The sequence below is a fragment of the Falco biarmicus genome, chromosome 2, assembly GCF_023638135.1.
Source record: "Falco biarmicus isolate bFalBia1 chromosome 2, bFalBia1.pri, whole genome shotgun sequence".
Taxonomy (NCBI): Eukaryota; Metazoa; Chordata; class Aves; order Falconiformes; family Falconidae; genus Falco; species Falco biarmicus.
The window spans coordinates 69830177-69901195 of NC_079289.1; the positions used below are offsets into that span (position 1 = coordinate 69830177).

General features: G+C 45.3%; 1 protein-coding gene across 2 annotated transcripts; it reads left to right on the forward strand.

The window, feature by feature from the left end:
• The first annotated feature begins 14311 nt into the window (after positions 1-14311).
• Positions 14312-51377, forward strand: LONRF2 (LON peptidase N-terminal domain and ring finger 2). Of its 2 annotated transcripts, XM_056328128.1 has the most exons (13): positions 14312-15483; positions 31618-31736; positions 34999-35121; positions 36101-36262; positions 36742-36967; positions 38933-39029; positions 39384-39498; positions 40818-40939; positions 41653-41811; positions 44801-44963; positions 46964-47113; positions 47481-47653; positions 48014-51377. In XM_056328128.1, the coding sequence occupies exons 1-12, from the start codon at positions 14727-14729 to the stop codon at positions 47637-47639; spliced, it is 2352 nt and encodes a 783-aa protein (XP_056184103.1). In that variant the 5' UTR covers positions 14312-14726; the 3' UTR covers positions 47640-47653; positions 48014-51377. The 2 variants fall into 2 exon arrangements, with proteins under 2 accessions (XP_056184103.1, XP_056184102.1); XM_056328127.1 differs by having other exon boundaries at positions 14315-15483; positions 47481-51377.
• Positions 51378-71019: the final 19642 nt, after the last annotated feature.

Sequence of the window (71019 nt, forward strand, 5' to 3'; positions counted from 1 at the left end):
AGCTGGGACTAGCAGATATATTTCCATAGAGGCCAAGGCGGTTGGTATTAATGAGAGCTGTGTGGCTACAAAATCACGGACTGTTCAGTGCGTGTCTTGATACAAGCTATACTATAGGACAGGAGCATGCCTGTGAAACGAAGGTCAGGAGTGGCCACTTCTTTGATTTTCTGGTTCAAATATCTTGCTCCTGGGGCTGAGAACTGGGCTCCTCAGCTGAACATAAGCACCTGGCACATCCTCCTGAAGGGAAAGCCCTGGAGCGTGGATGTAGCTTCCTCAGTGCCCTTGACTCTGCAGATCAGGTCCTGTTGGGCCCCATCGCTTGCCAGGATGAATAAAGCCCTAGGATCTCTTCTTGTAAATTCCCATCTGTTTAGAGCACTCTGACTTTAGTGCTACTGAACTTTTGACCGTGACTTTGCAGCCTTGACACTCAAGGTTGGTTTTAGGAAGAAGGGGGTTGGCCTGGATAAGGATGTACGAGAGTGGGCTCTGTGTGTGTTTCTTAGGGGACAGTCGCACTAGTTCACTCTGGTGGTCAGTATGTGAAGAGCACGTGCCAAAGCCACAGTACAGAAATCCATTCATCTCAATCTTAATTCCAGGAAGAATTTGTGTGATTCTGTTCTGTTATGGTGCATGTATTAATTAATGCACTGCACAAGTTTTCCTCACAAATGCTTGAGGTTGGAGAGTGATGTGAGTACAAGACTGCTGCTGACCATCAGTAGAAAATCAGAGACCTCCCTGATGATGGGGAAAAAGGCTAACTAATGAATAAGGATCTAGGGAGCAGCAGGGCAGGCAGTTTCCCCTCCATCCCTTGGGCAGCAAGAATTGCACAGCACATGCCCTGGAAATCCATTTTCAGGCTCATGAAGTACCGGGTGGCCATCAGGACCAGACAGCATGGCTTCACCACAGGCATGTCACGCCTGGTCAGCCTGGCTGCCTTCTGTGCAGGAACAGCTGGCTCTGGAAGCAAGGGGACAGCAGCAGACATTGTTTTATCTTGTCTCTAAAATGTCCTTTGATGTGGTCCCCCACAGGGATGTCATTGGAAAGTGGAGGAAATGCAGGCTGGGTGAAGGGACGGGAAGATGGATTAGAAGTTGGCCGAACTGCTGGGCTGAAAGGTAATAATCAATGACTTAATGTCCAGGTGGCACAGCATAGTGAACAGAGCATCCCAAGGTCAATACGAGGGGTCCGTATTGTCCAATATGTTCATCACTGATCTCGGATGATGAGCCAGAGTGCACCTTCAGCTGTTTTGTGGATGGTATTAAATTGTGTGTTGGGCAGGAGAAGCCTATGCTGGGTGGTAGAGCAGCAGTGGAAACCTGAGGGTTGGGCCAGTGGAAACCTCATGATGCTTAACAAGAAGTGCTGAACCCTGCCATCAGCACAGGCTAGGGACCAGCTTGCTGGGAAGCACACAGTACATAAACTTACCTCCTCCTGTCCCTTTGACATATGGGATGGTCCTCAGCTGTGTAGACTTATGTTCTTCAACTATCAAATGGGTGGCTGGCTGTAGAAAAGACATAATGGAGCTTCTTGGAGCTGCAAGGATGACAGACAGTGGTCACAAGTGTTGGCAAACTCTGGATATAAGAAAAAAGACTTTTATAGCAAGGATGGGTCAGTGCTGGAGCAGGTGCCCAGGGCAGCTGAGAAATCACCATCCTGGAGGTGTGTGAAACTCAGTTGTACACAGCAACCTTCTCGAGTGAGTGCCTTCATCTAACTTTGAGTTTGGCCCTGTGCTGAGCAGCGTTTTGGATAGGTGATCTCCAGAGGTTCTGTCCAACCCAAATTTTTCAGTTCTTATGGTCTGGGTAGGCAGAAAGCATAGTTCTCCTCAGCTTCTTACCTTCATCTTTCTCTTCTTTTTCTCTTGAAAACAGAAATTATATGGAGTAGGAGGAGCCCATGGAACATGCTTGTTGTAGTTCCATGAAGTGACCTAAGCAGAAGGTGAAATGCTGGCCAAATGCTGTTCACTGCCAGTGGGCTAGAAAGGGACATTTACTCGATCCTGTCTGCTGCTAGCCTTTTTTTCTCCACCTGATTAACATGAGACTCTGACCCCCTTGGCATGCAAGTGAGGCGCCATGCAGAATTCCTCACCCTCAAAATCCCCTCTTTGAGACACAAATGAAGCAACACTTGCTTGGCTGTGCTCTTGACCTCCTTACCTTGTTTTCCACCAGCACCTTCAGATGCAGGCAATGTGACCTCCTGCTCACACGCTGTTTTCCAAGTAACATGTACTGGGTGTGACATGCTGAGCAAAACACAAACAGCAATTTCACTTGTCAGGAAGTTCCTCTGGCTTGACAGTTCGTGCTGTTGACTCACTGGCAGGTTTTTAACCTGGAGCACCACTGCTATGGACCCAGTTTTACTGGAGGACGGTACCTCTGACACACCTGAACAGCGCTGTGCATGTCCTGTGCCTTTCAGAGATATACAGTAAGCGTTCGATGGCTGCTATGCATTGCCTTGATTGAAGCTTGACACCCACATAGCAACTGGGGTGTTCAGTGTGTGGTAGGAACACAAACCACTCTGTTAATAATCCTTTTACAGCTGCAGAAGCCATAAGGTATTTGTGTGAAGGAAATGAAATGTGCATGGAGAAAATCCTTGTAAATGGGTAATGGTTAGCTTCCATCATTATTGCTTACTCAGCCTGTCGTGGGGGTTTTTGTGGTCGTCTTATGGGTTGGGAGGGGGGCCAGGGTCACAGTCTGGAAACAAAGAGAGTATTTTTTGTTAATTAAGAAAAATTACGTTTGAGTTCGAAATTAAATTGGAATACCCTTAAGCTGCCCTGCTGTGAATGCTTTTACGCAGATCTTCTGGCAGCGAGTCAGGTGTTGTCACCACTCCTGTGCCTAGTATTTGTTATTTAGGCATGTACTCAGGGATTTCTGGTGAAGACAGGGCAATATTAATGCTGCTGTGCAAGCCCTGAGTGAAACTTCACCCAAACATGGGCAAACAACTCCCAGAGAGGCTTTCCAACCAGAACGAGTGCAGAGAGGCTAGAAAAAAGTTGTGTTAGGGATCTGTGTCCTAGACTGGTTCATAGATTTTACAGAGACTCCATAAGCATCTCTTCTGACTTCCTACATCACACAGCCATTGAACAATACTCCTGAATTAACTCTGTTGAGACCAGGGGTGCACGTTTAGGAAAGGGAAGGAGGAAGGAATCTGACCTGAATTTACAAATGTCCATTAATGGAGAAGTCATCACAGCCCTTAGTAAAATGTCTTAGTTTTAATTACTTTCACATGTAATTACCTTCCATTATCATCACAGTTAAATATTTATTTCTACTCTAAAGTTTCTTCAGGCTTCATCTGTTCAGACTTGGGATGCTTAAGTCCACTACAGCCAGGAGATTAGATGTGATGTCTGTTTTGGCACAGATGCCAGTGGAGGATCCTGCACCTTACCATAACAATAATGGGAGGTGGGAAAGAACTAGGACTGACCTATAGCAGTGGGGTTTCTGCCTTTCCTAATATTCTCATGTACATTAACATTCCTGTAACCCTCCATGGAATAAAGCTCTCTCCCTGACATGCACTGCAAAAGCACTGTCAGCTTTTCAGCTGCTTTGACCTTTGTAGGTCAGTCCCGTGATATGTGGGCTCAAGAGAAATTTAAAGGGATAAATGTAAAAAATAAATTGTGTTGTTTTGTCTCTCAATCCCTGTTTCCAGAAATTCGCTTTAAGAATCAAATCAGGCTGACTGAGCCTGGAATAAAAGAAAGTGGCATTAGGAGCTTTTTTATTCCCTTGTGGTATAAATCTAAACCCCTGGCACAGTATCCAGAAGACATTTAATTTTGCAGCTGTGTAGCAGCTGTCTGTATCTTTCTGTAAATCACCTGCATCTATTCACACTTGATGGCACTGTTGTATGTTCTCTTTGACCTGACAAAGCAGAGATGGAAGTATTAGGTTTCCAGGCACTGCGAGTCTTTTTCTTAGCGACCGGTTTGAATTTCAGTCTGCAGTGAGCCAGCTGACCGCCTAGTGAGATATGGCACGCCTTGGAACTAATGAGTCTTGAATGTAGTTGTAAGTCATCAGTGACACCTGCCTGCATTACTCTACCTGGTTAGCTGGCACTGACTCCATAGTATGTGAAATCTGCTGGCTTTATTGCAAGACTGGGCTTGCTGCCCCACCTAGAAAAATAAGGAAGTTGAAAGACACCATCTAAATAATGTTTATAGAGGATCTGAGCCAAGGAGTCTGGAGAGGAGAGACTGCTAGAAGAGATGAAAATGGTGTGGAGTCTGCTGATTACTAGTGTATTAAAACCAGAAAACAGATGTGTGTGTGTATGCAGGGAGAATAAAGGTAGACTACATATTGTGCATAAGTTGCTTGAGTGTAGGTTGGAAAAAGGCTTATTCATGTGATAATATATAAATTAATGGTTATCTTTAGCCATTAGCTGTGGCTATTCCATATCAGGGACAACCATTTAAAATATATCTGCCTGTAGCTCTTAAAAGTAAGTACCATGTGTTTCTGTGACTGAGAAACTACAAAAGTTTTACTTCTGTGATTGCACAGGTAGAAGTATGAGCTTTATGTGTGAGCTTCACACGCATTTGAAAGCCATATCTGGTGCTGTGCGACCCTGCTAGCTGTTCAGAGTAAGTTTAGCTGGAACCTTAATGGCTTTAAGGGATCCCATTCTAAATATCTTGACAGAAGATACGCTTAATCTGTTTTTCTCATTCTAATCATTGCTGCATTCATTTTAAAATATTTTGAATCAAAATGGCTACAAACTCCTTACACCTATTTTCTACTCTTTTGATTTCCAAAAGGTTTGCTTGTACAATAGCTAACACACTGCAATTGCAATTAATCACACAAGTGCTTTTCCCTTCTCATCTTACTTCTCTCCGAATAATTACTTTTAATTGGGAAGATGGTGATTATTACACAGGCATTCACTTTCCAGTGCTGCTGTTTCGCTCCCAGACAGAGTGATTCACAAAATATCCATCCATTTGTTTATGACAGAGCCCATACCTACATTTTGATTGTGCAGTTCTTTTGATACAGTTGCCTTCAGGTATTTCATTAAAGCAGCTGATCTAGTCCTTTGAAATTTTACTATTGGCTTTCTTAAAATCTGGATCAGTCTTAAAACTGATCAGGTCTTGGCTGGATAATACCCAATGAATCTGGATTAAGATGTTGAATAAAGCAGCATAAAGGATTATCTTTGTTGCATCAATGTAACCTTATCTTCAGCTGCCAACTCCCTAAAGTGATTTTGTTTTTCTTCAGTAATTAATGCATAAAACCGGTAGACTAGGTTATAATCCAGCAAAGCACACACTTTATCTTTTCCTTTTCTTCTTCTATCCTTCTGTCCTTCTGGTCCTGCAGCTGAATTCAGTGTTTTTTGCTCAAAATCCTCTCCATTCAGAATCTTGCTCATTTCTTCAAAGCTAAAAGACATTCAATCAGCTTGCCATCTTCAGCCTCTCCTTCCCCAGAAACAGCAGCCTCTCACCTCCTGCCTCTCTTACCCTTTACCTCGTTCTTTCCTTCAGCTTCTTACCAACCTATGTGGAAAATGTCACTTCTTGCAGCTGTCACACAGCAGAACGCTGCCCTTCCTGCCTGCCTGCCTGCCCTCTCACCTCCAAATGCTGTCAACACGCTACCCAGAGCCACTGACTTATTTTCCTCTAATTCTACTTTAGGTCCTGTCCCCCCACCCCCCACCCCCCCCCCCAAGTCTGCTTTTGTCCCTTATCCAGTGTGTTTTGCAGTTACCTCCTGTCATCTATGAAGCTTTGTGACTGCTGCTTCCCAATTCCCTTTCTTTCAGGTCGTAATCCCTTCCATCCTGGGCAGAAGGATGCTGTCCCTCAGAGCTTTCCTTTCCGGCACCCCTCCGAGCGATGTCAGCCCTGCCAAACACAGCTTCAGCTATTATCTTCTTTCTCCCCGCAGCTACAATAAGTCATGGTGGATCCTCCTTAACAGCCCTTGGTGGGTACCTAGCCATGGCCAGAAGGCTAGACCTTTTCACACTTAAGCGCAACCATCCGTATCACTGTCCTTGTTACTCAGGCCTGTAGTCTTGGTTTCCTATGGTTTGGCCCTAGTGTTCCGGCTTTGTCTAAATACTTCTATTCCTGCCTGCACTATGTTTTCCAGAGGAGATCTCCCACTCCTGTATTATTTTCCCCATCTCAGCCATGCTGTTCCCATATGACTGAAAAGGCTGCTCTCCACCTCTGGTCTTTCTGATCGTGCCCATTCACTAACCGGTTGTTCAAGCCTCCTTCTCTTCCTGTTTGTTACCCTCTTATCCCTCCTTCAGGTCCTCTTACTGCCTCCTATGTAGGCAGAAACCTCCCTCAGACTCCTCTGTAGCTTTGTTCAGCCTGGCTTGCCTGGCTTTTTGGCTTCTGAAGTAATGGACATTCCCTTGGTGTGAAGGCCATCTCTCCGGTGAGGAAGGTGGCGGCAGTGCTGTCGCCCTCCCCAGTCCCCAGCGATGGAGGTAGGTGGTCCTACCTGTGTCCTGGCAACTGAGCATGGGAAGATGCATGTAACCAGAGCTCCTGGCTGGGTAACACCATCCCAACACTGTCATCCCTGCTGACCCCTGCCATGTAACCTCACTCTTGATCTTGACTTGGCATCCTCCTCATGCTGCAGGAGAGTCCCAGCACGTGAGTGTTTATCCCTGGGGCAGCCATCATCCAGTTTATCTTCTTGGCTGAGCTCCCTCTCAGCTCAGGCTCCCTCTCCAAGTACCCCAGTGACCGTCTAGTGATCTTCCCTGAGCACAAGTTTCCATGGTCCGTCCCACGGAGTGGAAAAGCTGAAGGCGTTGACTTCAGAAATTGTGATGCCCTGATTTGGACAGGCTGATGAAATTCACCCCCTTGGCTGCACCCCACAGAACGTGATGGCTGACCTTTCTGCTGGAGCAGCCTGCTCTGCTATGGCGACTCAAAATCAGCATTTAATCAAAATATGCAAAACCACTACACACTTCTTCCAATACTTGCCTCTGCCAAAAAGGAAAAAAAAAAAAAGGACAAACACTCATTGTTTAGGAGGTGGAAACATGCCTTGTCCTGTCTGCTGTTGACTGACAAAGAAAAACAGACATATATTTTTTGCTGTGTTCTCTCCAAATTTTATATTCCAACCTGCTGATGCGTTTTGTAGGCTGTTAGACTTTTAGGGCCAGGGCTGTCATTGGTGATTTCTAATGTTTGAGCTGATGACAGCAATGAGGTTCAAGGTGATGGGTGCTTTGTGAAGGGCCCATGCTGAGCACCTTACCAGAAATCACTTTATAATTGAAATTGGATTGCTGCAGCATGGCCTCCCAGAGTATTCCCTGAGTGGGGTCATGAAGACAGTGACCAGTAGTTTCCAGGGAGAGCAAGACATTGCACTGCTCTCCACCTGCAGGGACGTGATCTCTTTTCTAGCTTAACACTGTCAGCTCTTCGCAATGTTTTTCCTGTCTGACCCACATTTATTTTTGTAAGCATAATGTCTGGGAGTTTTGTGAAAATGTGTCATAGGCTGACTCACAGCAAAGAAGCAATCAGAACAGGACAAGAAAGTTTCTTGCAGGCAAAACTGTATCTCACGCGTGCATCTAATTGATGCTATTCACCTTTCTCATGCTGGATTGCCACTGACCAAGAATTTTAAAGTGGGGAAAGTCATGCTTGAGGTCCAGCTTTGCCTTTCATGAATCCCAGGCAGTACCACTGAAATGACAGCCTTCCCACCGCTATTAATGAGGATAGTACCTGGGCCTTGGCACATGCACTGAGGGAAACAATGATCACAGATAGGATGCTGGAGGATCATCAGGATGTCCTTCTGTAGGCTCCTAGAAGATCTGTTCCACAGCAGTCTCAGAGAAGACTTGCTGGTGTGCAGCGTCACACTGACGTTGTAAAACTATAGGGGAATCCTTCATGAAACAGGGCAGAGTGCTACATGTCAGTGAGTCCTTTTTCTGCTAATAGTAGTAGTTGGAAAATAAGATGTCTGTCAGTGAAAAAATGCCATGTGAAAAGAGAGATGTAAGATTATAGGTACGCAAAAGTCAAGCATTTCAGGAGTAAAATAAAACAGACGATAATGATGGCCTAGCAGGACCAGGAGAGAGGGTACCTTGAGAAATGCTGATCCCGCATCTGTATTTCCAAGGCAGCCCATGTCCCTGAAAAATGTTTGTGCAGCCCTGCAGAAATGGGAGAGGCCCCCAGATGCCAATAGATGTCCTGTACCCGCAGAGGTGCCACCTGTTGTGTCCACCAGCCAGGTGGATGACCACCCACATGGGTGGCTGGCACCAGAAAGAACTTGGGATGCCACCAACTGCAGTATGCTCTCTTGCTTTTTAAAATGAGCTCAATGCTAAATGCCAGAAGGGTCTTGCCATGGCATGTGTCATCTCACTGAGCTTCAGGATACCCTGGTGCAACATGAGCCTGGGTGACAGCACTTTCCACCCCTGCGGGGTAAATGCTTGCTTGGGTCATTAGCTTTCAGCCTGCTTCAGATGCTGCTGCACTTCAGCACGTGCAGATCCAGAGGAGTGTGAGTGGGGCTTTGCTAAGCTGCAGTTCATACAGGGGTTGCAACACAGGTGTAACTTGACCCATTTTCACCACGGATTTGTTTGCAGAACCCCCTCCTGCTCGGTGGGCAAACTGACCCTGGGTATCCAGAGGTGGATGGAGATCAGTGGCCAGCGAGAGGATGCCCCACTCCAGCCCTCTGCCTGCCTAATGCCCTGATGCTGCCAGCAACAGAGAGAAACGCAGGTCTTGCTATTTCTTCAGGCATGTGAACCAGCACAATGGAAAGTATTTGTGATATTCTGAAAATCCAAGCTGATGCTTACTGAACAAGACTGAAAAATTCCTCAACTCTATGCTAGGGAATAGCAAAGCAACTGATATGGAAAAAGACCTCCTTCAGGTGAGCTAATTGCATCCACAGCAGTGTGTGCCGGGATGGCAGCCACTCCCCAGCCTACCGGGCACTACTGCTGGTGTCACCCTCCCTGTAATCCTCCAATTACAAAATAGGTGCTGTCAGGAAAATTTGCAGCTGGCCCATGCCGACCGAGGGGTGAGGCTTGGATGCAACGTAGAGAATTACAGGAGTAAATATTCATGTGCATGAGGTATCCCAGCCGAACTGGGGCACTTTGAATGTGGTTTCACACAGGGTTCTTAGATCCTTCAAATGTTCAGGTACAACATGATTTGACTAATCACTAACACCCACACTACTGATTACTAATCGCAGTAAAACTTTGCAAAGCAACAGTATTTTTGCAACAGTCTTGCTGCTTGTCTTGATCCAGAGGTCCCTGGAGTCAGTTGTGCTCGAGTTACTTATCTAGGAGGCTAGAAAATGCTGGGAGGGTTTCAAAGACCTGTTTGAGGGCATAGGATGCCAGTGCTATCTCAGTTGTCCCGCGGTATGCTCTACCTTCATGGATAGCTCTCAGCTTCCAGGGCTGGGATATCCTTTAGTTTGTTTTACTTGAGCGTGAACAATACCAGGCTCCAGTAAAATTTCACTACCTTATTACATTACAGTGTATAATGTGAACTAATACATATATTAACAAAGTTAACACACTTTCACACTATAAAGGCTTCCTGAGATAAGAGTTAGGGAAGGGGATTTTCTTAACAGTGCTTATCTTGAAGTGAGGAGCTGCTTGCTCTGCGTGGCAGCTGTTGGAAGGGAATCCAGCAGTACACTTTAATTGGCTCCTTTTGCATCATAGGATGTGTTGATGATTTGTCGGACAATTATTAAGCTGTTTAATCTTCCAGTCAGCCCGTGCAGGATGTAGTTAAGAATAACATCCTTTGTACATGATACACGTATGTCACGCTGAAAAGACAAGATCCATCTCCCTGTCTGGGATGTTGCAAGGAAGCACGAGAACCTCCAGAAACAGTCCTAGCTCCTCCAATTCACAGCAGCTGGATTAACGTATTACACATCTTCCAGGGGAAAAAATAATCTTTGTTATGTTTAACATCAATAGATTTTAGCTAGCACCTTTTTCATTATTGGCACTACCCTGCAACTTTGTTATAAAAATGATACTTCTGAACAAGGTTTTCTTAAAAAAAATTTCAGCTGGGGCAAATTCATTAAGCTGACAAAGACTTTAGTAGTAATAATCTTACAGTGACCTTTTCTTTTGAAAGCTGGCAAGCTTGAAATAAATGAGGCAGTGATTAAGGAAGGAGAAAAGCCGTTGAGTGCTGGCTGGAAGGACTGCATTCTGTGCTCCACCATGGGTTTTCTTTGTGCCAAAGTGTAAGGCATTTACATCATGCCATCATGGAGGGGGATCGCTAATTGTATAGCTCTCATTTGCAGAGTGCTCCAGCAGAGGCCCAAACTAATCCCAGAGTCTCAGCACCTCAGTCCCATTGCAGCTCAATTGAAGCAAGCTGTAATTCTGAAATTACCTGCGTAGCTGAAAAATCATATTCTGAAATTTCTAAATCGAGTGCCACCCACCCAGAGGTCAGTGGCCACTCTGGGCTTAATTCACCTGTACCTCAACTTCCCAGCTGGTAATACATGTACTATTTACTCCTTTTGACTCATGCTCTTGTTTAAAATGTAAATGTGTGATATTTATGAAATATTTCAATGGTGCATAGAAAAACACATGAGGAAATTTATAATTCTGCTACTGTAGCAAGGTACGACTAATACAAATTAAAAGGTGCAGGGGACTGCACAGTGACCAGGGAGAACATTACTATTTGGATGCCCGTTAACCGACTCTCTTCTTTCTTGTGGCATGTATCCTGCAGAGAGAATAGTATGTGATTAATTAAAATCATGTCAGGTTGATGCATGAAGGAGACATTAAATAAGCATACACAGCCTTCATTATGCTGTGCCCTGATTTTTGTGTCTTTGACTTTACAACTTCTGTAGCATTCTAGCATGGTATATGTGTATGTGCCTGTGCACAGATTATATCCTAATTAACTTATTCCAAAACAATAACACACAGATTTCCTCCATGTGAGATCATCAAAACAAACTGGAGTTTAACACTTCAAACTACCTTGGAACAGAAAAGTGTTAGAGGAATTAAAAATACCCTCCACACATGTAAATGCTGTCATTTCGAAATTGTTTCATATCCTACTTTCCCCTTCAAACTTCAAGAAAAATTCAACCCTGGCGAAAACCCTGGGAAAGCTGAGCCTCGGGAAGAAGTTGAAAATTCAGCTACAAACTTAAAGGAAACCTCATATCAACTTCAAAGTGTGTAACAGTGACTCAGTGGATTACACCTGTAATTCTCCCCTTGGAAAGCAAATAGACTTCTGCATGTTGCTTGAGAGAGCGTGATGAGGCCACTCCTAAGTGGCAGCATACTATTAACAGGAAAATAATACTGCTAACGGGGAGCACCTCTAACAACCTGCCACATAGTGGCTAATTTTGAGTGTTGGTGGGGTTCTTTTAAGATAATGAAGCCAGCAGAAGTTTTGCCATCGTTTTGGGGAGTACTAGAGGAGGGTCCTTCATGTCCTGCAGTAGGCGATGTTTCAATCCTACGCCGTAGCTACAGCTTTTCTTCTAATAAAAATTATAAAATCAACCTCAGTGTTTCAAGTTGGGCTTCAGATCCTTCACAAAAAATCCATTCTGCTTTGTGACTGTCACAATCAGTCACTTGTAGTTCATCCAAAAGAAGCCGTAAACCACACAACCACATCGTGGGGCACCTGTTCCACCAGAACATCTTGGCAGGAGTCTCCTGGTCACATTTGCTGAGGTAGGCATACTACTGATAATTTCAGTGAGAAGCATGAGCTTTTTTAGTATAGATCATTAATAATTTTACTTTAGTTTCTTTCCCTCTGTTCTTGCTGTTTCTTAGGCTATCATTCTTTCCTGCAAAGTATTAATACTTTGGGGTGGCTCAAGTGGTGAGTCCATGTTTTCACCATCCATCCAAGATCTGTGGCTCAGTGAATTCTTATCAATGTTGCAAAAGGGAGCTGTATCAAAGTGGCTTTTTAGCTCAGGTAGGGAATCAGCAGATACAACTGCAAGGTAATGCCACAGCCAGACGTACAAATGAACCGTGTCATAGAGCAAGAAGACTTGTGAAAGAACACGGCCTCCAAAACAAGCACTGAGGAGAAGAGCGACGCAGGTGTGCTCAGACACTGGTGGCAAGCAATTCTGTGCGTGAGAAAAAGGGAAAAGATGGCACGCTGAGTCAGTTTGAACAGCAGCGAGGTAATTTCGTTCCCTTGCAAATAGATGTCTTGGAAAAAACAGAGGCTGCATGCCAAGAAGCTATTGATCGTGTTGCTAAATAAAGTAGTAGCCTCACTTTGCAGCAGGTTCTTCTAGAAGAACCTGCTAAGCATAGATGAGGAAAGGACCGCAGCCATCCCAGCACGCCAGCATGACACAAGAGCAGCTGCAGATGGGGGGGCTGACTGGCCGTGCTCAATACGCCCACCTGAGCTGGTGCCCCACAAGCCGCCCGCCAGAAGGGATGACTGGAGGTGAAGGGCCATCATGCGGCAATCCCAAGACACGTGGGGAAATGTGGCATGGCAGGACGGACTCACCTGCTCTCTCCTTCCACGGGAAAGTGAAGAGGGCCGCTGGGGGGTTCCCAGCCAAAGAGCAGGGGAGCAGGATGGGAGCCATCAGGAAAAATGCTGCTGCTCCTTGTCAAGGTCCCAGGAACCAGAGAATAATGCTGGGGGCTGGCTCAAGTGGCGGGTCAACGTTTTCATCATCTGTCCAAGACTCTGTGGCTTGTCCTTCATACGGCAGAGGAGAATCAGCCGCACCGCTTCTGTCCTCTGTGCTATCAGTCATGTCCCCAGGTGAGTTTGATAAAACAGCAAGATGATTCAATCCCATCCTAATTCCAAGTGAAAATGTCAGGAAAGGGAATGATAAAATAGTGACAGGCAGCTGAGGTCAGCTTCTGGGGAGAAACCCTGAGCCAAGGAGGGTGGTGCAAGTGTCAGGCTGGTGAGCATCACTCAAAGAACCACTGTTAGAAACGTTATCAGTGCAAAATGGCTAGGTCATGGAACAACTTGATGCACACACGTCACTGTTTTGCAAAGCAACTGTACTTTTACAGCCATCATCCACCTGCTTCTTTATTGACCTAGACATCCCTGGAGTTGGTCTTGCTAGTTTCTTGTATCTATGGTGCCAGATAAGGGGTGTGGGGGGTGGGTTTTCACGGAGGTGTTGGAGGGGCTAGGATGCTGGTGTGACCTCCGTAGTCCAGGGGTATCCTTCACGGATGGCTTTGAGATTCTGAGAAACAAAGGTCCCTACCCTCAGGGTGGGGGCTGTCATCCTTGCGGTGAGCTCGGGTCCTTTGGTCACACTTACTTCACCACGAATATCTATGCTTACTTAAGCATGACTCTGCAGTATATGACGTAAGCTGTGGACATCTTAAAAAAGTTCATTCAATTTCATGTTATAAAGACTGCTTGGTGCAACAGTTGAGGAATGAGATTTTCCTAACGGGGGCTAAGAGGCCGTCACCTGGGGGGCTTAAGGCCTAGCAGGAGAGAGGCAAAGACTGAAACACCGTCTGCTGTCCGGCTACAATCCCAAAAGCGCCTCACCGTTCGTCTGACAGGCTCTCTGCTGCTCCGAACGGTTTGTTTACAGCTGTGTCTAAAATAAACGTTGCCTATTTTTTTTTTTTTTTCACTCCTGTTGTTCCTGCGGAGCAAGTTGGATTCCTTTCTGACTCACGCATGATTAACTAACTTCCAGCTGCATTATCTTTATTGTTGCTGCCGATACACAAGCCAGCGCTCAGCACGACTCGCGGGTCCCAAGCTGGGCCGGCAGCGCTGCCGGTTTGCTGGCGCCGGGCTCTTCGGGAAACGTTAGTATTTTCGGTCTGTTCTGTGCGAGACAACACGTGCTCGCGTCCTCGGGGACCAGGGAAACCCAACGGCGCCGCAGCGGGTACCGCGCCCCGGACCCCCGTGCGGTGCTGCTCGCCCCACGCGCGGCGGAGCCCGGGGGGGTCCCGGCGGCGGCGGGAGGGGCGGGGCTGCCCCCCCTCCGTCGCCCCGCGGCGAGGAAGCGGTTAAGGCCGGGCACCAGGAAACGGGAAGGAAGAGGCCGAGCCCAGCGGGGGCCGCACAGCGGAAACCCACCCCCCCCACCGCCCCGCTCCCGCGGCAGCCGCCGCCGCCGGTGGGCCGGGCGCACGTGCGGGCGGGGCGGGGCGGCGGCAGGCGGGCACGTGCGGCACCGGCACCTGGCAGCGGCCGCCGGGCGGGCCCGGAGGTAGGGGAGAAGCGCGGCTCCCTCCGCGCCGCCGCCCCGGGGAAGGGCGGCCGGAGGCGGCTTACACAACCGGCCGCCCCTTACATAAGCCGGGAGCCGGGCCCGCGGGGGCGGTGCGAGCTGCCCGCCATCCTCTCCCTCCCCTCCGCCATCCCCCGTCCCGGGAGCCGCCCCCCTGCTGCAGCGGTGTGACCCGCCCCCTCCCTCCCTCCCTCCCTCCCTTCCGTCGCCGCCTCCTCCCAGGAAGGAGCCGGAGTCGGCAGCGCCGCGGGCCCGGCATGGAGTAGGGCGGCCGGGGGCCGGCGGCGCGGCGCGGGCATGGAGCTGGGCCCGGGGCCCTGCGCGCTGCCCCCCGCCGCCGGGGCCGGGACCAGGTCCGCGGCGGCGGGACCCTGCGCCGAGATGCTGCAGGTGGCGGAGGAGGCCTTCCGCGGCGGCAACTTCGAGCTGGCGGCCGAGATCTACGGCTCGGAGCTGGCGGGGCTGCCGCAGCCCGAGCGGGGCCTGTGCCTCCGACGCGCCGACGCGCTGGCGCGGGCCGGCCGCATGGCCGAGGCGCTGGACGCCTACGGCGCGGCGGCGCGGCTTGCGCGGCTGCGGCCCGAGGAGCTGCGGGAGCTGGCCGAGAGCTTCGCCCTCAGCATCCGTGACAAGGAGCTGCGCCTCCCGCCCTGGGGGAGCGGCGGCCCCGGCGGCGGCGGGGCGGAGGGCGAGGTGCTGGGCGACCCGGCGTGCTGCCGCCCGCCCGAGCTCTTCGCCTGCCCGCTGTGCCGGCGGCTGCTGTGCGAGCCGGTGACCCTGCACTGCGGGCACACCCACTGCCGCCGCTGCGCCGAGCCGGGCGACTGCGGCCGCTGCCACCGCCCGCGCCGCCCCGCCGAGCCGACCCCCGCCGCCGCCTCGCCGCCGTCGCCCGCCGCCCGCCCGCGGGTCAACGTGGTGCTGGGCAACCTGCTGCACAAGTGGTTCGGCGCCGAGAGCCGGGCGCGGCGGCTCCGCGCCGAGGGCGACGCGCTGCGGGAGCGGCAGGAGCTGCCGGCCGCCCTGGAGAAGTACAACCAGGCCCTGGAGATGGGTGAGGAACAGGGAAGGGGGGCGGGCGGAGGAGGAGGAGGAGGGGGCGAGGCGGGGGCAGCCCCTTCCCCGCACGGCTGCTGCGGGCCGGGGGGCTGTGGTGGGTGGTGGGAGGGGGCACCTGGGGGAAGTTTTCAGAATGAGTCCTCCCAGCGGGTTTCCTCACCCCCCACCCCCCCCAAGTGAATGGCTATTTTTGTTCCGCTGTTATTTTTGTCCTTGCTCAGAAGGTGCCTGGCGTTTAGCTGCTTGCAGTCTATGACTCATTATGCAGTATTTCTAGAAAACCCGCTTTCCTATTTGTGGGGAAACCATCTTTTAGTAAAAGATAACGCAGGAGCGGTCGTGCCGCGGTTTTGTGGAAGAAAAGACCGTGTGGGTCGGATTCATTCAGCTGCAAGGTTGTATCTTCAGCAGAACGCAGCCCTTAAAAACCTTTAGGGCAACATCAATAGGCATAAAGGCTCAGAATTTTTCCTTTACCTTACACTGCGCAAAATACTAGAGATAAATCCGCGTTTTGGCTGGCGGAGATGGTCCGCCTGTGTTTTGAGTGTAACCTCTCTATAGGCATGCAGCATTTCTGTGTGCAAAGTGTTCTCTGGAGCCTGGATTTCAAGAAAAATGGCACAGTCTACCTTCTTCCTCGGCCAAACCGATGGCAGCCGTAGTTTATCAGAACTAGGTTGTTTTCAGTCTCTGTGCCGAGTAGTAGGTGGATCCTGCTCGCTCGGTTGTAGCCTTATAGTAATGCTTGTGTGCGTGCGTGCTCCCGGCTTGTTTGCTCTGCAAGCGGTGGGGGTGGTACAACACCATGAGTATCTCAGACGCCTGGAGAGAGGCGTGGAGCCGGGATCTCAGCAAATCCCCCGGGATCTGCCACTCCTCCGGCCTGAGCGTGATAGATGTCCGGTTTAATTGACGAGGAAGGGGGAGAAAGCCTCGGTCATCATGTTAGTAGTAGAGACGAAATCCTGCGGGTAAATCTCTTTGGAAGACAAATGTAGAGAAAACCGTCTTTCCTGTTTGGAAAAGCTCCTTCCCTGCTTTGATTAAAATTACTTTGCTTGTGCCTAGTTTTTACATCTAAGGATAAATGCTTCTGATATATTTTTTTTAATTATTATTTTGCTGGCAGCTGTGGAGAGAAACGCACCACTATGCTAGTCCCTGACTTGCTTTTGTTTGTTTTTTTTTTTTTTTTTTCTGTGGTTGCATGACAGCAGAGGTACAAGACTTGGTGACTGCATGGCAATACTGTTGCTTCACAGCTGATGCTGGCTGTGGAAACCATTACTATTTATTCCAGTTTTCCAGCTAGATGCGACAAGTTTTCAGTCCTAGCTGAGTCTCTCTGTAAAACTATTACGTGGTTTAGCTGAAGTAATCTCTCTTAAAGTAGGGCAGGATGGAGAACCCAAGAAGGAAGGTGAAGCAGAGGGAGGGGAGAGGCTTGATGTAGGTCACGGGTGGATCCACCGAGTTTTCTTTCAGTAGTGGAGCCTCTTAATGTATTGGGTTCAGGGTCCCACTGCTGGGGAAAGTGTCATCTCTCCAATGAAATAAGTACTTGATGTGATTTTTAGAGGACTGTTTCTTACTGTCGTGTGTGCTTCTTGCTGTGTCTGTGCAGGGGTGAAAGGAGAGGGAAGACTGTAGCGTGTTGCTAGCGCAACTGCACAGCCTGTCCTTCCCCTTCCTGTCCCTGGAGCACACATGTCCAGCCGTGGCTGCTCTGCATCGGGGTCTTGAGATAACTCCCTTGTGTCCTTATTGCTGTTTTCTGTGATTTTCCAAGTACGCTGGGAATCTGTTCAGAAACTCCTCACCCTGTCAGTAATGCTAAAATTGCTTAACAAGATTTTTTTTAAATGTCTTATTAAAAATAATAGCAGGTATCTTGCTAGCTTTTGAAATCCTAAAACCATAGGCTGATACTTGCTAACTTCCCAGTAGCAGAGACAAATTCCTGTTGCTGGAGGGCAGCCCGCCCCCAGCCCTTCACCTTCTAAAAACATTGTTTTGTGTGTGCCAGTGCCATTTCTCACAGGTCAAACTGCTGTCTGAGCCTCACGTTCTGAAATTCTTAGTGTTCGTCTGGTGTTGCCTTTTGGCTTGCTGGAGTTGCCTTCTTGCTTTCCAGCCACATAACACAGTAAATAGCAGAGGAAAAAAAAACCAACCAGCCAAACCCAAACAAACAACAACAAAATCCCACCATGGCTGTCTTCTGACTGTTAGTACTTCTTAAGTGTTGGCATATGGGCAACTTGAAATGCTTATGAGCCACTGTCAGGTATTTAAGACTGTCGGTGCGTGAGAAAATAACTGATTTTTTTTTAGCCTCCAAGATGCTTATGTATTACTATTGAGTCAAGGGCATGGGTATCCTTTTAATTTCTTTTTAGAGGGTGAAGGCACATGTATACACTGATTATACAATTGCTGTATAAAGTTAGGTAAAACTCCAGGCTTCTTGGCAGGACGCAAGGATTGGTGGGATTTCTTTACTGGTGCTTCTTGTGGAGTACTTTCCTGCTTCATCTGCAACAACTGGCTTTGTGTGATGTAATATTAAAGCAAGTTTTCCAGTTACCAATCTCTTCTTTTCATTCTCGTTGCAACCTTCTGTCTTCTGATTTGCAGGCGCTTCAAGTCTAAACTATAAAAGTCTCCTGTCATATAGCCAGTATGCTTATTTCCAGTACAGTCTGGTCTCAGAAGAGGTCCGTATGCCTTCAAATTGTCAACTTTTCCAGCTGAACTAGTTAGTTAACAACAAAAGATGAACATACTTGCTAAAAGCAAGCTTTTGCAAGACTATCTGATTTACAGTGCCGCTACTGCTCCCGTGCTCCCTCTATCAGAGTCTGCTATGGATTGAAGTGTGGGTGTGTGAGGTTTTTTGTTGTTCATTTTAAGGAAATCAGCTTTACTATTTGATCTTTCTAGTCCTCTTGAGATGCCTGCAGCTTGGTGATCTCTGCTGTTTTAAACAAAGTTGCTGTCTTTTTTGCTGCTGTAGAGGTTGGAATAGATCCCTCATTATTGCAAGGTATCTAATTTCCACAGCTTCAAAGCAAGCACATGTCAGGCTGCTTGAAAGGAAGCATTTGTTTCCAGCTGGATCACTCTTTGTGCCAAGGTTTATGTTGTTCAGCCATCATAATGCCAAGTATTGCCAAATCTTGCTTTTGGGGCTGGTCCTTAGGCAGATGAAATGAAAGGAGTTGGGGTATGAGGTGGGTTTCCTTTTCTGTCGTCACTTCTCTTCTAATTGGTCTTCTGATTATATGAACTTTTAGGTCAATTAAACTGAAATATATTTATCATGTGTGCAGGGTTGGGGTTTTTTGTTTGGGGATTTTTTTTGTGTGTGTGCAGTAGGTGCTTTCTGCACTCTTTCCTGTCACCTGCTGCTCTGTGATGAGATGCTGTCTGGAGGGACTGTGCCTGGGAGGACTACAGCTGTCTCTGTATCCAGGTGTACAGACCCTTTAAGCTGTGTGTCTGAAACTAAAGGAAGATAGATTTCAGTGACAAATTAATGTGGGCATTTGAGGATGTGCTTGTGGGAGTGTTTTGTTTTTTTCTCTTTCTAGAAAGCAATTCCCAGTTACAGAGGTAGCAGGTGGTTGTTGCTTCATAGGGAAGATAATGAATAGGGCTTTTCCCAAGTACCATGTGTAACTTCATATGGCCAAAGACTGTCATGGTGGGGTGGGAACATGAAAACACAGTTCACTTTTAGGGAACAGTATTTATCAAAAGATACTGTCTTAGGCAGGCCAGGTAGGAGCATGCTGTAGTAGTCTGCAGATTTTACAATTGGATGCTATACAGCTCTGAAGGAGACTGAGCTATCCTTGGGGTGAGGGCCTGCTTGTAAGCAAACACACAAAGAGTGTCAGAGGGTTTGGGTGGCAGTGGCTTGTGCCTTCGGTGGGCATTTCACTGTGCCCTTCTTCCTACTGAGACGGCCTGTTAGCGTCTTGCGCCTTCCCTGTAAATAAGCCTGAAGATGCCTGCTCAGAGGTAAACAGCTCAGCAGTGCAGTCCTCTGGCTTCTCTTGCTGCTGCTGTCTTTGCAGTGGCTCTGGTTCCTGAGCTGTCAGTGGTTACAGCTCTCGGGTGGTCTCTCAAGCCTGCACGCAGGGCTGTGGCTCTGCTGTGCCTGCCTGACCCTAATCCTGAACGAGCTGTGTCAGGTGGGGAGGGATGGCTGTGCGCTGGCTCCTGTGGTGCAGCGAAGCAGGTGCTTGCTTGCCTGCTGTGTGCTGTGCCATTGTGTCTGGCTCCTAACAGAGTAGCACACATTGTTATCTGGACACCGGCATGCCAGGACACCTTGTTTTTGCAAGAGGCATGTTGGCTCTGGTGTGTAATTACCCACTGCTGCAAAGTCTGCCAAGCCTGGGAATTGTTGCTGTCTCTAGAGAGCAGTAAAATTTGCAGCAATCCCTCAGAGTGGTTGTGTTTACTTCTGGTGTGATGGACTCTTTCGGAGCAGAAACAGGTTTCTCCTGGGAAGGGAGGATAGCTAATGCATGTAGCTGCTCAAATTGCCCAGCATTTTAATCTCCCTGGCTCCATCCCCAGGGGGTTCAGAATAAGCATTTAGGAGATAAAGCTTGGTTGTATCAGAGTTTTAAAAACATGGAGTTAAGGACAGATATTAGTGCAAAGGGGTCCTTTTCTTCCAAAGTCCTTTACATGGATCTCCCACTTCCAGTGGGTAAAGGATGGCACAGGAAAGGCCAAGGAGAAGAGGTGAGTTAGCAGCAGATCTGACGCAGTGTCAGAGGTAGCATGCTGCAGGGTGAGGGAGATGCCGCCTGGGTGCTGGAGATGCTCTGTCTCTTATCTCCTGGGGTATAGAGCTGCATGCTGATCTCCAGCCCGTGGAGTGGTGGCTGGGGTGTTGCTAGAACCAAAATGTAGGAGCTTTCCTGAGCTTTGGTGGAAAGAGAAGGATCTGCCTCTCTTGGCCAGACCTCAGGGGAAAGAGGCTTCTCCCTTCTCATGCCAGCGGGTGTTCACCATAAATTGGCCTCTTAAATTTCCATTAATTGCTTGGCCACAAAATAAATTAGTGCTGAGTGGCCACATTAAGTTTATCTGGGGCCTTCCAGATTCTTACTTCATAAGAATTAAGGGGGCAGGGCAGACCAGGAGGCAGTAGGAAAGAGTCATAAAGGGGGAGCATTGGGCGTGTGAGGATGAGGCCTCAGGCCAGAATGTGCCTGTTCTCAAGCAGACGGAGCCTCTTAGAATGGTGTCAGTGCTGGTTTCTGCACCCCAGCCTTGCTCACGGGGCTGTTCTAGGTAGTGTGCTGGGGGTTCATCTGCTGTGGGTCACTGTACCCTCATTGTCCTCCCATGTCAAGCATTGAGATTGGGCGGGGAGGGGCTTGGCTGCCTCCATGCTCCTGGTCTTGATTGAGGCCACTGCTTTGCTTGTGTAGCAAGTGGGATGGTTGACCTCGGTACGGAGGATGTGTAAACCATCATTGCCACCTTGTCCTGTCCTGTCTCCTCTGCTTGTTTGTTCACATTGGTGTCTTTGGAAATGAATTCAATTACACTACTCTTGGTGTACTGGCTAGTTGGGTGGGTAGTTGGTGTGTATCTTTGGCTTTTCCTTCCCTTTATTTTGGTAATTCTCATAATAGGTAAAAAAACCCCAACAACTTAGCAGTGTTGCACATAAAAAGTGTGTCTTTCTGCATCTGTTCACCTTCCATGCTGGCTCTCAAGCTGTTAAAGCTACAGATCGTCAGTGCAAGTTGATTCAAGAGCAACTGCTGTGGATTTTCCTGCTAGGTGTGTGACAGGTTGTGGGGTTGCACTGCTTCCTGGAGAGCGTGGCAAAGGTAAACTTCCAGCTGAACATTCTTGGATTTGGGCTGAGTGCTTTACAGCCATGAGAAAGATGGCTATGGGCGAGCATTTTGCTGTGCCCCGAAATTTATTTGCTGGGACGTTTTCCTTCCATGCATGCTTCTGAATTCCTTGGTGGGCTGGTGGGACGGCCTCCTGGTGCTTATTCTACTGCAGACCTGACAGGTGAAGGGTTTCTGTTAGTTGTGGGTCAAGCTCAGAAGAAGCAAGGAAGGGTCCCTGTTCGCAAAGGGAAGCTGCTGACCTCTCTTTAGAAAGCTGTGCTTAAATTTTTATAAAGGTGACTGATGCCATAGTATGCATTTTATTAATTCTGCTGCTGTATTCTGAGAGCTTGTGCTCCTTAGTAGTGCGCTTGCACTGAAGTCACGTTGTTCAAAGAAAACCTCTAGAGCATGTCCACATGTGCCTATATATGAATTAAGTGCATTAAGTACACTTTAATGATCTCTTCTTTTGTACTTTATTTCTAGAAGATTGTTATTAGAAGATAAGGTCAGTTGTCTTTTTCTGATGTGCTTAAAAAAAGAGGTTGACCAAGTTGTCCTCACAGGGTCTTGGGAATGCTTTCCAGTAGTAAAGTAGTAAGTCTTTGATGTTGTACCAGCTATTAACAAAAAAAAGTCATAGTAGACAGCTGTCCTGACTGCTGGAACAGCAAATGGTTCAGTCATTTGGTAATTAATCAGAAAGATACTTAATTTTGTAGCTCCTAAAAGGAAGTGTGATGTCCAAGTGAAGAATGAGAGGTAGTCTTCCTGAAATTTCATGCTACAAATAATAGTAGTTGCTTGCTGCCTAGAGGATTTGTGCTAAAAAAGGAACTTTCCCATCCCTTTGTAAAAACGCCTCTTGGAATCTGCTTAAAACGTGCCTCCAAAAGCTCTTTGTTCTTTTTTACAGGGGCAGAAAAATGTGCAAAAGTAGGAGTCAAGGTTACCTAGAGACTGTTGCAGTAGTCTGAGAGCTATTTTTAAACAGAAAATACTTTGCAGATTTCTGTCCCTCAGCCCTCCCGCCCCATTTATCTATTTTTCTTTTTGCTGAGGTAGTGCTTGAAAAATAGTAGTAAATACTTCATCTGTGACAGCACTGGAAACATGTCAAGTACTTCAGAGCAGGAGCTCGTATTACTCCTAATTTGTAAAGGGCTTGCAGTTGGAAGCTCAGATCCTGTAGCTGGATCTCTGGAAGTTTTGCCTGCTTCTGCAGGATCTGCTTTGGGGGGCTGTAAGAGTAAGGCCATGGTGGACAGGAGGCTTATCCATCACAGACACAAAGGTGAGAAGGCATCATGCTGTACAGTAGACAGTCTTTGGGTGTGGTTTTAAGTAGTTAACATTTCTCATGTAACTTACAGCTATGTACCAGTTAAGATAGGGTATTTCTGCTCCACGCCCCGTATGTAACTTGGAATAATTTCCTATAAATAATTGAACTACTTCAGCAGTCCTAGAGAACAAACCATACTTACACATCAGAACGTCTGAAGTCTCTTCAAACAGCATATTTTTTCTTCTGCTGTGATAAAGTATAACAGAATGTCTTTTGCTTTTGGAAGAAGACATTTATAGAACTGACTTGTGCTTCCTAATCTTTAAATTAGCAGGGTACTGCATGACTCCTTTTCTCTTTTATAAATGCATTAAGTGATTTCCTTTATTTGAGGACAGCAGCAGTGAGGTCATAACTGAGAAACAAGATCCTTTTTGTAGCTTGCAGAGAGCCAGAAATTCTGGGCTGAGATAAGCTTTAACTGGAAAAAGAAAAGGTTATAGAGACCTAAAGAGTAATTGGTAGAAATGTAGCTGATACACTGATCATGACAAAGTGAGCAACTAGGTAATCACCGGTGAAGTTCTATTATGATAGAATGTGTGGCTGTAAAATGATCTTGTTAACTATAATCATAGCTGGTCCCTCCTGGCTGCGAAGCACCACGCATCTTTGGAGTCTCCTTGCAATTGCAGGTTCATGTGCACTGAGCACAGCTCCCTGTTCCTAGGGGGGATCAGGACTTTTCCTTGGGTGCTTTGGAGATCATGCAGGGGGTTGACCTCTTGAGGTGTTTTGTTTCAGTTTTGAAGCTTGCTTTTTAAATCTTCATACTTCAGTCTGTAGGCATCATGCTTTTGGACAGTCTCTGTACCTGCTGTTTGAGGATACTGCAGTTCTGACTGGGACTTTGGTAGGAAACCTTGCCTGAACCCTGAACTAAATGCTGGGAGAACTAGTAAGCATTGAAGATGAGTCACATTTGTGTACTTAATAGTTATATTATACTAGGGCTAAGCGGCCATGGATGTACTTGGGTTACGTCACCTGAAGCAGTGCCCAAATGCTCAAACGGTAGAGTAGAACTGAAAATACAGGGAAGGGGTCTTGATTCATGCTATGTTGCCTAAGAAGAGTAGCGTGCATCTAGCAGCCTTGAAAGATTAGGATTTGGGTAGGAGGGAGTAATAATCTAATGTATTATGCTTAGCTCTATGCTGAAACATTCTTGAATTGAGGACTTCTGCTGTACCATGCAATTCACCACTTAATGGGTTTGTAAAAAAGGTTATTGTTGGCCCTGCAGTTGTGGGAATGAAAGCTGAACTGTAGGTTACTGGAAGTGGTCTGACATGCTACTGCCTCGTGATGCTAGAGGTACAACAGAAAAGCAAGGACAAAGTTAGCTGCACCTTCTTTGTAGCAGGTCTGCTTCCACGTAGCGCATAACTTCCCTTAAAATGTTTCTCCCGAGTAATGATGGGAGTGGTGATTAGCTGTGCTTAGTGGTAATGACGGTCCAGCATTAAATAACATGTGGAGCTTCCTAGCTGAGCACTTCCTGAGCCTGAAATAAAACTGCTGGTAATCTAAAGCTTTTTGTCCAGCACACAGAAGAATCTATTCTTCAGTCAGGGCTTTTGAACAGCAAAATACAGAGGCCTAGAAAGAAGTTAGTTTGGTCTTAAAATGGTGTGTTCTTCATAGAATAGTTTGGATTGGAAGGGACCTTAACGATCATGTGGTTTCATCCCCCCCTTCCACTAGACCAGGTTGCTCAGAGCCCCATCCAACCTGGCCTTGAACATCTCCAGGGATGGGGCATCCACAGCTTCTCTGGGAAACCTGTGCCAGTGTCTCACCACCCTCGCAGTAAAGATTTTCTTCCTTAAATCTGATCTAAATCTACCCTCTTTCAGTTTAAAGCTATTAGCCCTTGTCCTATCACTATTCAGTGTCTTTTCAGTCAAAGTGATAATACGAGGGAGTTTCTTGATGTCTCCCTAACCCCAGACCAGAGAGCACGTAGGTAAGCATGCTGCAGAGTGTCAAAGAAGCAAGTGGGTTGATGGTCCTGTATCTTTGGGTGGGAGGGAAAGAGGGGGAGCATTGCCCCTTCATTTCTGCTAGCGAAGTGGTGGCTGCAGCTTGTCCAGTTTAAACAGGTCTCTGCTTTATCATCTCAGTGTGCTGTGTGCTTAGGTTGTGTGTAGGGGTGAAATCCCCAGTAAGGTACAGACCAGTTCTGTAGCTGCTTAGTGCAAATGAGCCGTACTGGGGCGCTCTGGTCGTGTCTGAATTGCCTTCCCTGTGGAGGTGATGGGGGAGAAAACTTTGGCTTGGGGTGGCTTTTTGAAATTTGCAATGGGCCCTTCTGAACAAAGAAAACCATGAAGAAAAAATACTTCATACCTGCATGAAGATTAAAAAAAAAAAGTTTGATGGAGGAGAGATTCCATCAGAGGAAGTGATGTTTCTTGTAACATTGGCTGTTGGCAGTGTGGCTGTGGATGAAGGAGGCAGCCTTTGCACGCGCAAACCAGCTGCTGCCTGGTGGTGCAGGCTCTGATGGAGGATGCTGGTACCCTGTGGTGCTGCTTCTCCTTACTGCAGCCTATTTCAAGAGCCTCTAAACTTCTGTGTTGCTGTGTCTGCCAGTGTTGGTCACCCAGTGGAAATAGGTGTTATGTTTCCCTGCAGAGTACTGTTCATGAGTGCCTGCTTTGTAGTCACGGTAGAAGGGTGCTTGGTTGCAAGAGTGGGCTTATGGAGGAAGAGGCATCTTTTCTTGCATCCTTCTATGCACTAAAGCCTCTTGCATGCTTCTGAGGTCTTCAGTTACTTTACCTCCTGAAGACTGCGAGTGATGTAAATGCAGGGAGGAAAAGCCATAATATTAGAGAAAATATTAATATTTTTTAAATCTAGTTATTAATCCAATTAAGGTGGACTGATAAGTGAGAAAAGATGGGCTTGCTGGCTGCAAGTATGCCATCATGATCATTGTCCCTCTTCATCAGTTCTGGGAAGCTGACCCTGGTTTTCATTTTTGCTGTGGATTGAAGTTTTATTTGAATGTCCTGAATGTCTTTACTGCTTCTGTTAATTATTTTATCAAGTGTACTCCTTCCTTTACCACCCTTCCCTCCCATCCTACACCAAACAACCCCTGTCCATCCATTTTTTGTGTGTGCAGACTTCTCATGCTTGCATGCAATCTGGAGGAGAGAAACTAGCTTGCTATTCAGTTGATGACTAAATCTTGCTAATTTTTCACTGAAATCATAGAATGGTCTGGTTGGAAAGGACCTTAAAGATCATCTAGTTCCAAGTCCCCTGCCATGGGCAGGGGCACCTTCACACTAGACCAGGTTGCTCAGAGCCCCATCCAGCCTGGCCTTGAACACTTCCAGGGATGGGGCATCCACAGCTTCTCTGGGAAACCTGTTCCAGTGCCTCACCACCCTCAGAGTGTAGAATTTCTTCCTTTATAGCTAATCTAAATCTACCCTCTTTCAGCTTAAAGCCATTCCCCCTGTCCTAGCACTGCCTGCCCTTGTAAAATGTCCCCCTCCAGCTTTCCTGTAGGCCCCCTCTGGGTACTGGAAGGCTGCTATAAGGTCTCCCTGGAGCTTTGTCTTCTCCAGGCTGAGCAACCCCAACTCTCTCAGCCTGTCTTCATAGGGGAGGTGCTCCAGCCTTCTAACTGTCTTCATGGCTCTCCTCTGGACTTTGTCCAACAGGTCCAGGTCCTTCTTACATTGGGGGCCCCAGAGGTGGATGCAGCACTGCAGGTGGGGTCTCACCAGATCAGAGCAGAGAGGCAGAATCACCCCCCTCGACCTGCTGGCCGAGCGGCTTTTGTTGCAACCCTGAATACAGCTGGCTTTCTGGGCTGCAAGCACGTGTTGCTGGGCCATGTTGAGTTTCTCATCCACCAACACCCCTAAGTTTTTTTTCCTCAGGGCTGCTCTCAATCCATTCTCTGCCCAGCCTGTGTTTGTGCTTGGGATTGTCCTGACCCATGTGCAGGACCTTGCCCTTGGCCTTATTGAACTTCATGAGGTTCACACGGGCCCACCTCTCAAGCCTGTCAGTGTCCCTCTGGATGGCCTCCCTTTCCTCCAGATTGGTGACCGCACCACACTGCTTGGTGGTGTTGGCAAACGTGCTGAGGGTGCCCTCAATCCCAGTGTCCATGTTGCTGACAGAGATGTTGAACAGCCCTGGTCCCAGTATGGATCCCTGAGGAATGCTACTCATCAAAATCAAAATACTCAAAAATAAATGTTTCATATTATTTTTCAAGCTTATGAAAAAGTTTCAGTACTGAATTGTTCAGAACTGAATGCATAACATAACAAAGCAAGCCAAATTTCCTCCTCTCTCCAGGGGCAGAAATTTATTTAAAATGTGGGAAAAATTTTCCCTGAATTCCTGCATAGACTGACTTACTAACAAGACTGAAAGGTTTTTTTGTTATGGTGGTGTTTCAGTTCTGCTCGTGCATTCAGGAAATACGCTTAGGATTGAATCAGATTTCAATAAAACATGCTTTTCTAGGAAATAATGTCAGATAAGGAGGATTAGGGAGTTCTAGCAACTTCAAGCTTGTTCTTTCTGTACTGAGTTCCTGGAAGAAGTCTTAGTGGTAGTTTATTACAGTAAAACTTTTATTGTCATCTATGGTCGGTTTGGTGAATCCTCTTAATTGCTTTGATTGCCGTCCTGGCACAAGGAGATTCTGGGGATTTCTGCACTGTCAGCCTTCTGAGCTGGATCAGCATAGTTGTTTTTTTTTTTTAAGAACATGAATGCTTGGGCATATCTGGAAAAGTAATTTTGGCTGTTAGCTTCTGCATAAGTAAAAGCACAATCTACCAAACATCTGCAGATGAGTGCAAAGGTGGTGTGAGCAGAAAGTTAACACTGCTGGAAAATTCAAGTTGATAACCACATTCAGGGTAGGCAATACAGGGTGGTCCGCAGGAGGGTCCAGGAGGCAAAGCGCCACCAAGCCCTTCCACTCTGGGTATTGCTTGGACGTGGGTTTGTCTGGTGCCGTGGGATTGTGGCTGAGCGGGAGGGAGCTGTGTGGGAATGCTCCCAGGACCTGTAGCTCTGAAAGTCTCCGTCCCAGCTGCCTGGAGCTGCAGGTCCTTGGAGCCTCAGCAGTGGATCCCTGATGCTGACAAGGACATAAATTTTGCTGTGCAGCTGCAGGCTCCCAGAAGGGTTTGATTCAGGAAATGCCATCTGCTGGTATTGTGGAAACAGTAAAATTTTCTATGCTTTTCTTTTTTAATTTGGCCTGAGATAATAAGTCATTTCATTAAAGAAAAAAAGATTTTTTTTTTTTTACCTCCAGAAAAAAGAATGGGTGCATTATTTTAAAACAAACTATTGGTTATTGTGTGACTTACAGTTTTTGGTGGTCTCTTCCCTTCCCCCCCCCCCCCCCCCCCCCCCCCCCAAACTTGACAGTTACGGTATACTGGCACCTAGCAGCATTTGCAAACTCTTATGTCCTCAAAGTATCTCTGTCCACCTTCTGTGACTTTTTTCACCATGGCACATGTGGTGGCATGGAACAACTCGATATCACGGTGCTTATAGGAACCCTGTAGTTAGTTATTTAGGCTGTAGCTGGATGTTCACTTGTTCTTCCCACTTAAACACATACCGTAAGTTGGAGCCAGCCAGCCGATGCCATGGTTCTGCTGACAGAGTGAGGTTTCAGTCCATCTAGCCATGCCCTGGGACCAGCTGTGGGCCCTCCCAGGGTGGTCCCACCGGCAACAGGAGGCAGGGGACAAGGGGACATGTGGGTCAGGTGCAGAGCTGGTGAGCTTTTGGTCTGTGCTGATGTGCCTCTGAGTAGGGTGAGCTTGAATGGAGGTGGCTGGGCACTGCTAAGGCGTCTTGTCTAACTGCTTCATCTCCTTGTAGAAAACCTGTTAACACTATAGTGTCATAAATACTGCTCTCCTTAGCAGAGCTGTTGGGTTTGGTTTGTATGTTGGGTTTTTTTTTTTTCTTAACCCCCTTTCTGTCTGTCTTGGCTAACTAAACATTCCTTACCAGTTACTCATTAATATGGGCCACACCTTCCTTATTATGCTTTCTGATTGAGACTCAGTGAACAATAGGTATAAGCCTTGAGTACATGTAGCTTTTTCTGGTTTGCTGTGGGGTTGGGTTTTTTCAGTAGCTTATTTTTCCCTTCGTGCTGTGAGAGCCTTTGGACTTTGCTTGGGGAGGACTTGTAGCCTTTGCCACACCGTTGTGCTCTGCAGTGGCTTTTTTTGGCTTAAAACTTGCAGTGGAGACAAGATCCTGAAAAAGAGCTGATGAAGCTGGTCTCTCTGTGGGTCTGCTGAATGTATGAACTGTGCTGAACTGTGTGCTGAAAAGCACTAGGAAGCATGAGCATGGCTGACATGTGCAGTAGTGAACAGAAGCACAGGAAGCTGGCTTGCCTGTCCCCTAATCTTGCACTGCTTCCTTTCCCCGATGGTGCCAAAAAATACCCCACCCAGTGCTCCGTCCTTACCATGTCTATCCGCCTCAGTATGGTCCGCAGCAATACTCTGCAGCAGACACGATGGTAGAAATACAGAGTCTGCATTCATATTTAATACAAACAGAAAACACAGATGGTTTAAGAGATAGCTAAATTTAAATGATTTTGTATTTCAACGTCTACTAAAAGAAAAAGCTTGCTTCTGAAGCTCTTGGGTTAATTGTTTTCAATCAATTTCACTTGCAGTCTTTTTAAGAATTATAGCTAGAAACGTAGATCACACGTGCAGACTGCTGTAGTAATAGTTAAAAAAACAATCAAAGACAAAAACAAAACCCACACAGAAACCTACAGTGTGAGCTAGCTTTTGCAGAGCTCCTTATTTTAGGTGTAGTCTCTAGCCGTCACTCTTTGGGACCAGTGGAGCAGCATCATCCCTGGTATGTCATTCTGCAATTAGTACATCTGGCATCAGTCCATGCTACAGCCAAAAAAGGCAACAGTCCTTGCTGCTCCTTTCCTTCTCATCCCTTGTCCTGGCACTCGTGTTTGCATGGTTGTACAGTGAACCAGTTGAGGGGAAACTGATCCTCTTAAACCTTTTTATTTGTTTGTTTTTATTGGATTAGCTCTCAGTCAGTTGATTGCTTGCTCTGGTTCTCTGTGTAACCACACAAGCCTGGTTTGCCGCGTGAGCCTTCAGCATCAGCTGAAGGGAGGGAAGGAGGCGGTAGGGGGATGTGATTTTGGGCCATCCCTTCTGGTCGGCACTTGACCTTAATGAATGGTGGCACCTGCAGCAGTTATGTGATTGTTCTGTGTGTCCGTGCATGTGTGTGCCTAGGCTTTTCATGGGCACATGCTCTTACTGAGGACATGTTTAGGGTGCTCATGCTAAGGCAAGGTGCAAACAGTGAGCCATAGGAGGACAGAGAGAACAGGAGAGGTACGGAGACAGGAGCCCTGCATAGGGACATGCAGGAGGTGATGCTTGGAGAAGAAGTCTGGAGAGAGCTAGCTTAGAGGTGAAGTTTAAAATTTGTAGAAATGAGGCGGTACTGTTTCTCAGCACACCTTGAAGCTTTTTTGAAGTTAGATGCCATTTAATACATTTTTAACCAGCTCATGTTTGGGTAAGGGTTACTGCACTTAGCTGCCACCCTCCAGCAGCCAGCTTCCAGCCCTCTGGGGGTCTTTCCTAGCACAGGAAGATAAAGACTGACCAACAACAAATCACACCTAAATCTCCTCTCTGAAGAGATTTCCTTTAGTGGATGAAGGCGGAACATTGCCTAGGGCTTAGTGTGTTTTTTTGCAAGGCTGCTGATGCAGTCTGCCACAGCATCCTCCTGGCCAAGCTGGGGAGGTAGAGGTGGAAGGAGTGGAGAACTGGCTGGACCATTAGGGGCATGGGGTGGTGGTTAGTGGCTTGCTACTGGGTGGATGTCTACCAGTGGTGTTGCTCAGGTGTTGGTAATGGGACTGGCGCAGTTCAACACCTTATTAACAACCTCCACGAGTGGGCAGAGTGCACTGTCAGCAAGTTTGTTCCTGACACCAAACTGGGGATGGAAGAAGTGTTTGATGTGCTGGAGGACAGAGCTGCATTTAGACCAACGCCCTGGGGCATGGGCTGACCAGTCTTGCCTACTTCAGCAAAGGCAAGCATGCCTGGGACAGTAATCCTGTGCAACAGGGTGGGGTGGGCTGGACAGCAGTGCTGCAGAAAAGACCTGGAGGTCCTGGTGGACAAGCTGAGCATGGATCAGCTGAAGTTTCTTTCTGGTTCTATGACATTTTATGCTGGAGGAAGATTTCAATCTTAAAATGTGTTACAGAGACATTAGGAAAGGATGGAATAGTAATGCTTGAGATGTTCATAATCCATGCAAACTGAATGGTTCATGAATGTGTGGGTACTGAGGCAATGTGTGTGATCGTGAGAGGTTTGCCTGCCCTGAGGAGGAGGGCGAAGGTACACAGGTGGCAAGTGGATATGAAATAAGAAGGCTGCATACATTTTTCTTTAAAATTTTTCAAAAAAAAAAGAAGCGAAGCTTACAGGAATGCTTTAGCCCAAGTCCTGCGTTGGTGATTTCTTTGAAGCAAAGCCAAGTCACACTAGGGGGAGAAGCACTTGTGAGGAGGTTTTTTTTTTTAAGTGTCCTATGAGCAAGATGAGGGAAAGAGCATCCTGTATGTAAAAGATGAAATCTGTCCTGCTAGATAAAAATGCAGAGGCTGCTTCCAGGCTGAGAGGAATATATTTTAAGAAGGAAGGAAGAAATCGCCTTTTTTTCTATTTTAGGATAGTATAAATGTAACTGCTGTGCAGTAGTGCTTAAGTTACTCTGGCTGGAAAGTAGGTTACTTGTGTTGTACCATGTCCTAGTACTTCTTCTAATGGAGCTCCTTGCAACCATTTTTGTTTTCCAGCTCCTTGTAAGTGTTCACTTATAGCACAGCGAGCGGAACTCTGTACGTTGATGAAAAACTACCAGCAAGCACTTCACGACGCGGACATCCTCTGCCGAAACAAACCCCACTGGCCTGCGGTATGGTGCTTGCATGTCATAAAGACCCAAACGAAAACTGCTTGTTCTCAGGGCTTCTCTCTGTGGTGGGGACAGTGCTGCTCGGGATGTTGTTGGAAGAACATGACAGTATGAACAGGGCTGGAAATGCCTACTGGGAATTAAGTTCTTCATAGGACAAGTCTGGAAGGTCCTTAGTGTGTCTCCAGCTGGTGAGACTTCAGTGGTGGGCAGCTGGTGATGTGGTTTGGTTTGTGCTGGTGCCCATTGATCCGTTAGGGCTGGCAGTGCAGCTTGGCAGCAGAGTTGGGTCCTTAAGGCTCTGGCAGCCTGGGATGGCCCTGCAGGTCCCTCTGGAATGGCTTGTCCCACACAGTGGGTGGCTTTAACAGCCTGCTGGCCAATGTGTCTTTCTGAGGAGCACCTCAGACTGTATCAGGATTTTTTTTTTCCCTGCTTTAATACTAAGACTTCATATCTGTGACTTCTGTCTGCGTCATGGTGATTCATAGAGGGGGTTGGGATTTTTTTTTTCATAATGAAAGGAAGTGCTACAAGGAGCGCTGGTTTGTAGGCAGTCTGAAGCAAGCATCAGAAATGATATTATGAGAGAGAAATGGGAGAAGCACTTGGTACCCATTGTTACCCGCCTGAGGCTAGACTAGGTGTCCGACAGCTTGCCTCACCTAGGATTACACCTCCAGTTGATCCCTCGCCCATCAGTAGCAAAACTACTGCAGCACAGGTTTGACTGGGTAAAGCCGATGGGTGCTGCCTGGAGAGAGGGTAGCATGGGGAGCTGGAGAAGGATTTCGGGCAGACCTTGGCTTCCCTGTGAAGACTGTGTGCATGAAACCCCTCAGTCGCCTGCCTCAGCACAGAGGGCTGCAGCTAGCTCTTTGTTGCTAGTTGGGGAAGATGTTGGGGCTAGCAGAGAGGTGTTGTCTGAAGCATCTAGTTTCTGGCAAGTTAGATGCTTGTCTCTGAAGGCTATCTGACTAACCCGTTAAATGCTTTCTTATTTGAAGAGAGTTTGTAATCTTCCCCCTGCCTCTGATTTGCTTTTGTCTAGGATCGTTTCTCATCAAGTCAGGAATCAATCTTGGGTGGTGTTGGCTGGGTTTCTCTGTAGAGGGAAAAAGATGAATTATGCCTGTTCAGATGTTTTCTTGAAGCATGTTCTCAGTTTGCCTTGAATCCATGGAAATGTGATGCATGTCAGTTGTAGGCAGATAAAGATTTTGTTAATCACATCTCTGAAGAATGCTAATTGAAAATTAGATTTATCATTATGGCATAACAAGCAGCTTCACAGACGCATTTCACTTGCTCTTGCCTGTGTGTGAGAAAACTACCACATAAACTCTGCTGATCCAGAATCAATGTTCTTCAGGAATTCTGGTCATCTGCTTTGTTTTGATCTTGCGGCATCTCCTCCAGTGGCAGAAACATGTGCTGTGTAGTTAAAATTAAAAATAGACTAAAATTAAACTCATTCTGAGAGAAGCTCCTGAGAGGCAGGTGTTCACCTACTAGTACCTTCTGGTTTATTGATAAGTGAAATGTAATGGCTCGCTGAGTTATTAGTGAAGCTCTTGGGTCCCCTGTAGGCATTAGAGCAACAGACAAGTTGTTTCTTTTCAGTTGCTATGAAAAGCAGGTCCTTGGATTCTCTGCCAGGAGGTGGGGAGAAGTTTCCAGTTGTACTTTTATGTGGCAGATAGAAGCAGATGCCCTCCTGTCTGCTGCACAAGGTCCTGCCTGTACCTTACCCTTCAATCCACTGCTTGTCAGGGCCATGTGAAAATAGGAAAGAGAGGGTGGCAGCAGTAGTCTTTGAAGCGTAGGGGCCTCTAGTCCCTCAGCCTAACTTCTGGTGTTGGATCTTTAGGTATTTTGTCCATTGACAGCCCAGCTCAGTCTTCCATTGCAGCTTGGTTAGGGAAATTGCTTTTGTGGCCCTACAGGACACGGCCAGACAGCCTTGCAGCCTCCCCAGTGCAGTGGAGTAGTCTTGATGACTGTCAGGCATGTTAGGACCTCTCTGAAAAGCTTTTACAGAGACTGTGCAAGCATCAAAATAGTAAGGTCATGGTCAGGCCTCACAGTACCTCTGTTCTTGACTGCATTCAGAAGAAAGTATTTTACCTTGAGAGATTGTGTGTTGAGGCTTCTTGTTAAGGTCACCAAATAACATAGGTTAGTTAATGTGTCCTACACAGTGCCTGTTACTTGCTTTTGGTACAAACCTCCTTCCTGACCGTAGAAAGGTAAAGATCTTGGCAGGCCTCAGCTTGAAGGGCTATATTGAAAGAGTGAGGGAACCCTCTGCTCAGGAAGATTGTGTGATACTGGATCTTATAGCATTTAGTACGAAGGATAGAAAACTGTATCTGCTTATCTAACTATTCTCTAGGTCTAGTGAAATTGTACTTTCAGCACAGCCTAAAGATATTAGTGTGGATCAGAGGTGGGCTTGCAGAGCATGCTTCTGTCTAATAAGCAAGAGGCAGATGTTTAAATGCACACTTGATTTTCTTTTCAGTGTTAAGGAGGTAGTTTCCAGAGTCAGAATTGAACTGCAATTTGGTATCTGTGGGGAAGTTCAGAGGTGAGGCATTCCTCTCGTGCTACTAGTAATAAGTCAAGTAGGATGTGTCCTCAGGCTGACTACCATACCTGTTGGCCACGCACGTGTTACTCTAGGACATGGGAGAGGTAGGGTGGGCTAAAAGGTTTCAGGTTAAACATTGGTAAGTTGCCCTAAATTCTTAATGTCGTTGGTCTTCTCTAGCCAAACAAAATAGGTGAAAAATAATCTCTGTCCCAGTAAGACACCCAGGAGGAGAGTGGCCTGAACCTAAAATGTTTTGTTCACTCAGCTGCTCCCTCCAGCCTGCCCTTGCCCCACTGCCTTTCCGTGCAGCTTCACTACTGTTAAGTTTGCCCTGGTATGTGAAACCATTCTCTGGGGTATCAAGCCCAGTGGCATATGTAGTAGTTTTGGTCCCTGGGGAGACAGATCTCTCTCCCTGTTCTGCATCGGGTCCCCTGTGAGGAAAAGAGCGGTGTCTTTGGCAGGAGGTGATGCAGCAGTGGATTCCTGGGGGATCTTCTTTCAGCCAAAGGGACTGACTGACTTCAGTTGCATGTGTCAAAGATGTTACCTAAAAAGCTTACTCTTCACCTGTAGAATGGCATGAACTTCCAAGTTTGTTTGCTGGTGACTTCCTGCCACTTCAGAAATGATCTCTAGATTTGAATGTTTCCTTCTTGTGAACAGGGCCATTATGTGAAAGCAAAAGCTCTTTCTGGATTGGAAAGGACTGAGGAAGCATTGAAGGAGTTTCTCTACTGTGTTGCCTTAAATCCTGAATGGAGCTCAATGAAGAAAGAAGCCCAAAAGGTATACGATGTATTTGATGCCCACTTCTGGGCTGTCTTGTTGCTCTAGCCAAGTAAAGTTTGTGTCATTTCAGGTGGTACTAAACAGCTAAAGGATAATTTGATTCAATAGACTCTCCAATAAACCTTATTAGCTTTATTCTGTACAAGGCGCTGCTTGGGTTTGGCTGATGCCTCAACCAGAGAGATTGTGTATTCATGAATTTCACTGCAAATCTGTAGGTTTGGCTGCTGTTATTTGTAAATAACACTTGCAGTATGTTGGCCAGATTTGAGTACGTGTGGAGGCTGCTAGTTTTAGTGCCTATTAGAAAATCCCTTTTAAGTGTGAAGTGGGACAGAAGGTTGAGAAAGGGGGAGCTGTATGCTGCCCTATCCTGGAAGAATTCTGCAGTCTCTGTGTAGTTGTTTGTCCCTTTGGGAAGTTAGATGCACTTGGTGCTAACCAGCCATGGTGAAGTTCTCCATGACTGTCCATACAGGCAGCAGCTTATAAAAAGAAGCAGGAATTTGGCTAGGCACTTGCCTCACTGGTGAGAGGGGGAATGGGCTCTTAGCTTTTAGCTGGGGGTGAAATCTGCTTGGATGCAGGGCATGAGGAGAGCTTAAACACATCTCTGTTAAATGGTTTTGGTAGGAGAGCATGGTCTGAAGACTTAAGGAGGCAGGGGTCTGAGGGTCAGAGTGGAGACAGGTAGGGACAGGAGAAGGATGCAACAGACTGCCACTCTGGATGTTCCTGGGGAGAAGAAGCCTTCAGGGAGGGAGGTAGACACCAGAAGAGCACCTTGGGATGTGTCTGTGATTGTTGGGGGGGGACGACAACTGCCATTCCAGTTTCCTGTGGGCACTGGGGAATGCAGGATGTCCTGGTTGTTGCAAGCTTCTTTGCTTTCAGAAGCTGTCAAGTTTGTATATCTGTATTTGTACAAACATAAATGCCTGTGTCGTAATTACTTTTTTCTTCTTTAATTGACTAGATAATGTGTGAGATGTTTTTCCCAGCCTTTGAAAATGTGCATGATAGTCTAACAGCACCTTTCTCTAGTCGAACATCCCATACAAGATTGAAACCTGCATTTCTGAGTAGCATAAACACACAGTCAGCTGTGGAAGATAGCTCTGTTGCTGGGTCCTCAAAGGTAAAGTAAAAAGTGTTCAACATAAATACCACAAATAACGCAAGGATCTCTCTGATCTGTGTGACACTGTCTTTGTCCATGCTCATGTAGGCATTTACTTTCATGGTAAGCCTGTTTTCTCCATTGCTGTTGGATCTCTTCTTGGGATGTACTTTCTCAGAAGAATAAGAGAATGAAACTCTTCAGAAAACAATGTGATACCTTCATGTGGGGATGGGTTATATTTGTGGGCATTGGTTTTTTTTTTTTTCCCCCCACTCGATTTTAGTATGACAGGAACGTAATTTCTAGAGACAGGAGCTGTAGGGAGAAAACTGGCCTTATTTCATGCAACTGGAGAGTGGACTTCTCTGATATGGACCTTTCTCCCTTGCTAAGTTCATTGTGGGCACATTGATCTATTGCTGATATATACAACTAATAGAAAAAACAAAGCAAAATTGTCTCATGCTGTATATAACTGTTCTTAATTTTTTTAGGATACTGTGTTCAGGTTAACAAAAACCCCGTCCCAAGAATCTGATGTATTTAGAAGCACTGATTCTCCTGTTTCACATCATGTTCTGGATCTGTATTTTGAAGACAATAAGAAGTCTTTGGGAGCTATTCTCTCCAGTTTACCTGGGGTTGGCTTAAAAAGAAAGCTGTCCAGTGATATGAGGGATTTACAAAGCTTGGATGTCCCCAGTAAAATTCCTAGAAAAGGTTTGTGTTGTAGCTTAAAAGGGGATTTCTTTTGCATATACTGAAAAACGATATTCTTCCTCCTTTTTCATAGGTGTCAGTGAAACATTCCATACAGTGATTGAAATAATATTTTGTCTGATGTGTTTGTTTCTGCTGTAACAGCCTATTAGTCTTATTCCAGAGCAGTTTCAATAAATTCAATGAACACTGTTTTTCTTTTCTCAAATGGGCCCTTTCCAATGTGTAATCCACTAACAGTTTAGTCTTTGTGTTGCCAGTGCCGTTTCCATTTTCTAGGTCTGAGAGGTATAGCTGAACTTTATTGTCTTTCTATATGAAGGAAAGATGCAGTAAGCCTGGAAACTAATCTTTTAACAGGCATCAGAAACAGTCACATGCAAATTTAAATGAAATTTTCCAAGCAAACAAAGAAGTCTTTTAAAGGGTAATAAGCCCCCCCCCCAGTCTTCTGTCACTTGATAGCTGTGCTTACAATTGGTATGCCTCTCAAGCTTCTAACAAAGACCTCCAAAGTGGGTTTAGTACTCGGTATAAAAATGCTGAAGGCAGTATGTTGCACTGAGTCATGAAATAATAGGTTAAAAAGGATGTCAAAAATGCAGCTGTACTAGTGTACATTTTTTCCCTTGAAAACAAAAACCTACGCTTCTTCCTCAAATCTGACTTCTGCCTTGAGATGTTAAAAGTCCTCAAGCGCTGCTGTCGGTCTGCCACTTCTGCAAATGATCAGTGTATGGCCACTTTCTGATCACCTTGCTGTCAAGGGAAAAACCCTGTTCTTCCCTGTGAACTGCAGACTCAGTAAATAGATTGTGAAATCTGACCTGCCTGTGTCTTCACAGTGAAGGACAGACATGGTGTTTTACCCATAACCATTAATTTCTGGTCTGTGCTAGATCCCAATGCCATGTTACTATTTGCAGAATTAACACAGTTGGGTTCTTGCTATTACTAAATGCTAACATGAGATGTAGGTTAAAGATAACGGTGTTTTTCGTTGTAGGCCCACACAGTACCCGTGCCCTCTCCCCTATCCCATCTGTGCTTGAGATGAACCAGATGCTGAGCATGTTATCCTTTAACAAAACATCCTAGTGTTTTAACTTAGCATAAAAAGCTGAGCTTTTTTTTTAATGGTCAAGAATTTGGTTAATTAAAAGGATGTGGAGGCAGCATTCATGGCTCTGTTGCAACTCATCACTGAGCAGCAAAGATGAGGATTGTAAAGAAGCTGCAGAATCTGCTTGTGTAAACGTCATTAGAAGCTTGAGCTGATAGCTCCTGAGCTGAAATGCTGCTGCTGTGAAGTTTGAAGTCCATACCCTTTAAGCGTGTTAACGACAGGGATATACCACCCCCAAAAAAACAAGGGTGGGCAGAACTTTAAGTGAAATGTTTTGCCTCTGTGTTTGCAGAGTGCTGAGCTAGTGAAATCAGTATTAGCTAATGCAACTCCAGTAGTCCTTAAACTTTAAGCTGTCTGAAACTTGGGATTTGCACAGCAGCCTAGTCTAGAAGAATGTAAGCTTTTTTATACTTGTAAGAAAAATTACCCCTGCTGAGAAATCTATAATAAACACTGAAATAGTTTGTGTGTAAACAAATTAAATTCTGGACTTGATGTACTTTAAAACATCTGGCCTGGCTGATGTGGGGGTGGTGGTGGTAGCAAAGCAATATTATTTTTTTTTTAAAGTCTAGTTTTTAAAACACCAGCCATTTTTTGAGAAGTAAATCATGGGTATTCAGTTCTAAAGTGCTTTCTCTGGCCATACACATCCTCTGCTCTCCAGAAGATTTCCTGCCAGAAAGTCTAAAACTTAGGTGGAAAATATGTTTGTTTGGAACAAAACTTCAAAGAAGGAAAGAGATAAATTGGGTTATTTATGGAAAAACAACTTAAACAGCATCTGAAATTGCAGTACTACAATATTTACTATAATCATCTTCTTAACTACTTAGATGCAGATGCTTTACCTGAAAACACCGCTGTCACTTCAAGTGAAATACCAACAACTCTGGTGGATGCGTCAGACTTTGAGTGTTCCCTCTGCATGAGGTACGACTGCATTGACCTAGGATTACAATCAGAAAGCCTTTCTAGCTTTTGAAAACGCCTTTCATGGTATCAGAAGGGAAACCTGCCAGAGAATGTCTAAATCGTTACTGTGTTCCTTTTTGCTGGACCTTGCATCTGGTGAATCTTTACAGATGCGGCTTTCTCCATTATGCCTCCATTGCTTACCACTTAGAAGGTTTTCATTTTTAGGTCCTTAGATAAAACTGTCACCTGCTTTGTACAGAAGCAGGAAAGGAAGACATGGCTTGGTCTAGTCACCCCTTTCCACAGTTTGGGAGTCTGAATTGTTATTGTTGGCAGCTCAGCTTTTCTGTTCTGTGTTTGCATATTCAGGTTGTTCTATGAACCTGTTACCACCCCCTGTGGACACACCTTTTGCCTCAAATGCCTTGAGCGTTGCCTTGACCATAATCCACATTGCCCACTCTGCAAAGAAAAACTGTCCGAAGTAAGTATGTCATGCCCCAATTAACAAAGCTGCACAAAGTTGTGTTCTTCTGAAAGTAGAATTTATATTCTATAATTACAATACATAATTCTACAAAAAGAATGAAAGGGAAAGAAAACTCTGTGGGTATTTCCTCTGCTCTACTCACAGGCTGCATCAAAAGCAGCGTGGCCAGCAGGTCAAGGGAGGTGATTCTGCCCCTCTGCTCTGCTCTGGTGAGACCCCACCTGCAGTGCTGCATCCAGCTCTGGGGTCCTCAGCACAAGAAAGACATGGACCTGTTGGAGTGGGTCCAGAGGGAGGGCCACAAAGATGAGAGGGATGGAACACCTTTCCTTTGAGGAGAGGCTGAGAGAGTTGGGGGTGTTGAGCATGGAGAAGAGAAGGCTCTAGGCAGACCTGATTGTGGCCTTTCAGTGCTTAAAGGGGGCTTTAAGAAAGATGGGAACAATCATTTTAGCAGGGCCTGTTGTGATAGGACAAGGGGTAATGGTTTTAAACTGAGTGTAGATTTAGACTAGATATAAGGAAGAAATTTTTAACGATGAGGGTGGGGAAATAAGTGGAACAAGTTGCCCAGAGAGGTGGTAGATGCCCCATCCCTGGAAGCATTCAAGGTCAGATTGGACAGGGCTCTAAGCAACCTGATCTAATTGAAGGTGTCCCTGCTCAATGCAGGGGTTGGACAAGGTGACCTTTAAAGGTCCCTTCTAACCCAAACTATTCTACGAAACAGGAGCAGCACAGTGGTACCCACAGCAGCATGAAGATGTGCACAGACCTCATTTGCTCCATAATATATTTTGTCATTTCTTGGAAGACAAGGAGGGGTTTGCTGGTGCTTAAAGCAATAGAGGCTTCCAGTATCATGTCAGGCTTATGCTTTGGGAGTCCCAGCCATAGCCCTGTTCATACTGCATCTCCAGTTTGTGTATCTACCTGTGGTGAATGAGGAATGGTCACTCCTTGGTCAATGCTTCTGTTCCAGCAGACATAATGTTTGTCATACTTGGAGTACTTCTTGGCAGTAATCTGGCAGCTCTAGGTGAAAAGAATATGTGTCTTCTGCAAAAGTGAGGAGGGATTGTCTTTTCTTGCTGGTGGTACAAATTCTGCCAAAAAAAGGGCAGGGGTTATAGTTAAGTAGGCACTGGAGTCAACCACATACCCTAAAGTGGAAGTCTTGATGCATGAAGGCTGGAAAGGAGGAGGAATCGGTACCATCCTGACTAATGTGCTGTTTGGCCTTAGGAAAGGGATGGGTTGGGAAGATGTTACTTGTTTTGTTGTCAGACTGAAGAGCTGACTCTTCCTTGCAGTTTCTGGCAAGCAGAACTTACAAGAAGACCGTCCTTACAGAAGAACTGATAGTCCGTTACTTACCAGAAGAATTATCTGAAAGGAAGAAAGTGTATGAGGAAGAAATGAAGGAATTGTCAAAGTAAGCTATTTACTACTGACAGCTGTTACAGAAATGTATTTTCCAATCTAAATTACTGAAAAATCTTCATTTGCTTATGAAAATGCACAAACTGAATGAATTTGTAAAGGAACCTGCCAGATGTTTATCTGTAAAGGTGTCAAAAATACAAAACAAGTAAAAATGTGCTTGGATGTTAGAGAGGCACGATGATACTCTAAAAATGAAGATCATTGCTTTTTTCTCTGAAACAATATAATAGATTTAAAATGTATAATGTATGGGTTTTTTTCTGGGAGTAGAATTCAAGTTGTAAATGGGTTATACTTCAGGTTGGGAAAAGTTCAAGGATCTGGTTTTGTCAGTGACTTGTGGATCTTGTGCTACAACTCAGCTGAAAAAAAACCAAAACCCACCCAACATGCAATTAAGCCTGAAAAAATTTAAGTGGACTAGTGGACTTCCTCAAAATTAAAGGGGTTTACTGAGCTTGGAAATTCTGTACCATCATGCTTTGAACATGGAAGTGGGTTAGAGGCATTGTTTCCTTAGTGTATTGACAGAGAGTCCTGAAATATGTTTGTCTTGTAAAAATGACAAACCTCAACCACATACAGGTTTGCGAAGAGCAAGTCTAAGGAAACCACTGGAATCAATGTCACATTAAGGGTTTATGCTGAATGTAGCACTTGCCAGAAAAAGCCTGAACTTTTTTTTCCTCAATTATCTTACAGTTTGAATAAAGATGTTCCCATCTTCGTATGTACCATGGCCTTCCCTACCATCCCTTGCCCACTCCATGTCTTTGAGCCTCGTTATCGTCTAATGATAAGAAGATGCATGGAAACTGGTACCAAGCAGTTTGGCATGTGCTTAGCTGACGAATTAAAAGGGTAAGGAGTTGAGCTGAGAATGTCCTGTTGTTGCAGAAGCTGTTGTGATGCTAATGGAGTACTACAGCACAGTATACTTGTCTCTCCAAACTACTGCAGTTCCTTCCAGTCCTGCATGTACCAATACTGAAGTTGCTGGCTCTTTAGTTTTGTATCTTAAACATCCCTTTTGATGCAAAGACGTAATTTTTATTGCTCCTCTGTTGAATGCATAGCAAGAATACAACTTATCCTGCTACTACAGACTCCTAAAATAGCACCTAATTGTCTGTGTGGTTGGAAAGCTTTCTAGCCTGTTTGTTCTGGTGAAAGTTTTCTGTCTGGGTAAGTTTGTTCCTCTGTCTACTCTATTTTAAAAGCCAAAAATAATATTAAAAAATAAAAATATCCAAACCTTCCATAGCTTTCCTGCATAGGTGGTATCATTTGAATGAGACAAAGTATACCCTTGGCTGAGAAGTCTGTTTTGCTGCTGAATGTTGAATTTTGATGTTTGTCTTTACCACCGTGTTGCAATGTCTAAACTATCTGCAGTGAGTGGGTTGTGTTGTTGTTCTATATGATCTTGCCTTTAATTCATTTTTGTGAATTCTGATACTGGTGTGTTTCCAGCTCCCTATGTGGAAACTGACTAGATGACTGGTAAAGGTCCCTTCCTACCCAGACTATTCTATGAAAACCTTCAGGTTTTTAAGTCCTTTATAGATAATAGGTTTTTGGGTGAAGGGGATAAGAAGATGCTCATAGGGAAAAATACAAGGTGGTCTCTTGAGAGGTCTGCCTTATTAGATGTGATAGGTAGTTGCTGTCTTCAGAAGGTATGTTGGCATAATGCAGATTGTAGAATGGGAATTTTTAAGAACACATTAGACAGGCATCCTCAGGAAGCAGCATTTTTGTAGGTGATCATCACTGGAGCTGAGAGGAGGGCAGTCATACTGGGGCCTGGCATCCTTTCCATGTCCAGTTCAGTTGCGGGTTTTTTTGAGGGTTTTATTTGTTTGGATTTTTTTTCCCTCCCAGACTGGATGGTAAGGTGGCAGTAAGAATACAGAAGATGTTGCAGCTTCCAGTTGGCTCTGCCTGTGCTTCATGCCATTTGGCATGCTGTCAGTGCTGCATGCAGCGAAGTTCAGGCTTCAACAGCAGCTGATGCTCCATGGTCCCTTTCAGGCTTGTTACCAATTTTCTGGAAGCAAATACTTGTAAGAGTGAGGACAAAACGACCCTAGGACATCACTGATAACTCCCTTTGCATCTGTGAAGGCTTGTGGAAGAGCCAAACTTAGTTGGAGTCAGGCCTAATACAGAGGGCCAGGGGGTTATAATCCCAGAACTACAAGAACTGGTTTATTAGATAGTGTTGTAAAGGTTGTTATTTTAAAATGCAACCAGTGTGGTCAAATTTTGATGTCATGTCTGTTTTGAGTTACTAAAATAATTAAACTTTTTAACCATGGTAACTTTTAACAGTGAAGCACAGGAAGCCTTCATCTGTAGACACCTGGCAGGCTGTTATAGCTTCTTACATTAAGTGAAGAAGTTCTCCTGTTTATTCAAAATTGCGAAATCAACTGGGAATACAAAAAGTGGGGAAACTTGTTTTGCTTCATCTATTAAGACATGGATACATACCTCCCTTGAAAAAGTGACAAGACATGTTCAATTTATTACCTTCCTCTGTTTTATTTCTCCATTTTAAGTTAAAATTGGGAGAAGAATATAAACTTTTAGTGTGTGTCTGTACATTTCAGACCAGTCTCCAGGTGCTTTCTTGTCTCTCTTTGATTAAAGTCACTTTCTATCCAAAAGTAACTTCTCAAAGAATGACAAAAAAAGAAAAATCATTGTTTACTTCTAGATCTAAATTCGGTATGAATGCCACTAAAATCATTAGTTTAAAACAGTTGTTAAGTAGCTGTTTAAATACTTACTTTTCATAATCCCACTGGTAGAGCACCGGGGCTTAGCTGTGTGCAGCTATACTCCTCTTGCTCTTCCTCACTTTGTTCTGTGCAATGGCTGGGACAGAACGGTTGTTCAGTGGTGAGTGTTTCCCCCTGCCCCACCACGATTTCTGGTAGAGTAGAAATGGGAGTAATTTCCCCACAGTGCTACTGTTTCTTCATCACTCCAATATAAGAAATGGCAAGCCCTGGTAAAACAAGTATTTCCCTGATGAAGCATTTATCAGATTCTGCAGGGACTTGGTATCTGGACATGAGACCAGGTACAGTACATTCTCCTGCTTAGCAGTAGGCTGAGATGCAGAAATGCAAATGCTGGCAGGTTAATGTATCGTGAAGTCATTGCACAGTCAGCCTCTCCAGTGAACTCACTACAGCACAAATGTAGAGTAGGTGAGCTTGATAATTTGAAGTAGAAAAATAAAAATTGTTGCATGCTTGTTTCCAGAGCATGATTAAAACCTGTGCCTACTTTAAATATAACAAACATGCTTTTGTAAAGAGGGTATTTGGATTTGTTTTGGTGGTGTTCTTTGCTTTTTTTCTAACTTGAAACAAGTGCAAGAAAAATCTTGCTATATATTGAAGCTTTTTCTTTCTAAAGCCTGTAATCCTCTGTTAACACCTCAGAGTAGGGGGATAGCCCTCCCAGCCCTGCGTTTGTTCCTCAGTTTCTGGACTTCATTATGGTATCTTTACCCATCTTGTTTTCTTTGCAAACCAGGTGAATTTTGCCACCAGCAGCTGGCAATTCCCAGCATGGAATGTGCTGCACTTAGTTTCCTGTCCCTTCCCAACCTTCCCACCCCGCAAATACACTCTGAAGATGCTGTTGCCCTGGATCTCTGAGGGAAGGCAGAAAGGGTGGGGGTTGTGTGACTTATGTGAATAAGCAGAAATGTATTATCACCAAAATAGGATCCTCTTTCAAATAAGAAGTGGTGAATTAGGCCCAGTATTTGACCTGATGTGTATAAACACTTGCTGATGACTTCCACTTTTATGCCCTTCTGTCATTTCAGATTTGCAGATCATGGCTGTATATTAGAGATCAGGGACGTAAAGTTTTTTCCTGATGGGCGCTCAGTTGTTGATACAGTTGGTGTCCGTCGTTTTAGGGTCTTAAGCCATGGCCAGCGAGATGGATATAACACAGCAAACATCGAGTATCTTGAAGATAAAAAGGTGATCTATGGCGCAAAGTTATTCATACCCATGTATTGCTGGATTCACTTAAACAGCCTTTCCTTGTTGCATTTCAAGCTAGCTGTGCATTAATTTTAAACCAATATCATTATAAATACTAAAGCTCTATTTTGAAAATCATGGAACAAACTTTGTCTCTTCCTTCCCTTTCTTCCTTTCTGCCCTTATAATTATCTCTGCTTGAAGTGTTACACTCCCTTCATGGATCTCAAAGTAGCTTCTGAGACTCGGATGCTAAGTGCTGAGGTCTGTCATGATGTGTAGATGAGGTCAGAGTAATGTTTTAAAATTACGGTACGGACTTGAAACCCTTCTAAGAGCACGTGCCCCTGTTGTTGGAGAATTGACTATTCTCTTCTGGCACTGAACAGAGTTGGCAGACTTCATGTGACCTCCAGGCTCTCATTTACAGAACAGGGCCTCAAACAGGTGTGGGAGTCCACTCAAAGTGAGATTTTAGTGATGTGTAGTTAACTGTGCCTTACAAGCATCCATCAGAGCTGGCTGAGAGCAGAGAAATGCAGAGGGGAGCAGGTTTTAAAAACAACACCTCTTAAAACCTGCATCAATTGCTTGTGATGGGCGTTGGCCAAAGGGTGAATTTTTGGCCATGCTTAACGGTGACTTTCTGGATCATCTTCCAGAGCATGTCCATAAAATCTGGATCCCTCTTAACACTGAGTTTAGTAGTAATCTCATGCCAGTTGATGAAGTCCAGTCTGGTCCTATAGCTCTTCAGCGTGCTCTCATAGTTGAAGTGCAAGTCTGTAAAGTCTTAGTAGGGCTTTTCTAACCTGTGCAGGATGATGCAGTTGTTCGCCAGGGCAGGAAAGGCAGATCGCATGGAGATGCCTCCCCCTGTCAAAGGTTGGAGTAGGTAGTCTGCTTGGAGTAAGGGCTCTGCCATCTTTAAGTCCCCAGTGATGGGTGGTGGAACACAGGTAACCAAGCATTGTTTGTAGATGGTGCCAGACACCCACCTCTTCATAACTAGGGTGAGATTTTCCTTGTCTCACTTGAGAGGCTAACATCTGTGTTCAGCACCCTATGTCCATGTTATATCTGATGGTGAGAACAGTCTAAAGCTGCCCATTTTATCTGCTCTGGTTTAGATACGTACCTTAAAATGAGATTAATTGCCCTCTAGAGCTGTTTCTTCTCAACTGTGAAGGGCATCCAGAGCATCTAGTCAGGTGTGTGCACCTGAGTAGCCCAATGAATCACATCATTGGTGTGTACAGTTTATGGGGGGGGGGGGGGGGGGGGAAAGACCCCAACAACCCCAAAAACCCCAAACCAAATCACCAATTTGGAGTGGGTTTTGCTTCTGCTTTTTTGTTTTCCCTAATAGCCAATAGTTAGGTCTGTTCAACTATAACACTTTTTGCCTCAGCAAGGGTATGTATGTTTTGTTTTGGGGTTTTTTTGTTGTTTTTTTTAATGGCCATTCCTGGTATTGGGAAAGCATCCACTTCCCCTGCTTTCTGCCTGCTCAGGTGTCTGCCCTCCTCCTCCTCCTTGGCTGTCCTGACATGGCCTTAATGCTTCTATAAAATACTGCTGGTCTCTTAAGTGCTGTAGACCCCCTGTCTCTGTGCTCGTTGGCAGTAGTGTTTCTTTTGTTTTGCCAGGTGATTTACCAATGTTCAGAGGTCCTTCTGTGACAGGAACTTGAGATTGTGGGTTTGAGATGATTAATACGATTTCCTAGGATTAGAGAGCAGATACTTCTGTCGTGCCAGCATTTTGGAATGGACATTAACAAGGCAGTAACTGCTCCAAGAAATGTCACTTCAGAACACCTAGGGGAGGGTAAAAAGATTTCAGCATCACAGGTTTGAAATCTGAGACTTACTTAGATAAGGACATTTGAACAGCTGTAGTCACTACATTATTTTGCTTCGTTTGCTTCTGGGGAAGCATATGGACTCCACGGTATCAAACCTGTTTTGTTCCATCTCTCTTCTTTTAACGATAAGGTTGAAGGACCGGAATATGAAGAACTTGTCCGTCTTCATGATTCAGTTTATGATCAAGCTGTTGCCTGGTTTACTTCTCTTAAAGACAATATGAAAGTACAAATTCTGAATCATTTTGGGTCCATGCCAGGAAAAGAACCAGAGCCACAGGTAATAACACTTTCCTACTGATGCAGCCTTATTCCATACAGATTTTTTACGCAAGACTACTTCCTGACAGGTTTTTGCTCTGCTTTTCTACACTCTAAACTCTTATTTACCCAATTTTAATCTATTAGTATGAAGCACAGAAAACAGTTAATCAGTGGAAAGCAGTGTATCAATGTAAGTTGATATTTGAAAAGATCAGTCCTAATAATGTGTATAGACAAGGAGAGCACCTGAAATTAAGTGTTTAGTTGTTGTTTGAACTGTTTTGTGACAACTTTATCAAATAGAAGGTGGAAAGAAAGGTGGTGCACTTCAAGGGGCAGTGCCAGTTGAACACATGATTGCATGTCTTTCCATCTCTTTGCAGAGCAATCCCAGTGGTCCTGCCTGGTACTGGTGGCTCTTGGCAGTGTTGCCTCTGGAAAACAGAGCTCAGCTGGCTATATTGGCTATGACCTCCCTTAAAGATCGTCTTATCGCCATCAGACGCGTATTGATATTTGTGACTCGCAAAAGACCCAGATAACATGGACTTCAGTTGTGAGTGGGCACCAAAACCATCTCAAGACAGGTTGTTCTGGGGGAGGGCAAAGGGGGAGGGTTGTTTTTTGGGTTTTTTTAAAGATTCCTTCAAAAAGCAACAGCCCTTTCTGACTGCGTCTAGCATCCGTTGATTGCATTGGTTTGTTATCCTGGGTATTCACCAAACCTTGCACTCTCTCCTGTTGTCCTGATGAAATCTGAGCCTCTACAAAGCTGTGCTACAGTTAGAGCGCAGCTGATAGATGTGGATAATTGCTTCAAAGTACTATGGTAGAGTTGATGTTTCTAGCCTGCAAGAGAGTTAAGTACTAGAGTAGCACCATTGGCCTGCATGTGATTTGGATTTCCACTTGGTAGGAAAAGGAAACTGGACAGTGGATTGAAGAGGTGTTTCCTAGACTTTCTTGAAGGTAGTGAACAGAAGAGGAGTTACGCTGCCTGGCAGAAGTATGCATGAAGACTATAATCAACAGTATGCTCCGTCAGTGAATCGGTAGGCAGTCTGTCACACACCCACATCTCTCTTCAGGGAATAGCAGTCTGTGAGGAAAAAAAAAATTAAGCTGTTTGTGGTCAAGGCATCTGAGGATGTTTATCTGAAAGAATAATAGCTACTGAATAAGTACACTATTTAGTAGCCTTAGGTAATCCCTTGTGTTGTGATTTGTGTGTTGTAGCAGATTGAGTATGTATAAAATGTTTGGAAAGGTGTACTTTGGTTTATTTGAAAAGAAAAATCAAAGTAATCCTGGCTGGTCCTATTGCTAAATTCAAATCAGACAGTCTCCCTCAAGTATGGTAAATGCTGCTGTGAAATAACAATTTCACCCCAAGTACGAGGGAGGCATGCTGCAGTTTACTCTGAATGCCAGCTCTGCAAGTGAGACTGGCAAGGATGAAACATGGGGAGGTTTGTCACCCTCCTGCCTGCAGTGTCATGCCAACCTCCCGTTACATTGGGGTGATCTCTTCTGAACGTGTTTCAAACCGAAAGTATTGTAGTTTAGTACCGGTTGCTGTATGTGATGGAAATCAGTCCACAATAACACCATGAAAGGAGGCACAAACCAAACCTCTAAAGGCAAGTCTCAATGCAAGCTTAAGTCAGGTGTTAACCTTCATTTGTCTCTTTTATGTTTTTATATATTGTTTTGTTAATATCTAACTTTGATAGCTATTAAATCGATCACTTGTCTGTCCGATGATCAACATTTGCTCAACTGCCAATGAAATAACTAAGTGTTACCAATTCAATTGGCGTAGCTTCCTATAAGTAGAACTGATACTACCAACAGGGGGGAAAAATGTTGACTTGAATCTCCATGTGCTGCAAGCACAGCAAGACCAATGTAAAGACTTGTTCATGTGCAGAAGTCTGGTAAGAAGAAATTGCTTTTTACCTAAATGGTCAAAGTGCCTGGTTTCTTTCTTAGTTTTTTTTTTGTCCTTATTTGTCAATGAAGATGTATTTAAACTTTTTTTTTCCACTTTGCACATGAATTCTGGAAGAAGACTGCATTAAAATGCAGTGATTGCGATATATTACCTGCTCTCTTTGGGTATTGTAGTTATAACCTGTGTGGTCTGGGAAACAAAAATACAGGTTTTTTTCCTTTCAGCAAATGGCTACCACAAATGGTTTCTGTAACATACCCTGAATGTACTGTAACTGCCTCTACCTTGAACACGCCTTTTCTATTTAAATAGTTTGTAATTATATTCTCTGAATTGTGAAGTGCATAACTTACAACCAATGATGTCATAACCTCTACAGTAGCCTTCTGCAAATTCTGCTGCCATCACCAAAATACTCAAAGTTAAAGTTGAATGCATTTCCTCCAGGATTTGAAGACAAGGAAGTCACTGAAATATAAAAGAGGAGTTTTATGTATGAGGGAGGAAATGTCAGAAGTCAGTAGGTCTTCAGCCCACCATCAGCTGAGCTACTGAAGAGTGGTTTCACAAAGTAATTCTCTGACCAGAAGATGGACTGTATTTGATCTCGCAATCCTTTCTGTTCAGGTTCCTGTTCTTCCCATCCCTTTCCATGCTGTGTATTTCTTCTAGACCCACTTATCTTGCTCCTTCATGTGTTTGGCCTAGTTTTGAGTATTGCTAGTTTAGCTGCGAGGGGACCCTGATGGTATTTGTATATTGCTGGTCCCTGATCTTAAGTGTGCTTAATTTACATATAGGAGTGTGTTTAAGAAAAAAAAAAATAAAATCAAGGTGCTAGTTAGTGTCTTCTTGGCTTTGCCTCAGTAACTAATGTGAATATTCTTCTTTGCAAAAGTGATTTTTCAAGATATCTACTTTTGAGGTACTTCTGAGAGGAAACCCTATGGAACAAGAGAGATTGTTTACTGCTGTTCTGTAATGTGCAAAGACACGTTTTACATCGAAAGCGACATTACTATGTTTGTGAAGGTCTGCATAATTAATGGAATGATAGTTACCGAAGAGAATACTGAACTGTAGAGGGATTTTTTTTTAGTCAAGGTTTAAAGTGGTTTGTGAATATTTCAGTGACTGATGTTTTGGATAAATGATAACAACGTAGGATTTGTCTGTGTATGGATGCAAATAATCATATTAGCAGCCCAAAGCTGACATTTCTTCCAAAACATTGAATGCTGATTGAATAGCGAAGCTTTAATAAATAGAAGTACAAAAGATCACCACTGCCCTGTGGTACTTGCTTTCTAAGGGAAAGTACCAGTTTCAATGTTACCAAATTATCTCTGCCATATAATCTCTACAGCATCCAGTAGTACCTCATGGGAAAAGCTAGCTATGTCATTTCTCTCTGCGAGGATATGTCCACGTTACAGCCGATCTACACTTAAGCGTAACTTGTCGCCAAGGTACATGTGGAAGCATTGGAGCTGAGCTCCTGGAAGAGATAGATAGGATTTGTTGCCTTTCTAGCTCATTACACTTTTCTTGCTTGCTTTCCAAGCAAGGATGCTGGGATATATGATGAGTCTTTTCACTGTGGTGAATGTGGCCCTTCTTTATACACCGTAAAGAGGCCAAAAAAAAAAAAAAAAAAATCCCTCTACCTCTACACCTGTTGTTCACCTGTAAAGCTTCAAGCTACAAAATTATATATATATTTTAACCTTTTTTTGTCTTTCAGAAGCATACTAATTGTTTGCCACTGAGGCCTTTTATCTACTGTATTTTAATATGTTCATTTGATAGTCATCAAGATCTCTTTGTACTTCTAAGCTGTAGATCTTGTCATGTTTCTTACTGCTCCTTTTTCCTTGTTCTCCAGTCCACTTTTAAATTGATAAATAGAAAGCTGTACACTCTCTATTCCTATTACATTTTACACTAGTGGAACTGGTATTTTGGTAGCGCCTTAATTTTGCAGTTGTGAAACGATTGTATCAACTCTTATCTGGGGCTTCTGACCAGATTTAAACGAGTATGTTTAATGTAGATAAACTTGAAACCATTTTTTACTGTTTTAAAGCTAGTTATGAAATGGAGTGTGTACATATGTATAAATATAAATTATTAATCTGCACCTTTTTGTATCTAGTAAATACAGGAGAAGTTCATGTTCTAACCACATTTGGCACTTCTTGTTGCATAAGCAAAGCCAAAACTTTTTTTTTAAAATTGCAATGTTCATTTCATGTATATTTGCAATATTCATGGGAAATGTATTTAATTTATGTGATATTTGGAATAAAACAGATTGAATTTACAAGAGCGTGAGTTTATGTGGAAAGCTTTATCGCTCTGTGAGGGCTGAAAGCTGTGGTAAATACGGTCTGACCAGGAAGAAGCTGCTGATGTGCTGTGGTTGGAAGGGGGATCATAGTTTGGTTTTCCTGACAGGACCCCAAGGGATTAGAATTGGCCTGACGAGGTTTTAAGAAGCAAATGGCATTCCAGAAGTGGCAGTTAGCTGTTGGGGTTCACAGGTTGCATGGCAAAGGCTTTAGCAGCGGTGTGACAGAAGCAGGGGAGGGGAGGCTGTAGAGAGTACAGCACCGTGGGGCTGGCTGGGGATCCCGGGGCAGCCTGTGGTGTGAATTCGCTGGGTGGGAATGCGAGGGGTGGATTTGAAGGGGAGCTGGAGGTTACCAAAGTAGTGGAGAGGTAAACCTGCTCTTGGCAGGGGTGGGGGGGGGGGATAAACCCTTAGCTTCCCCTGTGAGTGGGATGCGATAAAGTTGGGAGAGGGATCACGCAGTGGTCTCTTCCTTTTGTGGCTTCTTGGACTGAATACCTATATTTTAGCCTGAAGTGTGACCTGACTGGCCCAGTGAAATAAACTCTGGAAAAAATACAGTTACAATTAAGGGCACAAAATGTTTTGTTGACTAAGCCCAGTGAAATAAAGTACCTTCAGGGTGCTGTGAGGTGGAGGCAATGCTTCACACCAAGTCACTGGGCATGGCTGGCACCGGTGTGGGAACTGGATGCTGGCCAGGCTGCAGCAGCAAAATGCAGTTGTGGGAGGGCAAAGCTGAGCCAGATAGCTGAGGGACAGGATATGCTCTCTGCAATGTCTTGCTGCCAGTAGAGCAAAACCACTCTAAAGGAATTTTTGCATTTTTTTGTAAATATTAGCCTTTATTTTTTTCTTTTGGTGTTGGATTGACTTTGGCCTTTGTGCCTGTATTTACTGAATGTCTGAGCAAACAAACATCAGTTACAGAACTGCTCTTTTAAAAGAGATTGCAAGTGTGTGTTGGAGTATCTGTGTATCTGCTTGAGTTCTTTGATATGCTAGACAACAGTGTTCTTGGAACATCATTCCTTTCACCAAAGGAAGGAGGTGAGGAGAGATGACTGATGTAGTTTTCCTTTTTATTATCCAGATCCTTGTGTACCTCAAGACTTTGAGAGCAACAGAAGCAAAATAACTGCATGAAGTTAGTAAATATTAATAAGATTTTTTTTTTCTGACTCTGCATGTCCTTCGCTAGGAGATGTCGAGCCCTGGGAGGGCAGCATGTCAGATTGTGCCCGTTTCCCTGAGCCATATAGAGTGATGCCATTCCTAGAGTGTACAAAACTTAGTGGTCTGTTGTCCTCTTTGTATTGCTCTCTGCCTCATCACACCAGGAACCTGAAATAACACTTCTTAATTCTGTCCAGCAGCATTTGGAAGGCCAAGCACTTCCTGAAGCTGTTGGCTGTTCAACCACCAAACAAGAAAAAAACGAGTCATCTGGACCAAAAAATCTGACACTTTGTATCTATGGGGCAAAGCAAAAAAGTAGAATCCATGCCAGCACTTGCCATAGTTCCTCTAATGAACACATACACTACACTTGCAACTAAAAGGCATGTTTTCAATTGCATTTACGTTACCTGGTAGGAACAAGTTGTTTCTAAATTGAGTATCATTTGCTGACAACTTCTACAGCTCTTTTCTGCCATATGTGGGGTTCAGCCTTGTCTGCTAAATTTGGGACTTCATGCATCCATGGAAGAAAATTTCTTCACTTTTAAATGCCACTTACGTTTTATTCTCATAAACACCTGCTGTTCTTTTTGTGCAACAGTCACGCTGGATCCCTGCTCTTGGGAGGATGTGGATTTTGAGCACAGAAGCTGGTCCTGGGAGCCAGGCCAGTTAACCTCACCATAGACCGAGTCAGAGGAACAGCTCCGGTCGCCTTTCCCCCACCCAGTATAGTCCAGAGGCAGAGCTGAAACTTCTCAAGTTTTACTCCTAGTGTCCATGTAGACCTGAGGATAGTATCTTGAGGATGGTATACTGCAAGTGTCCAAAAGCATAATTTTCTTTAACCATAATGAAAGACAAAGGGAAACACCTCCATGTAGCCCCTTTACCCCATCAACCCATTCAATGTTCACCATGGCATTAAATTCTCCCACCCACAGTTCAGCTCATGAAACCCATGGGAGACACACTGCCCATCTTGGCTGGGGTCTTTCCTGTGATTCCCAGCTCGTCATCACGAGACCTTGTTCTTCCCTTGCTGTTGCACTGTTTCTCTTTTCACGGGAGGGGAGAAAAGAGAGAAAAGGTAAGAAAGAAACCAAATGCCCAGACAGGTTTCGCTGGCTGGTGGCTCCAGTTGCCAGTTTTTTGGCTAAAGCTGCAGTTGGAGAGCAGGTTCAAGCAGCAGGACCCCTCATGTCCTGTCAGAGCAGAGCTGACAGGGAAAAGAAAGACACTTCTAAAGCAAAAGGAGGGAGGAACATGTAATGTGGTGTCCTTCATCCTAAGAGGAAAGATACCTGACTTTAAGCCTAGGCTCATCACTGCCCTAGAGAAAACGTTCTCTGCTGATGGCTGAGGCACTTCACAGCGCTGGCTGGCTGCCCTCGTTGGCTAACAGGAGATGGACTTACTGTGGCTAAGCAGTCATGGTATCAAAAAATGTTTTAAGTGCTCCATGGCAGCTTTATTTTCTTTTTTAATTTCTTTTTCTTTTTAATTATTTTTTATTTATTTTTTATTTTTCTATTTCTTTTATCTTAAATGATTTGGCTTGAACAGAAAGAGGGAAGATCATCCATTGCCTGAATGAAAGGGCCCTTACTCAGCACCAACGTGATTTCCCCATTCCCTCTCTGTGAATGTTTTTTGTGGTGTTCAGGTAAGATCTATCCCCATGAGGCTGCGTGGAGATCTGAACCTGCCAGTGACATGTCTTTTAGCAGTTCCAGTTAAACCACTAGCGAGGTTCTGTGTTACAGAGGACGGTTCCTATATCAAGGTATGTAACAAGGCTGTCAAGGTATAGTTGGTTTCTGCAAAGTACATGCCACCAGAGCCTAAGCTGCATCAGGGGCTTCACTGAAGGGTGGCTCCATTTCTGACACCTCCAGGCAGCTGCCTGGAGCCCTGCCTGCCTGTACTTTCAGCAAACATTGTGCTGGAGCATCTGGAATACTGTTCTCTACAGGTGCATCAACAGGTGCTTCTTCATGTGGAGCACTCTGCAAGCAACTTCTATTTTAGTAAATCTGTGAGGTCTTATGTGGCAGTAGGACCCAAAGGGTGCAGACCCAAAGCTTAATTGCCAGTGGAGACTGAGGTTCAAATATAGGTATTCAAAGAAAACAAAAGTTATTTACCCGGAACCAGAAATCATGGAGTATGTGTGACACGTGCGTTTCCATCCCAGCCTCCTCCCCCCCTCCTCTGGGCTCTGTTTCCCTGCTCTCTCCTGGAAGTGAGGGAGCACCCACACCTCAAGCACCCTGCTCTGCAATGGGGCCAGAGCAATCCCAGAGGAATGCCCAATACTGAAGTATCCAGCCTGGTTTGCTTGAGGTGCACCATCCCCAGTGCTTAAGTGTAGGTGTGGAAAAAGTGTCTGAAAGGTACCAAGTTACTTTAGAGTAAGTTTTTATTCTCTTTTGTTCACTGTTGCAAATTGGCTCTCTGCCTCCACAACAGGTGTAACTACATGGCCCAATGTGCCTTCTCAACGCTGACTAATACCGGACACCTGAAAGTACAAGAAATGCATGAATGGGAAAAGAATCTGGTAAGATATTTCTCCCAGATCCCTCCATTTCAGGCTTTTGTATGTTCTGGAAAGCTTTCTCTCTTCCCCCTCCCCTTCCCCCTTCCCCCACCCCTTCCCCCTTCCCCCTTCCCCCTCTCCTTCCCCCTTCCCCCTTCCCCCTCCCCTTCCCCCTTCCCCCTTCCCCCCTCCCCTTCCCCCTTCCCCTTCCCCCTCCCCTTCCCCCTTCCCCCTTCCCCCTCCCCTTCCCCCTTCCCCCTTCCCCCTCCCCCTCCCCCTCCCCCTCCCCCTCCCCCTCCCCTCCCCTCCCCTCCCCTCCCCTCCCCTCCCCTCCTCTCCCCTCCTCTTTTTCCAGACGTGTTGTACACAGATTTTGAGGGAGGCTCTGACCTTTAGCAAGTACTGCGGTATTATCATGGCATTCATAAAAACCAATCCACTCCTTCTTTAATCCTGCAATATTGTGACATCAGTGCCATGACATATCAACAAATTCCTCAAATTAATTGTGCACAGATATCTTTTTATTTCTTTTTTGTTTGTTTGTTTTGTTTTTGTTTTGTCCACTCTCAGGATTTCTATTATTTCTGGTATATTTTCTTTTGCTAGAGAAGTCCAAATGGATCACACTTTCCTAAATGAAGGAATTGTAAAAAAATGGTCCTCCCACTCTTGCACACTTGAGTGTTTTGTTTGCTGTGTAGTTACAGGATTGTGTTCAGAGGCTGTGTGTCTGAATCACAGGCTCCTCGTTTTGCAGAGGTACCTCCTTACCAGATGGTGCTTTCAAGCAAGTAATTTTCTTGTTTACTTTGCAGCAATTGATGCTGCTTAAGTGTCAGCTTTGGCTAGACGTTTTCAAATAGTCAGTACGTGCCAATTCTACAGTGCAGTGGCTTCTTGATTTCATCTTTATGGCTAATAACAGGTAATTCCTCTTGGAGGATGTGTACCAAGACACCAGTAAGAGCTGATGCTTTTCCATTTTTAAGACAGCCTGGGTGTATATCTTTTTTTAGCAGAGATACCTAGTCGCCTTCAGAGAGCCAGCTGCTGACTGCAGTTTGCCTTTCGCTCAGCACTGTTCCCTCTGTGCTTAGAGCTGGAAAATCTCTTGGCACGGAGGAGTTAAATATTTCTGAGTTCTCGTTTGAGTCATCTGTCCCTGCATCGAGAGTGGGTTTGCTTGCAAGCACGTATGGGATTGGAGCCGGTCCTGGAACAGGATCGCACAGCTCACGTCTGACATGCACCCACTCAGGCAGAACCCAAGGAACAGCCACTGCAAATACAAAGACACCGAGAGGGGAAGGGACGCACAGGACCTGGGGAGGATTAGCTAAGGACAGTTTGTCCCTTTGCCTTCATTGCTTTGAGGTAGAAGAAGGAATTCAGGGAAAGCGGGGAAGTTTTTGGCTCTGCCTCTGTTTGTAAACTGCTTGTGAGATTGTTTTCTGGCACAAGCAGTGCCTGGCACAGAGCAGCTCTGTGTGTCCACAGTACTAAACCCTCTTTCCCACCCAAAACATGCAGCTTCACAGAAACGACCTCTTGATAATGGTCCCTGCATTGTGCTAACTCCTGAGCTGTGGCTGCAAATTTGAGGAGGTGGGGGTGGTTGGGCTAGTAGCATTATCTAGAAGAAACCTGAAGATTTCCTCAGCTCTTCTTAATTTGCTCGTATAGATGTAGCCTTGATGGATTTTTTTAGGTAATGTGGAGTTTCACAAGGAGCCCTGAGTGTGTGTGGGGTGAGCACAGCTGGGACTGGGGCTCTGAGGGCAGCAGTTTGCCTCTGGCTGCCTTCAGATATGAGGCTGGTGATTGGCACAGGGAATCCTAGCAGGCATCTCCTAGACAATCACATATGCAAGGCTTTACAGTGCTCCAGCTTGATCTCCCTAAATGGAGTATAAGGTCTTGGTCTGCTAAATGTGTGGGAAGGGGAAGGAGTGGAGCACTGAAGAAGTGGCAATAGATTTTGGATGAAATCACAGGGAAGCATCCTAAGGGGTTTGCCTGTTTGTCGTATTTCCCATTGGATCAAGACAGGTTACGAGCCCAGGTTCGTGCAAACAGGGCTGATGATGACCAAAGAGCCCAGAGTACACTGCACCAAAAAGGAGTTTAAGGCCACCAGCCTGAACTGGAATAAAAGCCCGTCTGTCCCCATGCCCTGTTTCCAGTAGTACCCAAGACCCCAGGGAAGAACAGGAGAACTAATACTTTGTCTTGCAGCCTCTAGCACTGAAGAGACTTCCTCAGCCAGGTGTGATGTCCGTGTGTTTCAGAGCCCTCAGCAGATCTCACTTCCATGTTTTTTATGGCACCTTTTTGAACCCATGGGAACTTTCACCATCCACAGCCTTGTTTGATGAGGATGTCCGCAGGCAGGCTGGAGGGTATCTGAAGGACTACTTTTTGTTTGGGACTAGGATCTTACTAGCTTCCCTGTGTGCTCCCTAGCCCTTGTATTGGAAGGTTAAATGTAAACCATGGGGGCTTGGTCCGTTCAGGGCTCAGGTGGGTGAGGATGGGCTAGTGAAGGTAGATTTTTGGAAGAAGTCATGGGCAGGTGGCCTTAACAGCTCACCATTCCTCTCTTCTGATAGAGCAAATAAGAGGTGCCAACAGGAGGCACCAGGAGCTGAACAAAGGAAGTGATTCTTCCTCCAAGCCCACAATCTATTTGTTTTTCCACTTTTGTTGTGCTGCTAGTGCTGGCGTAGAGCTTTATCAGACCAGGGAGTCCAGGCTCAGTGACACTCTCTCTTAGAGCCCTCCTGTAATTCCTCACAGTCAGCCTTCCCCGTATAACCCTGAATGACTCAGCATTATCAAGAGGGAAGAGGCATCTCCATGCACAAGATCTGTGGTGCATTCATGGAGGCTCAAGTGAGCCAAGCAGCCAGACAACTCTGAAGGCGTCTGGATCGATGGTCTTTGCCAGAATAAGTCAGAGATGTTTCTGCTGGTAGCAAAGTTGGCATCATGTGCTAGAAACATATTTTTAGCTATTTTTTTTCTATTCAACAGGCAATTTTGCCATTTCCTCTGCCCACAGTTTTAGAAAACCAAACAGCTAGCAACGCAGAACAGATGGTAGAGACAAATCTGCTTGCAGCATCCAAAGTAAGTAGAAGATGTTTTTGCTATCTGTGAGGTAAGTGGCCACAAAATACAGATGCTAGTCAGACTAAACCCATGCATCTCAATCCCCTTTAATTTGCTGTTGCTGGCAGTTGAAAGGTCACCTCTGAGCTTTAGGAGTGTCAGCTGACAGCAGACCATGCCAGTGTTATCAGCCAGGCACTGTAGGGATGGATACTTGGCTGTTACCTAGTATTTGGAAGAGTTGGAGATGCTCCCAGGTCTCACTCTGCATGGCCTGGCTTTGTTCTGGCCCAGAGCAGGTCCCATCTTGCCTGCTGCCTTCTTCTTCTGCCCTTTATCTAGTTCCCATATTTCTGTTGCAGGCTGACATCTTTCTTCCCTTCTCTCCCAGCCTATCTGAAGCTTGCCAGTGAGAGAGTGCTGTTCACAAGACAAGGAAAAGACAACTAATGCTGGAAACTTCCCAGTGGTGTGCTTTGACTGCTCTAAGTAGTGCTGATTCTACCGCAAGCTGGATGTGGTCACAGCTGGGTGGGAGGGCTGGCAGGGGAGACCTGGGCGTCCACGCTGTGCCAGGGGGACCATGCGTCTTGCTGCTGGGGCTGCTCCCCTGATTCTTCCTCTGGTACATCCATGCCTTTGGGGATGAGTGGGGAAGCTCAGTGGAACAAGATCCAGTCAGATAGTCTAGATAGACCGATCAAGTCAAGCCTTCAAAGGAATGGAGATGAAGGGACAAACTGTCCTTAGCTAATCCTCCCCAAGTCCTGCATGTCCCTTCCCCTTTTGGTGTCTTTGCATTTGCAGTGGCTGTTCCTTGGGCTCTGCCTGAGTGGGTGCATGTCAGATGTGAGCTGTGCGATCCTGTTCCAGGACTGGCTCCAAACTAGTTCATTAGCTTGACTAACCTCATCTCCTTCCGCTTAGTGGATGAGGGAAAGGCTGTGGATGTTGTCTACCTGGACTTTAGTCAAGCCTTTGACACCATCTCCCCCAGCATTCTCCTGGAGAAACTGGCTGCCCACAGCTCGGACAGGTGCACTCTGCACTGGGTAACAAGCCGGCTGGGTGGCCGGGCCCAAAGAGTGGTGGTGAATGGAGTGACATCCAGCTGGCGACTGGTCACCAGTGGTGTTCCCCAGGGCTGAGTACTGGGGGCAGTTTAATCCTGTTTAATACCTTTATCAATGATCTGGACGAGGGGATCAAGGGCACCCTCAGTAAGCTGGCAGGTGACACCAAGCTGGGCGGGAGTGTTGATCTGCTGGAGGGCAGGCAGGGATCTGGACAGGCTGGATCGATGGGTCGAGGCCAACTGTGTGAGGTTCAACATGGCCAAGTGCCGGGTCCTGCCCTTGGGTCACAGCAGCCCCACGCAGCGCTACAGGCTTGGGGAAGGGGGGCTGGGAAGTGCCTGGTGGGAAAGGGCCTGGGGGTGCTGGTCAGCAGCCGGCTGGACATGAGCCAGCAGTGTGCCCAGGTGGCCAACAAGGCCAACGGCGTCCTGGCTTGTATCTGAAACGGTGTGGCCAGCAGGGCTAGGGCAGTGATCGTCCCCCTGTACTCGGCACTGGTGAGGCCACGTCTCGAATCCTGGGTTCAGGTTTGGGCCCCTCACTGCAAGGGGGACGTGGAGGTGCTGGAGCGTGTCCAGGGAAGGGCAACGGAGCTGGTGAAGGGTCTGGAGCACATGTCCTGCAAGGAGCAGCTGAGGGAACTGGGGGTGTTTAGCCTGGAGCAAAGGAGGCTCAGGGGGACCTTATCGCTCCCTACAGCTGCCTGAGAGGAGGCTGCGGGCAGGTGGGGGTCGGTCTCTTCTCCCAGGTAACAAGTGACAGGACAAGAGGAAACAGCCTCAGGTTGCTCCAGGGGAGGTTTAGATTGGATATTAGGAAAAATTTCTTCACTGAGAGGGTGGTCAAGCATTGGAACAAGCTGTCCAGGGAGATACTGGAATCACCATCCCTGGAGGTATTTGAAAGACGTGTAGATGTGGTGCTTAGGGACATGGTTTAGTGATGGACTTGGCAGTGGTTTATGGTTGGACTTCATGATCTCAAAGGTCTTTTCCAGCCTAAATGATTTTATGAATGATTGAAACACCTTCCTTCTGAAATATACTAAAATCTAGCAGTCCTTTGCCGAGCTTCCCTGCTCTTCTTTCCCTGCACCTTTCCTGTCTCTCTTGCTCTTTCCTGTACTGGCAGGAGAAGAGGCTGGTGGGTAAGGAAGGGAGCAGGCAGCGTCTGAAAAGAAGCCACGAGTAGGGTCATTTTGCTAAGCCACCTCACTGCCACCCTAACCTGACTTGCTGCACTCCTCTGCTCACTCCAGCCCCTCCTCAACAACACAGGAGGCCGCAGAGCTGTGTGTAGCCAGGCTCTGTGTAGCTGTTGTTACAGCCAGCTCAGTAAACCTACCACTAGTAAAACTACCACAATTTCAGTTACCACTGGTTACCCAGCTCCCCTCGTTTTATATAGTCTAACAGGAATACCGGGCTGACTTGTCACCCTGTCTTCTCCCACCTCTGGCTAGCTCTTGGCTCTTGCATGGGCAAAAAGCCTGTGCTGCACCCAGCCAGCCCAAGGGCCTCTCCGTGACCCAACCCTTTAACCACTCCCAGGCACCGGGAGAAGAGCCCTACAGCAATCCTTCACGCTGCCCTGTGTCCCACCAGCTCCATTCCTGCCAAAAACTTTAAGCCTTTGAGGGCTGTACAGATGCAAGTATTTTTCCTAGGCGTATTTGTGCAGACAGTTATTGCCTGTATGTTCTGTGTCCCTCTGGGAGTTTTAGTATAATATTTGTACTTCGGGAAAATTCAGCTCTTTTCTCCTTGGAGATTGGAATCCCCTGTGAGTTCCCAGAAGCACCCTGGGAACAGCCCTGCAAACCTGCCTGCATCCTTGCATCCCACTCAGCAGCCAACGGAGAATCTCGGTACCTGATTGCTTCTGGAAAAAGGCAAAGAGGTTCCTTTTAATGCTTCATTTCTCTTGCTAGTTTTTTAGATAGGAAACCATGCCTGGGTGCAAGGCTGTGCCTGTGCTTTCAGCCACACCGGTAAGCACCCAGTGCCAGTGGACTGAAACCAGCTTCCTCACCCTACAGCTGCTGGGAGGTAAATACATTATCCTGCCCCGCGCTGCAGACTGCTGGGACTGAACCATGACCAGTCGCTGACGGAGACTGTGTTATGTTGCAATAGCTACTTATTATTGTGGTTAAAATATACCCAGAGCGTGTAAAACATGAAATAATCCCTCCCATATTTCTAGAGGGCTCCAAGTGTCACTGCCAGCAATGACAGCAACAGTGGGACTCCATAAGGACTCGCAGCTGGAGGAACAATCCTTCCCACCACAAAATTTTAAGCAGCCTGGTGATGTCAGCAAGGCTTCCCAGAGATACAGAAGTCTTGGTTCTCATAACTTTGATGAAAATTGGTGGCCAAGCAGAGAAGAAAGATGCCCTTAATTCCAGTTCCCACTAAGGAAAAGTCTGCATTTTTAGATGCTACTGATCAAGCAGAAGAAACAAGTACTGAGAAAAGTAGGCTGGGATGGTTCTGAGAGCCCTGGGAACTACTTGTTTTAGCAGTACATCTGCCATGTCATCTTGTTCCCGCAGAGCATGACTAATCCCTATGGTACACAGCAAGGGCCTGGCTGTCACTCCAACCCGGTGCCGGTCATAGCAGGCAGTCAGGCAGTGAGTCCAGGCTTTGGGCATTTTTATCTTGTGCTGAGGCTACTTAACAAGGTGCTCAGAGCTCCCCTTCAACCCCACGTCACCTGCGCCTGCTTTCTCTTGTTAGCAAAGATTGCACTATGTAGGAGAGCAACGCAAAGCAGCATGGACCTTGTAACTGCTGGCAACATCAGTTTTTTGGCCTCAGTACCTATGAACAAGCCTTCTATTCTTTTCTCTTACAGTAGGACAGACCCTTCTTATCTTCCACTGCCCTAATTCTGCTTTTTTTCTTTTCCCCATCTGTTGGTCCCACAGAAACCTCTTATAAGCCTGGATCGCCTCCCCGAGCACCAGCAGGCATTCCAGACACGGGAGCAGCAATTACATGTTGTACCACTGTTTTCTCTCAGCAAACACGTTGTCTTTGGGGAAGGGGGGGGTCAGTGCGACCAGAGCAGTATTTGGCCTCTGGACTTGTGAGTGACTCAGCACTGCTTTGATCTTTGTAGGCTCCCAGGCAGAAGCCTGGCAATCCTGCCACTGCATCCCTCCTGCCCCCTCACCCAGGCTGTGACAGTTTTTCCTTTGCCTTTTTGCCGAGCAGTGGGATGTGGCGATGCTCCTCTGACAAATGTGTGTCACCTGAGCATGCAGTGTCCTGATGCTGGCCACACGCTGATGGAGCCATTTAGCCCAGCAATCATGAGGCTGCTGTGTGGGGCCGCTTTTCTCAAGGAGAAAATCATGTCTCAGAAATCGTTCAGGAGGATAATTATATTACTATAAATGACGGTGCATCACTTTAGAGAAAGGTAATTAAACATCTGAAGGCCAGAGACTTTGGATTAATGACAAGAGGGCTCAGGCAAAAACTATGGGGACAGTGACAGTGCCTAGGTGAAATGATGTTCCCCTGGCTGTGCTGATGCCATGCTGTTCTTTCTGAAACTTGAGAGAGAGGTTTTGAGACCTGTGGAAATTTTGAAATTATATTAAGTGATGAATCTTAAGAAGTAATTACAGAAAAGAAAACCAAGCAAAATGAACAGTGGTTTTTTTTTCCCCTTCCTCCCCCGTGTGAAATGGTAATGGAATATGGTCTCCTGGTGTAGTATAATGCTTTAAGTACTGTGTGTCCCAGTTTCACAATGCTCAGTACAATGTGTACAAAAACAAATATGAGTATGTTGTGGTTAGGCTGTTTATCGGCTATCTGCTTTACTGAGTATATATTCCTACATATGTGCTATTTTCACTGTGAAGTAACTGTATAAGGAAAGGAAAGGAGAAATCCATTACCGGTCAATTAAATTTCACAGTGTCCTGGAAAAAGCTACAGAGGACAGTCAACATCATGAAGCTAAGCTACTGCATTTTTTTTTCTTTTGCTTTTAAAGATGACTTAATTTTTAATTTTTTTTAGTGATGTTATTTGTGTTAGTAAGTAGTCCCTGGATAAAGAAAGAAACTACAGTGTCATTTTGCAAAGTTTGCTGTGTCTCCTATCCTCTGCTATAAGCCCTCTTGATTATGGGATTATTGTGTAGTGCTGGCATCATTCAGCCAGTGCTAATAACTGAAATTGACAGCATGTGCCAAAACTACATTAACAAACACTAGTTCACATTTCAAATGACTGCTCATTTCAGCCAAGCATGTGCTCCTTTTTATTTGCTGTTCATAAAACAGATTGCCTTTTTACAGAAATGTAAATTGTTGCTTAAGACTACCCCATGATATATATGGAAGGGGTATTTATTCTTTCTTTTGCTTCATGGCATTCTGTTTACAGTCCCTTTGAGCTACTCACGTTATCGTGGGACTTTGATCCTTTACCTACTGCAGACACTGACTGGTCAAAGCAGAGACTGAAAAAAGCTTCTAGGCTCCATGATTGGTATACGCTTTGCAGATTTTCCCTTCCATGTCCTCCAGCCCAGCTGTAATTGTGCAGGGTAACTGCGAAATTCTTCAGCCCTCCTTTTGCAGTCAGGAGCAGGACAGCTTCCCCCTCTTCCCTGATGGTCAAGGTAGCTCATCTCTGCATTTGATCCTCTTTTGAATTCCTGTGTGTTTAACATAGGTGCCTAGAAATGTACACTGTATTACATTCCAGTATTTCTCCACCTATATGGGACATACCTCCTTCAAGACCGAATCTTCCTCTCAATGGATCCCAGCGCCATTGCTGGGTCATGATAAACTCATTTTTTCTTTCTCTCCTCTTATCATTTCCAGGTTTCAGTTCCTATCTTCCAGATGACTTTTCATTGCCAAATATATTTTGCATGACTGAGTTTCATTTCCATGCAGTTCAGTCCTGCGGGTCTTCAAGCACAATATCCTTTTCCTCTGTACCGATGCCTTTCAGCTTTGTAAAACACTCCCACACTTATGTAAACCTCAGGAGTTATTAAACAGGAAGAACTTCTCCCAAGACTGATCCTTGAGGAAAAATACTAGGTTTTTTTCCTATCTCCAGTGACATAATTCCATTAGTGCATCCCATAAGCCTTATGATTTGTCCATTCATCACCATCTCCTTGAACTTTATTGCTAGGATTCCATGTTGAACTTTGTCAAAACCAAATGAGACTAATTAATTTCTTAGACCAAGGAGATGCAGCAGTCTGGTTAGTCTCTGTTGATTTTATCCCATTTTTTATTTAACTCCAGGTCTTTAGCTATCTTTTCATTGCAGGACTGCTCTAGAGTCTTACACACTGTTAAAGTCAGCTTGATAGGCTTGTAGGTACCCAAATAGTTCTCTCTATTCTTAAATATTGGCATTACAATGTTTCTAGAAGGTAATGTTCCTAACTGGATAGATACATTAAAAACTACCCACATCCACCATAAAGAAAAATTGGTGTGCGTTCAGTCCTTCAGGAGTAAGGTAATTTGGTATCTTTGTAGTTAAGTGACCTTTTCCTCTGTGTTTTAAGTCTCCTTATCCATATCACACGTAACCTCTGGTGAACATCAATGTCCTTACTGAAAATTACTACCTTTGCCTAGACTCTTTCTCCACCTTCCTTAGCCACTAGTTCCTTTTTCTTCTATTCCTTTTATTTATGAGGCTGAAAGAAAATATTTTCCTAGCTGTTGGCATACATTTTGCAAGGTGCACAGGTTTTGACAACGGAGGTCTGGCAAATCTTCCAGTGACAGTTAGACATTGGTACCCTGTGTTTATTCATCCTGTCTTTCTGGAAAAGCTACCAGTCCATTTAGCACAGTGTAGATGAGACTCAGCTACTTTGGTAAAAACCTCAGCCTCTTAGCTTAAAAACACTGATGTACGCTAACTGCAGCCCAGACGCCTGTCTATTTGAGAAGCTATGGCACGAGGGCTAAACCCAAGTCTAAAATGACACAACACCCAGCTGGAAACCAAAAAGAGAGATACGGTACAAAACACCCTGAGGCACTAGTCTGAAGGTACCTTTTGTGTCTGGAGTAACGAGTGGTCTGAAAAGGCTTTGAAGTCAAAAGGCAAATTTGTTAGCCGAGGTGTGGTTACTACTGACTTATTAGAAACCAACTTCATAGTTAAGTGGCATTTTTCATTAAGGGAGCACAAACAAGCTGCTTTTGCTGAAGCATATGTAAGGGCTTTAATTGGAAATACCAAAATCTGTTTGTGACTTCTGGATACGGTAGGATGCTTAATTAGGAAACCTAAGGCCTATCCATCTCTTTTTTTAAAACAGCTCTCTTTTTCTCAAACAACATGTGCGTGGTATTTTCGTTTCTAATTTAAAGATCTGGTACACTGAAATTAGGGGTCATAAACTTGGCCAAAGGGGAAGAAGCTACCTTAAATTGGTTATTCTTTTATGAACAGTAACAAATCTATTAGACATGCCAAAAGCAGATCCAAAACTACGACCAGGTTAAAATAACTGGAATTAGAAAAGATTTTAGAAATTTCCACAAGAGGTCACTGTTACCATTAGCAATAGATAAATGCACCTCGTGTTAGGGCTGGAGCACCAGGTATCATCTCTCCCTTAAAGAAAACCTAAGGTTGTTCAGAGTACATATTCCCCACATAACAGCTCCCTCATCTGTCTTACAAAATGAATCTACCGAGATAACAGGTTTTGATTCCTAAATTCGGTATAGGAATCCTAGATTTTAAGGACACTGAGACTACCCTACATTTTCCTTGTCAAAGAATGATCTTCGCAAATCAAGATATTTTAATTAACGGGATTTACAAGGATGTGCTCATAGTTCTGTTCATGTTTTTCCAGGGTATCTCAGCAATGAATAAATGAATAAATAAATAAATAAATAAATAAATAAATAAATAAATAAATAAATAAACAAATAAATAAATAAACAAATAAACACTGAAATTTTGTGTTTCTTAGGTCGGCAGAGAATGGTAACCTCACCGTGTTACAGGCTCCTTCACCTAGCTGGGGCCTTTTCTGAACTTAAAAGACACATGAACCAGGGAAAATGTGTGAAATTGCTATTATAAGTAAGAGCATCCATTAGAATATCAGGTCCATAAATTTCCTTAGGGATAGGATGTAAGAAATGGTAACCTGATATCCTGACAGCAAAATTTGGTGGAAAAAAGGGCCAGTTTGAACCGGGACCTCCAGAATGCCAGTTTTTCAATCACCCAGAAATACAGAGGCTGCCTGTAAATTCCACTGTGCCAAACACAAGGGGAGAGTGGGATCTGTGTTTTCTGAGCATTCTCCTCTTCCAACAAAATTGCTTTCTGTTACCTTGAAAGAATTGCCGAAAAGCAGCCTATTTGAACGATTGCCATGCACACAAGGGTGCCTTTCCTTTCTAGGTCTTCATATGAAATGGAAAAGAAAGGTAGAGAGGTCATCGTAATGTGCTGTAGATGGTAATTCGTAGCAGCACTGCTGCCTGCTTAGCACGATAGCTTCAAAGTATTCTGCTGTCAAATGGAGGCAGTCATTCCTCACAAAAACAGCAGTCCGCTTCCTCAGAGGGAAAACAGGATGGAGAGAGCAGAGGGATATTACTTTAGGACAGATGCAGATCAAACGAAGCAGTGCTTTGACTTGGGCTTTCTGCCCAAATGACGGTGTAACTGCTGTGTTAATGGAAACCCTGGAGGTGGAATGAATATGAGCCCTTCTCTGGGCAGGCAGTCGCTGGACCGGAGTAATTCTATACCGTGATTGAGGCGCAGACGGCAGAGACAAAAATAGACTTCTCTCCTTTTTTTCCTAGCATCAGTTGTGCACCTACAGAAAGTGCTTAAGTAAAATCTCCCACTTTACTCCTTATTGCTCCTTAACCTCAAGGTAAGTTGGTCCAAGAGCATTTCTAGTCAACATCTCTACTGACCTTCTCTATCTGAGCAAATTGGCTGTGATAACTGCTGCAGAATACATCATCTCCCAATAGCTGCTTGGGAGTAGTTCCCACTAGGGCACGCTATTTGAAGAAAAACCACTGTATTTCCAGAGGGCTGTTATTATTCAGGAGAAATAATCTTTTTCAGGAAAGCAAAGCCACCTGGTGAGCTATTCCAGAGGAGCTGTTGCAACATGTTTGTTTTGGAATAGCTGTTCTGGTCTAAAAAGGCCAGAAGATTACCAGTTAACCTAACATTCACATCTTCCCCTGGATAGCTGGGAGTGTGCAGCTGTGCACGTATTTAGGCAATTATGTGGATAAATTATGTGGCCAGCCACTGAGAAGTTTTAGTGGTGCACGACTCTTGCTCACAAAAGATGTGCTCTGTATGTAGAGTGAAACACTGGCCAAATTTTGTTGTGCTTCGTATGGTTTGGACCATCTCATGGCTCCCAACCTATAATACAATCCAGTCATGAAAGAGGGGAACAAGGGAATAGGTTGTTAACAGGCAATGCATTAAGACCAAAATATCTCAGACAAGCCCTTTTCATGTGACTGCTGCAAATAGTTCAGGCAAAATCATTTGTATTACTGGCATATCTCAACCCGTTACGCTTTGGCCCTTGGCTATAAAATGTAAGGCTGCCTTTGTTACTGAAGTAGATAACTGCTGTTTCCCCTTATGTATCTTAAAATCTTCAAACCTCCCTTTTGACAAAGATCATTGATATCTGTGACATTTTCCTGTGAAAAAAGCGTTATTGCAAACTGTGTCCACCACTATAATTACTTGACAGTGACATGAAGTACTACTTGTTTGTGAGCTTGCTTCTGATCGGTTTTTACAGTTGCTGGAAAGCACAGCAGCATCTGAGCCCAGGCGTCAGCGGGCTAAATCTTGTGAGTGAGAGAGGAGCAGGGTTGGCAGCACAGCACAGAGCTGGAAATCCTTTTGTGGTGGTTTTCCTGTGGAAAGTGAAGAAACGTTCTGTTGAAACTCAATTAAGTGAAAGAGAAATGCTAAAACTGGTGCTTTGAAAAATGAACGTAAACCTTTCTAGGCCATCTGTTTCCTAAATCTGGGAGGCAATCCAGTCTGGAAGAGTGTTCCCAAACACTTTTCATGGTCAGCAAGGGGTTTCTCCCACCTGAAACTGAAATTTTTCCCAGGACTAATGCCCAGTAGTGCTCCTGAGCTAACCATATTACCTTAGATAATACCTAAAGGACGGGAACTTTAGTGGCTTTTTTATTCTGGTTCAGCTGTAGTTACTATAAGGAAGGGAAATCTGTGGGGTGCACTCAGATATACCTTGTCATTGAAATCCACATCTGTGACACAGTTTGATTCACAGTCGCTGAATATTAGAAAGGCAACATTCATGATAGTGATCAATATATGTGCTGCATTTAATGATGACGGTTCAGGTAATTAGGAAGGACGCCTAGAATGAAGCTGACATCTGAAATCTGCAGGTTTCCCTTCAGAGAAAGGCATAAAGGAGTAAAGCAGGAGGAATTAGCAGATTTGTCTTTCAAGCCCTGCGGAAAGATCCTCTTCGGCAGTGGCAGAGGCTTTATCAGTTGGAGGAGGAAAAGGATGCTGCCGCCTTTGAACCTCTTTGCTTTCTTACCCCATACAGCTTTGGATCATATCAAACGAGGGATGTTGGCAAGAATGCATGCACACATACAACAGCAGGTAAGGCCATTGTGGCCACCAGAAAGAAAGGTTTCTTCCATTCAGCCCTTGTAATCCTGGGCAGGGCTTTATTTAGATGTTTCTAATTACCACAGTGTGTTTAAATAGATACCCAGAGAAATCAGCAGGGAGCAACAGCTCTCCTCACTGCCTGGCAGGGCTGATGATGACAGGGGTCATGTAATGGCTTAATATGATGCCACTTAATATCCTACTTAAGCAATGTAATTAAGGGGTTTATTCGGCAGAGCAAGAAGGTTTATCTCCTGCAAAAGGCATGAATGAGATTGCCAGATGCAGGTGCTGCTGGGTTACAAGATTCATTTTTTATATTACATAGTTTTTACAGTCTTGTCCACTTGGGTGATTTCCATTTTCTAAACCAATGCAGTCTGTCTCAGTGGTGCCCCTGTATAAATAAGCCACTTTCCTCTAGTAGCTGGCAGCTCTCATTACAAATATTTTCTGCCAGCTGCTCTTGGAAGATTTCTTTATTTTAGCTCTTCACAACAAAATGGAGATCTCAGACACTCATCCCATGTTTTAACATAGTATGCCTCAAAGGAAGTGACTCAGTTTTTGTATACAGTCTTAGTCGACAGCAAAGTTTTCATGCAGGAACATAATAAAGAGATTTATGTAACTAATATAACACTGAAAACAAACAAGCCCTCCAACCAAGTTCAAAGCACCAGGTTAGCACATACTTTCTAAATAAATATGGTGCTTTCAAATTTGTCTAGACCTCAGGATCTAAATCTTACGATGCTCAAAGAACTGGGCAGGATGGAGGACAGGGAGATGAAATTTCAGAGTCATTGGGGATTTTCTGTAAGAATTCGCAGATACTGAGCTCTTGCCACATCTTCTGAAGGCCTGTAAAAGGAGAGGTAGGGTGCTTATCGTCGAAGGCAGGGTGCAGGAGCCTCTGGGGAAGTGTACGCCCATCAGCACAACATCGGTTCCTGCAAAAAAATGCTGAAGCAAATAATCAGACACCTGGAAGGGAGCAGGGAAGGAGAGCTGCCAACATGGACTTATCAAACGGGTCTTATTTTCTTATGTGACAGGGTGACAGACCTCACTGACAGAAGCAAATGCATGTCTGGTCATGGTGTCTCCCGCAGAGCGCTCACAGGCAAGTGCAGCAAGTGTGTGGTCTAGACAGATCTACTGCATGGTGGGCACAAAACAGGCTGGAAAATGTTACTCAAAAAGTAGCAGTGATTAGTTCATTATCAAAATGGAAGTTTTGGTCAAGAAGGGCTCGTCAGGAGGCTGCTGTGGCCCTGTGATTGCTCAGTGTCTTTGGCAGTGAAGCCAACAGTGCTGATGATGGACTCACGAATGAGCCAGTCACATTTACAGACAGCAGCAAGGGGCAAAGCACCCTCTGCAGTGCTGGGGGCAGGCTTCAAATGGCTTTATATATTTGAGATGTGACCCTAAAAAGAAAAAGAAGAAAAAATATGCAATTTAACAGGGAAATGTCCAAAGTACTAATGGTGAATGCCAGAGAGGGACCAGCTCTGCAAAGAAATAAATCTATAAATCAAAAAAATCTAGAAACTGTAGCGGACCAGAGGGTGAATGTGAATCTATTGTGTCATGGGGTAACAAAGAAGATAAACCTCATATTCCTACATGCATGCAAGAACATGTAAAATAACATTTTAGCTCTGTTCAGTACTGGTGTGGTCTCAGCTGGAAGGCTACGTCAGGTCTGGGGTACTGCACTTGAAGAAAAGTGAGACCCAGCCGGAGACAGCTCAGAAGAGACCCCTGGGAAAGGCAGAGCCAAGAAAACACGACCCATTAGCCAAGTCTGACAGAAATGGGTGCAGTTTAGCCTTAGAAGAGACAGCTGATCTGCCCTTCATGCTTCTCATGAAGGAGGCGACTAGTACCAGACCAATTTTTCAGCAGAGGTGGTGTAGGTTAGGCACAACCCAATCCCTCCCTTGCCATGGTGGGGTCTGTTGGGAGAGATTGTCAGGCCTTGTTACCAGTGGCTGAAG

Bases quoted from the DNA above. Each gene is read 5' to 3' on its own strand.
- LONRF2 (XM_056328128.1), top strand. From the start codon at position 14,727: ATGGAGCTGGGCCCGGGGCCCTGCGCGCTGCCCCCCGCCGCCGGGGCC. The intron at 31,737-34,998 runs GTATGGTGCTTG...TCTTGTGAACAG, and splicing joins ACAAACCCCACTGGCCTGCG to GGCCATTATGTGAAAGCAAA. The intron at 40,940-41,652 runs GTAAGCTATTTA...ATTATCTTACAG, and splicing joins GAAATGAAGGAATTGTCAAA to TTTGAATAAAGATGTTCCCA.